The sequence below is a fragment of the Brassica napus genome, chromosome C3 (genome assembly GCF_020379485.1).
Source record: "Brassica napus cultivar Da-Ae chromosome C3, Da-Ae, whole genome shotgun sequence".
Lineage (NCBI taxonomy): Eukaryota > Viridiplantae > Streptophyta > Magnoliopsida > Brassicales > Brassicaceae > Brassica > Brassica napus.
The window spans coordinates 39,232,508-39,300,677 of NC_063446.1; the positions used below are offsets into that span (position 1 = coordinate 39,232,508).

At 34.1% G+C, this 68,170-nt stretch overlaps 7 protein-coding genes across 8 annotated transcripts; 6 read left to right on the forward strand and 1 right to left on the reverse strand.

Annotated features, from left to right (window-relative positions):
• The first annotated feature begins 1,322 nt into the window (after positions 1-1,322).
• On the forward strand, positions 1,323-6,464 carry LOC125583560. Its single transcript, XM_048750667.1, has 3 exons — positions 1,323-1,544; positions 1,645-2,220; positions 2,336-6,464. Exon 3 carries the CDS (start codon positions 4,279-4,281, stop codon positions 5,182-5,184), a length of 906 nt encoding a protein of 301 aa, XP_048606624.1. The 5' UTR covers positions 1,323-1,544; positions 1,645-2,220; positions 2,336-4,278; the 3' UTR covers positions 5,185-6,464.
• Positions 6,465-14,050: 7,586 nt separating this feature from the next.
• LOC106377237 (probable inactive ATP-dependent zinc metalloprotease FTSHI 4, chloroplastic) lies at positions 14,051-18,149 on the forward strand. The gene is made up of 16 exons (XM_013817437.3): positions 14,051-14,424; positions 14,547-14,802; positions 14,875-15,250; positions 15,341-15,599; positions 15,686-15,817; positions 15,904-15,978; positions 16,058-16,183; positions 16,266-16,375; positions 16,456-16,534; positions 16,599-16,736; positions 16,818-16,929; positions 17,016-17,179; positions 17,261-17,366; positions 17,443-17,519; positions 17,609-17,752; positions 17,839-18,149. Exons 1-16 carry the CDS (start codon positions 14,161-14,163, stop codon positions 17,980-17,982), a joined length of 2,562 nt encoding a protein of 853 aa, XP_013672891.1. The 5' UTR covers positions 14,051-14,160; the 3' UTR covers positions 17,983-18,149.
• Positions 18,150-24,895: 6,746 nt separating this feature from the next.
• LOC106377238 (beta-D-xylosidase 4) lies at positions 24,896-28,203 on the forward strand. The gene is made up of 5 exons (XM_013817438.3): positions 24,896-25,502; positions 25,674-25,961; positions 26,265-26,434; positions 26,521-27,377; positions 27,499-28,203. Exons 1-5 carry the CDS (start codon positions 25,035-25,037, stop codon positions 28,089-28,091), a joined length of 2,376 nt encoding a protein of 791 aa, XP_013672892.1. The 5' UTR covers positions 24,896-25,034; the 3' UTR covers positions 28,092-28,203.
• Positions 28,204-37,603: 9,400 nt separating this feature from the next.
• LOC106377240 (magnesium transporter MRS2-2) lies at positions 37,604-39,984 on the forward strand. The gene is made up of 11 exons (XM_013817439.3): positions 37,604-38,005; positions 38,081-38,110; positions 38,284-38,437; positions 38,530-38,651; positions 38,731-38,805; positions 38,878-39,096; positions 39,175-39,219; positions 39,303-39,347; positions 39,430-39,459; positions 39,538-39,657; positions 39,738-39,984. Exons 1-11 carry the CDS (start codon positions 37,754-37,756, stop codon positions 39,822-39,824), a joined length of 1,179 nt encoding a protein of 392 aa, XP_013672893.1. The 5' UTR covers positions 37,604-37,753; the 3' UTR covers positions 39,825-39,984.
• A 2,809-nt stretch (positions 39,985-42,793) lies between these two features.
• On the forward strand, positions 42,794-45,722 carry LOC106377241 (filaggrin-2). Its single transcript, XM_022699765.2, has one exon. The coding sequence runs from the start codon at positions 43,693-43,695 to the stop codon at positions 45,505-45,507; it is 1,815 nt and encodes a 604-aa protein (XP_022555486.1). The 5' UTR covers positions 42,794-43,692; the 3' UTR covers positions 45,508-45,722.
• Positions 45,723-52,651: 6,929 nt separating this feature from the next.
• On the forward strand, positions 52,652-56,190 carry LOC106374029. 2 transcript variants are annotated; one of them, XM_022698230.2, is made up of 6 exons: positions 52,652-52,918; positions 53,492-53,543; positions 53,629-54,080; positions 54,357-54,443; positions 54,517-54,648; positions 54,733-56,190. In XM_022698230.2, exons 3-6 carry the CDS (start codon positions 53,673-53,675, stop codon positions 55,426-55,428), a joined length of 1,323 nt encoding a protein of 440 aa, XP_022553951.1. In that variant the 5' UTR covers positions 52,652-52,918; positions 53,492-53,543; positions 53,629-53,672; the 3' UTR covers positions 55,429-56,190. The 2 variants fall into 2 exon arrangements, with proteins under 2 accessions (XP_022553951.1, XP_022553952.1); XM_022698231.2 differs by having other exon boundaries at positions 52,652-53,543.
• A 1,432-nt stretch (positions 56,191-57,622) lies between these two features.
• Positions 57,623-59,582, reverse strand: LOC106377242 (NAC domain-containing protein 104). The gene is made up of 3 exons (XM_013817442.3): positions 59,116-59,582; positions 58,083-58,363; positions 57,623-57,995 (listed from the first exon to the last, which is right to left on the reverse strand). The coding sequence occupies exons 1-3, from the start codon at positions 59,261-59,263 to the stop codon at positions 57,858-57,860; spliced, it is 567 nt and encodes a 188-aa protein (XP_013672896.1). The 5' UTR covers positions 59,264-59,582; the 3' UTR covers positions 57,623-57,857.
• Between the last annotated feature and the right edge of the window lie 8,588 nt (positions 59,583-68,170).

Below are 68,170 nucleotides of genomic sequence, written 5' to 3' on the forward strand. Positions count from 1 at the left end.
CTATCCCGAATGAACCATACGTAGTAAACCCTGGTTCTATATCAAAAACACAACCACCACCAACAAAATCTGAATTTTTCACCCAAGCATCCACTTGGCATCTTGGAAATTGTGAATTATTCTCATCGTCACTGTGTTCCTGTATGGTAGCTTCTTGGGGTTGGGTATGTTCTGAGATGTGTTGAGCAACCCTCCATTCTTCTTCTTCCTGAGTTGCGTGTTGAACGGTCTCCGGGGGTAGAATAACTTTGCCATTAAAAACTTTCTCGTTTCTAGCTTTCCAAATGAACCACAAAGTCCATGGGAATCGCTTCATTTTATTCTCTGGCGCTCCTCTTTTCTTTGCTCGGAGGAGGAGATAGTCGAAGTTCTCGTATAGAGATTCACTCGGGAAAACACCCGGAGACGTCCGATAGACCCCAGGTCTGTAAGGCTGGCGGGCATAAGAAAAGGAGATGGTTGACGGTTTCATCTCGTTCTCCACATCTGGGGCATGTGCGATCTATCCCGCAATGTCTATCCGCAAGCCGACTACAGGTGGCAATGCATTAGGAGACTGCTTGCCAGAGAAAGAGCTTGATCTTCCGTGTCGTTTTCAACGTCCATATCAACATTTTTAACGGGTTAACGCTCGGCTCCGATACAAGATTGTCTTCTCGTTTCTCCTCGTTTAACTGGGATGCTAACTTATAACCGGACTTGATTGTATAGAGCCCTGATTTCGTATAAATCCAACAATAGCCATCTTCTTTATCATTATGACTAGGTCTTATGCTCCGTATTAACGGGATATCTTCTGGATCAAACAGTGAATGTAGCTCATCAGTTTTCCAATGTTTAGTATTCTGGTCTATAAGCTGATTAACAAAAAGATTTTGGTCCCGATGTATACCAACATCATTGGGTGCTCGTGCCTGTACGGTTGTTATATATTGCTCTGATTTTGTGACTAAAGTATTGACATATATATATATAGGTTGCCAGATGAATAGATCTATTCTTTTATTTTTTTTTGTCAAGAAATACTTTATAGAACTTAAACGGGCCCGGGCCCAAAGGTTAGCCCAAAAAAGGGTTCATTACAGGAAATTGAAGACGAGGAGTAAGTTTGGCCAGAGCGTCTGCTTCACGATTCTCAGATGGTGGGATGAAAACAAAAGAACAGAGATGAGAGATGATTGATGTCAGCCACAACACCGATGATCTCTTTAGTCATAGCTCTGTTGGTAATGGCTCGGATGAGCATTTGGGAATGGGAGCAAACCCTAAGATGTGAAATCTTAAGCGATGCTGCCATGTGAAGACTGGACCGGACTGCCAAGGCTTCTGCCATAAGGGGGGATCCGATGAATCTTATGAAGAGGGAGCCTTGCCAGACCTGCTGTATTTAAATCTGCGTCCCAGGAAGCATCTGTGTTACAGTATATAGATTCCGTGCTTCTCTTCGTTGGGATCAAAGTCGATTTACGAGTGGCTTGGACGGCAAATACCTTTCCTCGGGGGAGATTCCTTCCTCGAGGTCCATATCACCCAAAGGATCCAAGGTACTGAGATCCCTGTTGGAGGGAGGCAGATGGTTCTTTTAAATGCTATAACTCCTTGTTCAAAACTCTGAAAACCAGCTGTGTGAACTGGTGATTGCAGGGGAATGAGCTTCCAAACTTTGATTGCAAAGGAGCAGGTGAAGAAGAGGTGTAGTGCAGTTTCCTGCACTTTGCTTCTATTGTCTCCTGTGGGAAGAGCATCACTGAGAATGGACCAGAGGAACACTTGCATCTTTGGGGACGACTTGATAGACCATACGTCCTTCCACCAACTTATTTCAACTTATCTGGGTGAGAGATAGCTGAGGCCGAGTGATAACCTAATCTAGTGGTGTAAATACCAGATTGTAAAGGTTGCCAGATATAAACATCTTCCATTCCAGTTTCACTCGGCTGGAGTTGTTGTATCTGGTGTGCGAGATCAGGTCTATCCTTTTCTTATTCCACTGGAGATCAGAAACTCGTAGGTCGCTAGCATCTTCTGTGATTGGGCCATATGGTATGGTTTGATGTTGCTTGATAGAGATATCCAGGAGTCCTTCCAGACTCTTGTACTTTGTCCATTTATATTGCTAATCTATGTTTCCATATAACATGACACAAATAAAGATGCAGATTTCAAGCTCAACTGGAAGCGAGTAGCTATCACAAGCATGTTTGGACTTTGGTTTTGTTGGTAATGTTGGCCACTTCTGGTTTCTTTCCTGCTTCTTTCATAATTAGTTAGCTATAAATGCTCATGTTTGCATCTCAGCTAATCCAGCAAAACTGTTATACTTGCGGTATCGCAGGTACGGAGGCCTTGATAAATTTATAAAACTGAAGCTTCGATATGTTCCAAAGTCAACACGTTTTGTGGCACAGTGGCAGCCAAAGTGGCAATTGATGGTCTTATCTTTGGCCCCATAGATCTACTTATATTCTTCACATAATGGGACAAGCTACGGGCAAGAACACATCTCAAGTTAAAGAAGGACTCAAGAGAGATTTTCTACCAGCTATAGCTCTTGAAGGCGGAGCATGGCCGCTTCTGCAGATCGCAAACTTCTGATACGTTCCCGTTCAATACCAGCTACTTTACGTCAACATCTTTTGCCTGATATATTGTTTTAGGAGATGTTGAAGACCGAAAGAGAAGTAAGGTTTGTTAGCTGAAGAGGTATGTTTCCATGTACCATCTGAAGCTACTGCATACAACACTGATGCAAATGTCTCAACCCTCCAAATAACTCATTCTGCCAACGGAAACTGATCCTGTCCCTCCTATAAGCTCACCAGCAGATAATTCCACATCTATTAGCGCTTCTCCATCTGATATAGTATGTGTTCCGGAAACTACACAATTTAACACGGATTCTGGTTTCATTGGGAACATCACTACATCAACTTCTGTTTCACCTACTTCTTCTGCTCCTTTAGTCTTCGCTGCTGCAGGTACACTATCACTGTCTACCCCTGTGGTGGATTTGAAATGTAAATCCAGTGTACATGGCCTCCGAGATAGTTGCTTACAGTTAAGTGATGCAAAAGGATCAAACAGATTCGCTAATCTAGCCATGTTAGAAGAAGATATACAGCTGGATGTTGTGACCTCCCCCTCTCAGTCTATGTCCCCATCAGTCGAAACCAACGCTCAATTTTTTTATAACTCTTCCCTGCCTTCAACGCCATCTTCATTTTCAGAACTTTTTGTGGACGATGTTGTGGCTACAAGCTCCGATAGTTTTGTTATGGCGCAAAGATCTCGTGGAGATCGTAGTAAATATGAAATAATCTTTTTTTTTTCTTAAATTCCATCCCTTTAGATGGTATTTTGTTCTATTGGATCTGAAGGGTGAATGATAGTTTTTAGAGACCCTAGTTTTTAATAATCCAAAATAACTTTTGATGAATCTCATTGATGAAATCCATATTTTCCGATAAGAGGTGATTTAATAGGGTTTTTATAAATGATACATCCAATAAGGTAGGATTTGTAAATTTTTTTATAATTACCTAATCCAATAAGGGAGAATTTGGCAAAAACTTAAAATTTTACGAAATCCCTAATCCAATTATATTTTTGATTTTTGTTTGCTTTCTACGATTCTCAAGATTGTAGTATCATTGCTATATCTTATCAAGTTGTTAATCGGTATAAATGATTCACAAGTTTACGAATTTCTATCACAAGTTCACATCCCAAGATCATTATCATATGTGACTTTTTAAAATATATTATGGAAAGTTTTGGTAATTTCATCTGCCTTTTTTATTCAATCATCAGGAATGAGAATACACTATGGTAATTTGATTCACTAAAAGAAAATTCTTAAAGCACAGAAAAATTAATTACTTACTGAAAATAATTTGGGTTTCTCTAGAATCTCTTGTAGTAGGTAACCTTTGGTTCAAGAATTTAGAGGTTTTCCTCTAATGCTAATATAGGCTCAAAGTTTCGTATATGGTTTGATCCTTTGCGTTGTAAGTAATACATTTTGGTAAAGATTCTACCTTTTTTGGGAACGGATATTACCTTAAATTTTAAACCATAAAAGAGGGTAAGTGGCAAAGTGAAAGAATCAAGAGAAGAATATGGGGAAACAAACATATAAGCATACAAGAATACACTTTGCTTGAGATGTTTAAAACGTGCAATGGCTGCAATACTTGACGAGATGTATCTATGTAATTAAAGGGAAATTACAAAAATAAAAATAAAAATATCCTATCGTAGAACGCTTATATATAACTCATGTGTGTAGTCACGAATAAAAACTTAAACTCTAAATATAGTATAGCCATGGAACATCCTCCACCTTCTCCACTCATTTGCCCTATCATACGACTTCAATACAGTTCTTTCTTTACAGATAAAAGAGTTAATGGAAGGTATTTTTGCATGATTGACCATTCTTATTCCTTGAACGACGTCTCTTCACATGATGACCACCGCCTTGACCCCTGCCATGTCCACCGCCTTGACCCCTTATATTGGTGCAACAACAAAAAATCAAGAGATGAGCCTTCTTGGTGTGGTGTGGTGTTTGTGAATGTAAGGAATCCAGTACAACCTATTACCTTTGCATTAACTGCAACGTATCCTACCACAAAGAGTGCATCGAGTCTTCGCCCTCTAATCAAATCTCCCCATCACCCTAAACACAGTCTCCAACTTATCATGCCTAGTGAGCCAACTATGTCCCCTAGAAAGATTGATTTGATATGTGATGTTTGTGGGTTAGTTGATAGCAAAACTCTCATCTACGTTTGCCTGGAATGTGGTTTTGTTGTCCACACAAAATGTATCTACTTACCGTTTGTCATAAAAATATCCAGTCATGACCACCATCTCTCTTTTATGTATTCTCCTTCTATAATATTGTCTTGTGGAGTTCGTCATCAAAAGGTTGACGAAAATTATAGAAAATATTATTGCACGAAAGATTGCACTTACATAGTGCATTCCAACTGTGCAACTTGGAAAGATGTGTGGGATGGAAAAGAGCTCAAGCAAGAACCAGAAGAAGAATATGAAAATTTAAATTCTTTTGAAGTGATAGGTGATGGAATTATACAACATTTACGCTATTCACATTGCATGAGGTTTGAAAAGAATACCAGCAATATATTAATGTATGATGAAAAAGACAAATTTTAGGCATGTGTACTTCCTGTTTATGATGGCGAGATTTACAAATGTATAGAGTCCACGTGTGATTTTGTACTCCATGAAGCATGTGCAAATCTTCCTCGGACAAAACATCATATGGCACATCCCTATCCGTTTATTCTACAAGTGAGTGACACTGAAGTTTTCTCTTGCGGATATTGTAATCGTTTTTCGTGTGGTTTCAGATATGTGTGTTCCGAAGGGGGTGAGTCTATAAATTTAGACGTGCGATGTGCTGCAATATCTGAGCCATTCGACCATCAACTTCACCCACATCCTTTGTTCCTAAGCAATGAACTTGGAATATATAGACCATGTTCAATGTGCGAGAAAAGCAGTTTTCGAACTTTGATCAACTGTATCGAATGTGACTTCTCATTGTGCTTCTATTGTGCTACACTCCCATATAAAGTGAGATATGAGCATGATGAACATTTGCTTATCTTTTCTTATGAAGAGAATGCAAGTCTCAATTGTTGTGAGGTTTGTGAGGAAACTTTAGATTCATACAAATGGTTTATACATGTAAAGAATGTGGAGTCGCATTCCATATAAAATGTTTGTAAGAACCTTATTTTACTACAATAGGGACAACTGATATTTGTAAAAATAGTAAGAACATTAATTAAAAATATAATAACGAAACAAACGAATAAAGAAAAACTTGCAAAGTCGAGATGATTAATCTCTTATCTTAAATCTTTAAACGCCCCGTAGTGTGACGGTTTGTTGGTTTAACACCCCAAACCAAAGCTGAAAGGAGGAGTCCAAAGTTGAGTATCTTTTTCACTCGATTTCCTCAGATTCTGTAGCTCAAGAGTTCATCTTTATAAATTGTCATGATCCAGAACCAAATCAAAGCCACTTCATTTCTTCATTTTAAATCCAGAACCCAATAAAGTTAGAATCATTACCTTCCTTGGATCCTGATGTTGTTGATGTTGGGTTTGTATGTTTCTGGAGCTGAAGATGGTAAAAGCAAATATGAAGATCAAGTAGATAGATATAGCTTTCATGGAGACGAATCTAGCTGAAGAAGAAGAAGAGCGTGATGAGCTTCTTCTGTGTTTCACCATTTCCTCGAGGGGGACAAAGAAGCAATCAAAATCTACAACGCTCTCTTTCCTCATACGAACATTAAGCTTCTTGAGCAGTCTAAACCGGTTCGGTGTCTGTAATTACCCGAAAATTTGAATTTAGCGTCCGGTTATGCTTGGTTAGTACTACCAGTACATTGTTTCTTTAACAACGGTGCTATTTCTTAGAACTGTAAAACACATCGTTTCGAGCCACCGGTTTGCTGTACCGGTCAAGATTGAAACTAAAAAAATGTTTTAACAACTCTTCAAATAGGTTGTATAACTTTAAACTTTAGAAATATCTTTTAAATGCTTTCAAATTCCATTTGATGGATTTTATTGATGAAATACTCAATTTCCAATAAACTAGAATTTTATTTAAAAAGTTACTAACAATTAATCCAATAAGCTTAGATTTCAATTACCAAATCCAATAAAAGATAATTGAAAAAAAATCCTCTCAAATCCCTAATCCAATAAACCCCCATTTAGTTTTTGGCTAACAACTTAAAATAATGTATAATGTCTTAAAAAGAACTCTAAAAATTCAAATTCATAGCACAAAGTTATAAGAACTTATAAAATATAAAATTTTGACTGTAATTTATCGAAGACATTAAAGTGACATACGGCTAAAAAATATTAAGTATAAAACAAGAGAAATAGAAAAGATGCACAGTCTGATTTAGACAACAAATGAGTCACAAGAAATTATCAACTAGGAGTAGATAGAATGATATTTCAAACTAATTAGTTGTTCCAAAAAGAAAGATTAAGCATATTAAAGCAATTTCAGTTTATGAGTTTGATATTTTTAGTGTGTGTTATGTTTTTATATATTACTAGGGCAGGGATATATTTTATTTGTAATTTAGGTTATTATTTTTTGTACAAATTTTTGGTTTGTGTTTTTGGTTTTTTGCAAGAGATGTGTATGATAATGATTTTTTTCTTTTAAAAAGTTTTAGGTGAGCAGAGATTATATGTGATAAAATATATTTTGCTTGTCTCGCTAGTTGGAGTGATCAGGATCCTTTATAGTTTCTTAAGATTTGGACCCTTGTCTCCATAGTTGGAGTAATCAGCTTATGATGTTGGTTAATCTGATTTTGGTAAAGTGCATACATGTGTAGGATCATCCTTGTTGGGGTTTTATGCTCGTTATGGTTGAATAATCATCTAGCATTTTATCGAATTAGTGGCGTGTGTCAACTATAATCTCGAAAGTTATTTGAATGAGTTTATTTTTTTATGGTAAATATCCACATGTTTATTTTGTATTTATCTTTATTTCTTTTCCTGATACAGGTACGACCAATGACTTGATTTTTTTATGGTAAGTATTTATGATTTGCAGTATTCAAAATTTGAAATTTATTAATGGCTAAGACAATATCATGGAAACGAATAGAATGAAAGGTGCAAATACCAGAGGTGAGATCGTGGGTGGGTTATGTAGCTTGGAGAAGTAGAGAGACCTAGGGTAAATTGAGGAGGAGAGTTGGGCCAGATGCACGATAGATTCCTACTTCAGGCTAATTTTTTGTTCTCCTCTTCAAGCACTTCACAACACTCGTGGTGAAACTCATGCTGGGTTTATATTGTAACATGCCACAGGAAAAATTGGATCTTTGTATAGAAGAAGTAAATAACACAGACTTCTCAAGTCTGATAGTTAGCCATGTACATGATTTTTATCCTTTTTGGTCTGACAAATCTCATGCTAGCTCTGCATCAGACTTGTGTTTCCTCATCATCCCTTTCCTCTCTTCTTCTTATCTTAGTTGTTGTTCCATCTGATCAAACAGAGATGCCATGTATTATCAAACATGAAAAGAAATGGCAATTCTTATTTTAGATCATATGAATGAATTATCAGTAGACTTGATGAGCATTGTCTACAGTACTTGAAAGCTGAGAAAAAATATGAAAAAATAGTCAACCCCTTTATACAAAAGCATCGAATCATTTTTCAATCTTTTTACTCTCTCTGAATCTCCAACAATAATTAGAATACTATTACAAATTTCAACACCTGAAATTACTTCAAATCAAATGTTCAAAAAAATGTATCTGGGACATGTAGCCACGAGATAGATAGATACAGTATAAGTAGAATAAGCACACAGTTGTTTTTACTAAAGCAAGACGGGAAAAAAACAGAAGGCTTCGAGAGACAGATGATACCTTTCAACCTCTTCCTTTGGCATATCAGTAATAAGCAGTCCATCATCACCATGACGCAGATGAAATAATATTCCAAAAAATATGTAAAAGACCAAGTAATATAAAACAAATATTGTAAGAAGCTTTAAACCAAAAAAAAAAATTGTAAGAAGCAGAGTAACACAACCTTGGAAGATTTGAAGTTGGCATGATGGATTTCATCAGAAGAGGAACGACCAAGAGCAACCTACATCACTTTGTTCTGGCCAAGGAAGAAACAGAACCAATAAGAACCAAAATACAAATCAAAGACTGAATGTGACATATATTAAACTCAATTACATTCAAGCATTAATACCCATCAATTCATAATCACAGAAAAAAAAAAGAAATTGACCTTTCATTGTGTCTAAACTATTGTCTGAACTCCTTAATTTGATATTTCTCATGTTTTCAATAGAACTATATTTCACGACAGTCTCTCTGAAACCCTACCATTGACGGCGTCTACAAAAGAACACAAAGCTCGTATAATCGCCTGAAACACGTGTAAAGAAGAAAACCTCATCAACAAAAAGTATTGAAACTATCTCGCAAAGAGTGAAATAAATGTTTGGATTGAAAAAGCTGGAAATTTTGAGATCATGTGCAGGATTATGTTTTACAACTACAATGATCATGACTCACGAGTTTAAGGAATGGACAACATTAGCGTCTAGGCGGAGCATGTACTCCTCACCACGTTTCTTGCTTCCCAAAACCTGACCCGCACCGATACCATTGAAGAACAACATACATCCTTCAAATCAGAATAGATGAGGTAGCCATTATACCCGGAAAAAGAATTCTTTTTTGATATTAGGAATTGGGAGGATGAAGCCTTACCTTTATATAGGTGGAGAATCACCGCATGGAAGAAGGATAAGATTCATTGAATGATAGATCCTGGCTGTAGTGGGTCAGAAATGGTTAATGACGTTGAATCAATGCAACTTGTAACGGTTCGGTGGTGAAGAATCGATACCCAAACGACACGATCAGACATCGACGCATAGATTACTCACGAAGTCTCCTCTAACACGACCTCTCAGTACCTCCATTGTTAGAACCGTAATCAGATTTATGAGGAGTCAATGAACCCTAAACTCTGGAAGAAGGCGACGTCTAAAACTGGCCACACTTTTGTTTCTTTCTAAGCCCATAACACATTAAACAAATCCCGCACATAATATAATCCGTATAAGTCTAGCAGATAACCAAGAGATCCAATATACCTGACTTAATGAAACAATCCGTTTATAAGAGGATGGGACACGTGTTGAACTTATAAGAACCAACTTTCCGAATCTTAGGTGGCATCATATATGATAGAAGCAAACACTACTTTATATAATTAAATTAGGATATGAAGTCTAATATCCATGTCTACCACTAGTTATATAAATATAAAATAAAGAAAAGTGGTCTAGTAGAGGCTTGAGCCCTTTTTTAAAATCACATTTTGATTTGACTTTCCAAGATCATTTTATAAGAGTTATTCTTGGGTTCACCCCCTAGAGTGAATCTAAAGGTTCACCAGCCAATATGATTTCATTATTTCAAATTCGATATTTTTTAAAAAAAGAAACAAAATATTATCAATTTATATTATGTTTTTAAAATAAAAAAGTAAAAAAAAAAAAATAGCAGTTACAGAAAAAAGAATTAAAAAAATCTTTTTAACGTCGTCAGCAAAACACTAAACCCTAAATCATAAACCCTAAACCCTTGGGTAAACCTAAATCCTTGGGTAAACTCTAAACCCTTGGGTAAACCCTAAACCCTTGGATAAATCCTAAACTCTAAATAGAAACACTAAACCCTAAAACTCTAAATCCTAAATCCTAAACCCTAAACCCTTGAGTGTTTTAGTGTTTAGTGATTTTGATTTAGAATTTAAGATTTATCCTAGAGTTTAAAATTTATCCTAGAGTTTAGGGTTTACCCAAGGGTTTAGGGTTTAGGATTTAGGGTTTAGGGATTAGGATTTAGAGTTTAATGTTTTGCTGACGACGTTAAAAATATTTTTTTTTGTAATTACTACTATTTTTTATTTATTTCTTTTTACCTTTTAATTTAAAAAAGATAATATAATTTGACAATATTTTGTTTCCTTTTTTAAAATATATCAAATATTAAATAACACAATGCTATTGGTTGGTGAACCTAGAGGGTGAACCCAAGAATAAGTCATTTTATAATATGTTTGATTTGTAGATTTTGGAAATTTTTTACAAAATTGTATAAATATATTTACCTAAGAAAGAAACATATGTAATGTTGAAGAATTTGTGATAAAATAGTAGTACACAAATGAAACTAATACTACAAGCATAGTTAAAAAAAAAACTTAATAACCAAAAATACTATAATTTGCAATTTGTCACTGGTTTGTGTAAGTTTAGTGCAGCTTGGTTGCAAAGTTGCTAAGTTCATATGCCATGTTGATGAGTCGAACAACAATGGACTTTATTAAACTCATATATACTAAATCAATGTCAATTTTTTTTTTAAATAAGCCACTTGATCCATTGTCACTTCATTAAAATTCAGATCTTTCGACGAAACAAAAACATGAAATGCTCTTCATCAAATATATCTGAGAAAGCAGTGAAGCATACTGAAAATTAGCAATAAAACAAAAACTTAAAACAACTACTAAACTAAGAGCCAAAAAGTGTTTGATCTCGTTAGGTTGATAATAGTCTATGTTCTGTAATTGAATTTACTGTCTCTATTTGTATGTGCTCACTGTTTTATTTTGTGTGGTGGATTTTTAGAAATTGCTCATTTAATTGATGTTATTTCATTATGTTACGAACGTAGGTGAAGACTATTATTTCTCTCTTGTGTTTTTATGTCTGATTTCGGTGATTCGTTAGGTTGAACGTTCTTTGTTATCATATCTTGTCTGGAGAAACTGATGTTTTGAAGTAAATTAGACGTGAGTGGATGTTTTGAAGTAAACTGATGTTCTTATGTTTGATCTCGGTGGTTCATTAGGTTGAACAGTTCTACTTTTTCTGTCTGTGTTATTGTTTTATGACTAACTTGATTTGTATTTTGTCTTGCAGATACATTTACTGTTCAGGAAATGGTGAGGAACATGGTATGAGATATGCTTGAAGTCATATCCCCTACCATTGGAGAAGGTTGGAGACAAATGCCCTTCCAGTATGACTACTTCTGTATCATCCATAAAGACAGGAAGTGTGTCTTGATCCATAGTGGGTGGCTTGGGAGAGAGGCATATGCTATTTGTCAGTCTTTTCAGGAGCAGAGAAACGCATGGGATCCTTCTAATGATCGGCAGCCACCATCTTGGTCAGGAGATTTCTTGCCTCTGTGACGGTGATGATGTGGACGGTAGATGCGAGATATGAAACTGTTAGAAATGTAAGGAGAAAAAGCTCTGAATTAGTGTAAGTGGCCATTGCTTTTTTTTTTCTAAAAATAAGCGATGATAAATTGATAATTTGTGATTCGGCCAGATTATATAGTGTAAATGTAATGAGGGAGATGAGAGGTTTTCGTTTGTTTAACTTTCGTCAATTACCTATAAGTTATTAACAATTATGCAATAAATTAATGATTTAGATAGTTTTGTATATTAAAAAGGATCAAGTGTACCTTGTTGGATTAGAGGTTTTATAAGATTGGATAGATTTTGGAAAAAGATGCACAATCTGATCTAGACAACAAGTGAGTTACAAGAAATTATCAACTATGACTAGTTAGAATGATATTTCAAACCAAGTAGTGGTTTAAAAAAAATAAGCATTTTTTGAGCAATTTCAATTTATGAGTTTGATATTTTCGTGTGTGTTATGTTTTTATGTATTATTATTGGGATATGAAGTATAATATCCACTTCTAATGTACAATTGTGATTTACCAATTATGACTATCAAAGTAATAAATAAAAAAATTATAATTTTTTTGATACATTTGTATGGGTGATCGGAATGTACAATTATGATTTACCAATTATGACTATATTTGGGAACTGCTTGAATCTCGGACGGAGGTTATCACGAGCAGATTCCTCATGCATGGTGAGGGTCTTTGTATTATTTTTTCTCTTCTTTTATTGCTTTATGTATAATTTGATTTGTATATGTCTTTGCAGATACTTTGGTGCACCCATTGGTGGTAGGATATATGGTTGAAGTCATATATCCTACCATTCCGAATGGTTGGAGAGAACTCCCAATAGGGTTTGGGAACATACGTGTGATCCAGAGCCTGAGTAAGAGTAGGTGTGTCTTGGTCCACAGCGGGTGGATCAAGAAAGAGTCGCATACTCTGTTTCAGTCTTCCCAGGATAACAGGACGTCTTGGGATCCTGAACCTGAAGGTGGCGTCTTCCAAGTGGAGAAGGAATATGGTGTGGGAACAAGTCTCTTGAGGCGCTCCGGTAACCAGGAGCTGATCCTCCAGCATGTGTCTTCCGGCAGTATGATGTTATTCTCCAAAGTGGATCTTGAAAATCCCTACAATCTGCGCACCGAAGGGTTTACCATAGTCCCATGAAAGGACAAGTCACTTCTCACAACCATCTTGGTCTCTCATCTTCCCTCACTGGATCCTGACCGCTGCTTCAAATTTCATTTGATAGATCTTATTGATGAAATCTCCAATTTCTAATAAGATGTAATTTTATAGAACTTTTACAAATAATTAATTCAGTAAGCTGAGATTTACTCTAATGTTTGATGTTCTTGCTGAAGGTTTCGGCTTCAAGTCTCAACATCTAACTACTGGGATTTCACTGTTGTTTAGAAATCATATTAGCTAAGCTTTATTCATCTCTTTAAGGAATGTCCAAACCTTTTTGTTTGTGGCTGTCTTTTTTTATCTTTTGGGGTTTCCACAGTATTAAGAAAGTTGTTACGGAAATGAGAAATACTTCCTCCGTCTTTCAATCTACAAGGGTCGTATGTATACATACAGTTCATACGGTTTAGTAAAAGGAAGCTAAACCGATGACTAATCAATGAATAAGCAAAAGGAAACTTAAGCAAAGTGTAATCTAATTTAACAGGGTACTCTAATACACAGACCCTTGCTTTGATTAGATATCTTAGATACACAGGTTTTGATCTTTCAAAGCTAATTGTATCTCTTGTATCATTATTTTGGTAATGAAATTCACATACTTATAAAAAAAAAAAAAAAAAAACATGTACAACGGTTTCTTTACTCCGAACATCAAGCTTCTTGCTCGGTTAAAACCGGTTCGGTATCTCTATTACCGGAAATTCGAATTTAATAGCGTCTGGTTATGCTTGGTTACTACCGGTATATTGTTTTTTATCGGTGCTATTTCTTTTTTTTTTGAACATCTATCGGTTTCTTAGAACTGTAAAACGCATCGTTTCGAGCCGCCGGTTCGGTTTCAAATTGAATGTATTTCCAGAATAGTGTACCAGTTATGATAGTACCGGAGAATCTCATTAAAACGCACCGGTTGGTTATCAAATTACCGTATTGTCAGAAATTTGGTTGTGTACCGGTGATAATCGTACCGGTAATCTCTTAAAACGCAGCGGTTCGATCTTCTCTTCCAATCTTCGCGAAGAACCCAACCCAGCTTCGAAATTCACCTCTAGAATCTTTTTTTTATTGCTATCATCTTCAAAGCTCGGAGCTTCTTCTTTCCTCCTCTGATGATTGAACAATGGCGTTCTATCTATCGAGTTCGTTAACGCCAACCCACTTCTCGAAGCCCTTAAACCCTTCTAAGACCCTCCTCCTCCCCATTCAATCTCCGAGCTCTCTGTCTAGCTTCCTCCGCCGGAGAAAACCAACTGAAGCTAAGCTAACTCCCAAATTCAATCTCTTTTCTTCACGAAGAAATGGGTTGATTACTTGCTGTAAACCATCGAGCTTTGAGTCTACTGAGTCACAGGAAGAAGATGCTGAGTCGAATCGTCTCTTTGAGGTTTATCTCTCTCTCTTTGAGTTAAAGTTTAGATTTTTATTTTCTCGAATTGAGTTTTGAAGAGCAATTAGGAACTTGAATCGTTAAGAGGGAACTTTGATTTCGTGTTTTGGATTTGGCAGAGATTAAGGGAAGCTGAGAGAGAACGAATCAGCAACAAGGAAGAGCTAGAGAGAAAGGCTAATTTACAATTAGAAAGGCAGCTTGTCATGGCTTCGGATTGGAGTAGGACATTGTTAACGATGCGTGGGAAGTTAAAGGGAACAGAATGGGATCCTGAGACCTCTCACCGGATCAACTTCAGCGACTTCATGAAGCTCTTAGATTCCAACAGTGTTCAGTACATGGAGTATTCAAATTACGGACAGGCAATATCAGGTTTCAAAGTTCACTGAGTATTGTCCACATTTCCTTAAAATCTTTTACTTATTGTTGATGTTGTTGTTGCAGTGATATTGCCTTATTATAAAGATGGGAAGCCTCTAGGAGAAGAGGAAGACTCCAAAAAGGAGATAATCTTCCGCCGTCACATTGTGGATCGAATGCCAATTGATGGTTGGAATGATGTTTGGACCAAGCTGCATCAGCAAATAGTTAATGTAGAGGTTTTCAATGTAGATGTGGTTCCAGCTGAAGTCTACACTACGGTTGCCACTTTTGTGGTTTGGTCTATGAGACTTGCTCTGTTTGTTTCGCTTTACGTTTGGATCGACAGTATAACGAGGCCAATCTATGCCAAGTTGATCCCTTGTGATCTCGGAACCCCTACCAAGAAGATTAGAACACCCCTCAAGCGCCAAGCTCTTGGATCCCTAGGCAAGAGTCGGTATGTCACATTAGATTTTGACTTAAATGACACAAAACATATCCTTGTCTAATATTATAATTGTTTTTTTTTCCTCTCTCTCTCCCTCAGGGCAAAGTTTATATCAGCAGAGGAGAGAACTGGTGTAACGTTTGATGATTTTGCTGGTCAGGAGTATATAAAGAGGGAGTTACAAGAGATTGTGAGGATTCTAAAGAATGACGAGGAGTTTCAGAACAAAGGCATTTATTGTCCAAAAGGTGTTCTTCTTCATGGACCTCCCGGGACAGGGAAAACTCTGTTGGCTAAAGCTATTGCTGGGGAAGCTGGTTTACCTTTCTTTGCGGCAAATGGAACCGACTTTGTTGAAGTAAAGGATTTTGATTGTGCTAACGACATAAAACAATATTTGAAATATCTCAGGTTTTTAAAGGAGTTTTCTGGTTTTCTTGTCAGATGTTTGTAGGAGTGGCTGCATCTCGTGTAAAAGATCTTTTTGGTAGCTCTAGATCCTTTGCACCATCTATAATCTTTATTGATGAGATTGATGCAATTGGGAGTAAGCGAGGTGGACCAGATATTGGCGGGGTAAGAGTTCTCCTCTTTGCTCCGGAAGTTAAATATTAGTTTTAAGAGAATAAACTTTTTTTTTAAACGTTTTCCTAATGGAACAGGGAGGAGCAGAGAGAGAACAAGGTTTGCTTCAGATATTAACTGAGATGGATGGATTTAAAGTTTCTACATCACAAGTAATGTTTTCTGTTTGCTATTCAAGTTTCTTTTTCAGCAAAACATTTTCTAGCTATTAATCATATAGACTTTTTGCAGGTATTAGTCATAGGTGCAACAAATAGATTAGATATTCTTGATCCTGCTCTCTTGAGAAAAGGGCGTTTCGACAAAATCATAAGAGTTGGTTTACCTTCAAAAGACGGTAGATTGGCTATATTAAAGGTACTTGATTTTTACTTTCTTGAATCAAAAGAGTTTTGGTTTGGCTTTGTGCTTCAGCTAAAGGTTCTGTTTGTATGAAAAGGTTCATGCTAGAAATAAATTCTTCCGATCCGAAGATGAGAAGGAGTTGCTACTGCAAGAAGTAGCTGAGAACACAGAAGATTTTACTGGAGCTGAACTGCAAAACGTTTTGTAATAAATAAAACCTTCAGCTTCAACTACGTGTTTGAAAAATCGAAAACACTGATGGTTGTTTGGTTGGTTGTTGACAGAAATGAAGCTGGAATCTTGACTGCAAGAAAAGACTTAGACTACATTGGAAGAGAAGAGCTCCTAGAGGCGCTTAAGAGGGTAAACCACTGCTTAGCTTCCAGTTTATTCTGTTTTAGCAAAGTCTGATTACACCTCATTGCAGCAAAAAGGAACATTTGAGACGGGACAAGAAGACAGCACGGAAGTTCCAGAAGAGTTGAAGTTGAGATTGGCATACAGAGAAGCGTCTGTTGCTGTTCTTGCTTGTTATCTTCCAGATCAGTACCGTCCAATCAGTGAGGTAAATTGAAATTCTTCATGTGCTCCATTGGATTATAACATGATTTTAAGACCAAATTGTACCATGTGCTTCTCTCTGCAGACTGACATAAACTCGATCAGAAGCCAACCAAACATGCGTTACACAGAAACTTCAGGGAGAGTGTTCGCGAGAAAGTCAGATTATGTGAACTCAATAATCCGTGCATGTGCTCGTAAGTTACAAAGCCAGAAAAGCCTGTTATAGATGTGATCAGAAACATCTCTGTTGCTTGACTTGATTCCTTTGAATTGTTTATAGCCAGAGTAGTTGAAGAAGAGATGTTTGGAATAGAAAACTTGTCTTGGATCTCTGCTAAGTCTACTTTGGAAGCATCACAGCGAGCGGAGTTTCTGATTCTTCAGACGGGAATGACTGCTTTTGGAAAAGCTTATTACCGAAACCAAAGAGACCTTGTTCCAAATGTAAGTTTTTCTATTTTCCATTTACTCTCCTTGCTTCTTTTTGTTTGTTAAGAGCTCTTGTGATTCTCCTACTGCGTGTAGCTTATTCCTAAACTTGAAGCATTACGCGATGAATATATGCGGTTTGCTGTTGAGAAATGCTCATCAATCTTACAAGAATATCAATCAGCTCTTGAAGAAATCACAGGTTTAGTTTAGAATATCAAGTCCTCTCTGTTTCATCATACACTCAACAGTCTTAAAGAGTGTGATGCTATTTTCAGATGTGCTGCTTGAGAATGGAGAAATCAAAGCCGATGAAATTTGGAACATTTACAACACAGCTCCAAGGATTCCTCAAGTTAGTTATCTCTCTCCAACTCTCTATCTTCTCTGTGTGTTTATTGGTTGTTTCAGTTTTCCAAGTCTCTTTCTGATTAATGAAAACAGAAACCTGTGAGACCTGTGGATGAATATGGAGCTTTGGTCTATGCGGGAAGATGGGGAATTCACGGTGTATCCCTTCCAGGGAGAGTAACATTCTCTCCAGGAAACGTTGGTTTTGCAACATTTGGTGCTCCTCGTCCCATGGAGGTACATATCAACACATAGATCAAAAATAACATTAGCAACTACTATTTTCTTTCCCTTTATATATATCCTCTTTTTGTTTTATGCAGACGCAAATCATCAGTGATGACACATGGAAACTAGTAGATGATATTTGGGATAAAAAGGTTAAAGAGATCAAAACAGAAGCTGTCATTCAAGTTGAAGAAGAAAAGAAGAAACCTCAGATCTTGATGGCAACCCATTTCTTTTAAATAATAAAAATCATTTGGTGGTTTTTTCTTTATCTTATTATGTATTCTACAAGAGAATAAGATTTCTTTTAAAAAGATGTTAGTAAAGACCACAACATAACATGTTGTATCTTTCTAGACTATTAGATGTGATCAGTTTTTATTTTAAAAAAACTTAAATTCTTTAATTTTTTTACTAGTTTTGTATTCATTTAATTGATGCAATCTTGCGTGGCTGTAGGGCATGGATAAAATGAAAAGGTCGATGCAATCTTATGCCACTTTGAAAAAATATCAAGTTGCTTTTATTCTTTCTTTTCAAATATACTTTCGATTTGTTTTCATGGCCAAGATGGATTTCATTATCTATATTAAAGATCATGGAGATGTTGAAAGACATTGTCAATTTGAACACCTAACCAATGGCGACAATAAAGTCGCAAGTCGATATCAAAACATCATAATCTTCTTCGTTAGTAAGTAGTTACATGTAAACATATAAATGGTAGAGATATAGTTTTGTTACTTGATTGAAGTTGGGTCCACAAATGAACAAGTTGCTTAGATTTCAAGTTATCCATTATGAAAGGTATAACTCACTCATAAAATTAAATAAAAATAAAAAATAATATATGTAATATGTTCACCATTTTCAAACTTTACTTTTGCATATCATATATAATTTGGTATGAAAGGAGTCCTTTTTAATTTTGAATATATTGATTTTGAATTTACAGTATGTAATAAAACGAAAAATGTAAGATAAGGTTTTAGAAGGCATTTTTTGCAATTGATATCTACCAAGTAGTTCATCCTATTAGGTATTCAAAATTCAACAGAATTCTAACTAATTTTAACATCTAATTCAGGCCTCATTTTGAGAAATAGTCATCAATGTCAAGGTATAGTTAGTGATTTCATCATCTAACTAACTAATGCTCAGTGTATTTTCAACCCGACATATTTTGAGAAATAGTTATCAATGTCAAGAAAAAATATGTAAATATAAATTTGAAAAAAACATATGGCAAAAAAAACCTGGAGCAAATTTTATACATGTAGACTGAGCAACTACCGACTGAAGAACATGATCATCTAGTGACACCACTACTAGTGTTATTGAAGTTGTTAGTAGTTGGTACTTAGTATCATTCATTATATAATTATGGCTATAATTGTTATTATCATCATTGCATTATTTGAAATATAAATTGATTGAGTGGTTATGATTGTTTTCTATTCGTGGCAGTTTTGTATGTATGTATCTTTTATATACTAAAGTACAAGTAACTTGCTTACTAAAATAATGACACATGGCTATTGTTTTACAAAAAAAAAAGAATTAGAAAAAAGCTAAAAAACCATCACGTAATTTTCAAAATTTGCAACTTCAAATATAACTAAACTCCTATAAAAACTCGAGAAAATAGAGTATTCGGTTTCTCGATCAAACGCCACAATTGCTTACCAAGCATCGCCGTATTAAAATCAGTGAGATCCTTAAAACCAAGGCCACCATTATCTTTAGGAACACATAATTTATCCCATGATTTCCAATGCATACCTTTCGTGCCTCCACCTGGGCTCCACCAGAACTGAGCTACGGCATTTGTGAGCTTCTTCACAGTGGCCTTTGGTAATCTATATACAGACATCACTCGAGTTTTTAAAGGACGGTACTATAGGAATGCTTCACCCCTGGAACCGATCCGCTCGTACTCCCCGTCATATGGCTGGAGGAGTATTACTTCTGCTAGATCTCTGGTTTGTAAAGGACTAATTAAACGGGTGGGGACAGGGTCATCTATATCTGTATGGAATGACCCCTGGCTCCCATTCACTCGCCCGAGACCAGCAAATAAAAACCCTAATCACTGTTACCCGGATCTCACCGTGGATTCCTTAATACATTCGGCATCTCGTACATGGAATTTACAGGCTATAAGCACTTTGGTTTCCCCGGAGGATATTAAGATCATTACAAGTATACCCTTGAGTACAAATCAGATGGATGATAGGCTTGGATGGCATTTTACTAACAATGGAAAATATACGGTCCAATCTGGGTATCAAGTGGAAAGAGTCTATCCAGATAAGGAAAAACCACCAGATTTTTATGGACCCACAGTTGATGTTCTTAAAGCCTATTGCTGGAAATTGAAGTGTCCTCCGAAGATAAGGCATTTCTTATGGCAACTACTTTCAGGATGTATAGCGGTTATGAAGAACTTAAACGCAAGAGGAATACATGGAGATATATTTTGCTCACGTTGTGGTGATCAGGAGGAATCGATAAACCATGTGTTTTTTGATTGTCCTCCAGCACGACAGGTGTGGGCCTTATCTAAGATACCCTCGAATCCGAATAATTTCCCTCTATATTCTTTCTTTGCGAATATGGATCATCTTTTCTGGAGAGTTAATCCAAAGATGGATGACCATCAGTTTGCATGGATCTTATGGTATATTTGGAAAAGTCGGAATAAGAAGGTGTTTAGTAATATTGATGTTGATCCGAGAGATACACTTAACCTGGCTGTACTGGAATCAAAACTTTGGGCTGAGGCTCAGGTTTTAAGGAATCAGAGAGTGACACCAGTTACACAGAATAGTTCCATCCAAACGAATACAGGACGATGGTGTTTTATAGATGGTTCTTGGAAAGATAAGGATGTGTTCTCAGGGCAAGGATGGTTTAGTACTTTACCAGGCTTTGATGGTTTGTTAGGGGCACGAAATGTTTGTGCATGTCTATCACCTCTTCACTCGGAGGTGGAGGCATTGATTTGGGCAATGGAATGCATGAGAAATTTAAGACAATTTCAGGTTACGTTTGCAACAGATTGTTCTCAGTTGGTGAAGATGGTTTCGGAACCTGAGGAATGGCCTGCATTTGGAGCCTATTTAGAAGACATCAAGCTTTTGAGAAGAAGCAAGCTTTTGAGAAGAAGCTTCCACAACTCAGACATCGTTCATGTACCAAAGACGGCGAACCAAAAGGCGGACAGCTTAGCACGTAGTGCCCGGCATCAACCGTCTTTCGTCGTACACATGGATGCAGAGTTTCCAAGTTGGTTCACAGAGTCAATATGAGTCTGTGCATTGTTTGCTGTTAAAAAAAAAAAAAAAAAAAAAAAAAAAAAACTAAACTCCTATATTTTCTCAAAGGATCTCATCCCACGTTCAAAATTAGTTTTCACCACTTCAAACAATTTTTTTCCTACATAACTTTTGATCTAGGAATCTGTTTCACGTCATATATAACTTCTCAAATCATGATATGACTTCAACCTGTTTCATCTTCTACTATATAATTTTCAATAACTGTTTTTTTTATCTCTTCTTCTCCATCGTTTCATATTCAATTTTCCCAGCTTTTCAGTATATAAACAAAAATCAGTACAAGTCTGTGACTACTCTATTCATATTCTTTTTCTATTCTGGTTCAAATTAATATCATTTGATTCGTTTAACATGATTCTGATAGAAGATGTAACTTGAGTATTCTGTTTTTTCAGAGCTTAATTCTTCAAAAAGGACAGGGAAACCAGAGCAATGTTTACAAACGAGATAAAAATATGTACATTCTCTCTATATAAAGAATTGGCTATTTAAAATTAGTTTTTATGGCTTATCTTTAGAAAGGTATATTCTTCAATCAAAAAGTTCTAAATAGAAAAGGAGTGAATACGTGATTAGTGGACCATTAACACAAGTATTATGCAAAATATGAAGAGCCAATAAAAACAAAAAGAAAAAGATAAAAAGATGTGCCTACAAGGGAGTGAATTCTTCTAACACAACACTAGACTAGAGAATCCACATCATTTTACTGGATCAGATTATAACAACAGTATATCAGGAAGGAAATTTTTTTGAGGATCTCATCAGTTACCTCATTGGATCTTCGACCAATATTATTGTATATATTAGAGTTTCATAAGATATGCATATTAATTTTTGTGCCCGTAAGTAGTACGGGACAGAACACTAGTATAATCATAAAACTAAAACAATATTAGCTTTACATATTGTCAACTATGTAAGAAAATCCATTCTACTCAAGAGAATTATCGGAATGCTAAGTTATGTTATAGACTTATAGCCATAGATGATACAGGAAAATTACAAACCCATATAGTCTCCTCTACGATCTAATTTCGTACATATGTTACGATTAATGATAGTATTACATGTTTTTGAAAGTCTATCCATTAATCAAGTTAATGTTATCCAATTATGATTATGAACAAGTTTCAGTACTGCGATATTTGTTTTCTTTTTAACAATTAGGAATATTTGTTGGTTTCTGAAATGTGACCAATTACAATAATTCATCGTAGTTCTGTCTTCATCGATCATTGCCGATCACCTGCTCTAACTAAATAATAAGTAATGTCTAAAACGCTGCATGCCGTGTACAACAACATAATCTACCTTACGTATATTATTCAATGAGTTAGGTCAAAAAGTTTTATGTAACTGATAGTGAAAGATCATGTTGAAGACATTATATCCAATCGTTTCTTTATGAAGAATACAAATACAAAACGAAAGTAATGTCTGACAAGTTATGATTCTAGTGGTTAAGGTATATATGGAGAAATCATAAAGAAGTAGTGTCATGCAAAACCGAGAGACAATGGTAAAATGATAAATATATTGACTGCTACGAGTATATGTGGGAAAAGTAAATCAGTATGTGAGAAAAGTAAATCAGTATATGTATTGTGGTAAATAAAGAAGTACACTCGCGTGTTATAACTATCATAGTTGTGAAATAAGAATGTGCATTTCAGAAACATTATATGGAAAAAAAAAATCAGAAACTTATGGATTATGTGATGGAGACATTGTCGTAACGTAGTCGAGACGTAAATAACCTAATTTGATTTATTTTCCCACAATTTGCTTACACGTAAGCTAAGTTCAAAAAAAAAAAAAAAAAAAAATTGCTTACACGTAGTCATGCAACTTTAATTTGTTTTTGATTCAGCCAATCTTCTAATTATTATAAATATATATGTCCCCAAATGCCAAAAACCTATCTATCAATTATTAAATAAACTGATCTTGCTTTTGATATGTGATTGAATTCCTTAATCAGATCAGACTTTATTGTAGCAAATTAGCAAGTAATGTTAAAGTAGTAATGATATCAGTAAGTATTGTATGCTGCTTACTTACTTTATTAACATAAAGTTTCATCTAAAATGAGAAGCATGAACCAATAATTTAGCGATTAATAGCAATCTGATGGAAAAAGAGGTCTTCGGTGTTGTCTCCGACATCAAGAGTCTCTCAGATTTGTTCAACTCTATCTCCTTTTCTTTTTTCTCTCAATCGAAAAACGTTGAAGCCGATCGTTTGGCAAAGTCGGTATTTTCTTGCTCCTAGTATGAATGAATTATGTTGATAAAAAAAAACAATAATTTAGCTTCAGGTACTTATTAGCAATCATTATTTGTGAATTTAATTCATTTAGCAAATAGAATGCGGGCACTTTTCTTACTTGTGAGTGAAGCATGTGTCCTATGTAAAGTTAACACGTTAATCTAATGAGTTATTCTTCGTCTTTACGTTCTATTTCAGTATAGTAATCACTTGTATGTCTTCTATAACGAAATTGCAATGCAACAACACAAAATTTATAGCTTACAATTTATTTAGTTTGAATCAGTTCTCTGACCAATGGGTTTGAAGATATATATAACAACCCATTATTATTATCTTTTTCTCAATCAATCAATATAACTATATATATACATGAACACGATTTCTTTTTCTATTTTTCATTTTGGGTGATATATGGTCCAGACACATGCACTGGATGTTGGTGTAGAACCCGATATATGGCTTAGTTTATGTATATATTTTTATAAAAGTATTACATATATTTTAAAAACTTTTCCTTGATATAAATATATATATTTATATATCCATTCTTGTTGGAAACTATAACGAAAATACTCTCAAACCAAAAATCAAACTAATCTCTAGAGTTTACAGTCTATCTAAATATGAATATTGCTGATGGCACAAAGCAAAACGCGTTTAATGAAACTCGGTCTATATCAGATATCCAATTGATGATATCATCACTCATCCATAAAACTCAAATATAATATACTTGATGTTAAATGTAAATACATGTTCTTTCTGAGTACACAATGTCTGTCACACAAATAAAAACGACTGTAAACCATAAAGATTCACGGACTGGAAATAAAGAAGGCAAGCAACTTGCACTTTGAAGCTCGACAAAATTTACCATTTGATTTGATAATACCACACCGTCACGGGTCACTACCAAACACCCTCGCTTATTGGGATCTATATGATTCTTTTATTGTTTTTCCTTTTCTCGTTTAAAAAAAAAAAATCCCACCGAAAATACCATTAGTTAAGTTTTTATAAAGAAAAGAATCTGCTTACTTGAATTTTTTATCATCTACGTAGTTGATTAATGGTAGATGTTTGAGCATTTCAATCTAATTTTTCTAAATGTGTGCGCACAATTTCCTATTGAAGAGTCAGACCTGACTATCAGTATAACTTAAGTATTGTCACAAAATCATATTTGAGCTAGAGAAGTAATACAAAGTACTTGGAAATAAATATGTATTAATATAAACCAGCCAGCCAAGCCAATTCACGGGTTTAAACAAATTTATACGTTGAGACAAAAGAGGAAAAAATACAACCTTGTACGTTGAATATTATATGTGCTTATGTCTGTATAAAGCTAAAGGTTAAAAGTATAAACCCACTCGTATGCTAGATTCGTTATTTTGAAAAAAACTATATTAAGTAAAAAGATGAATGAACAGAGGTATACATCGTAACACTTATCCAGTATCAAACATTATAGACCGTTTTACCAAAAAAAAACATTATAGACCGTATGGTCCGTATCATTATTTCTCCCTACCGTATCATGTTTTTCTGAGTCTTAATTATATAATAGAAAAATATGAATAATACAATCCTATATTATTTATAAAAACCACCAATTCTTCAGTGAGCGGTACTAGCTTGCTAGTATATAAATAGTATCACTAAACCAATCAAAAATGATATCCCAGGAATCAAAACTCTTAAACACAATGGGCTCTTCTTCTCCACTAACAAGGAGAAACAGAGCACCCTCCTCTGTATTCTCTCTGTTTCTTTTCTTCCTCTGTTTACTAGATTCATCAAACGCTCAGTCCACGCCAGTTTTCGCCTGCGACGTCGCCGGAAACCCATCTCTCGCCGCTTATGGGTTCTGCAACACCGCTATAAAGATCGAATACCGAGTCGCTGATCTGGTCGCGAGGCTCACGTTGCAAGAAAAGATCGGGGTTTTAACGAGTAAACTTCACGGCGTGACACGGCTTGGGATTCCGACGTATGAATGGTGGTCCGAAGCACTTCACGGCGTTTCTTATGTCGGACCCGGCACGCATTTCTCCGGCCAAGTTCCCGGCGCTACGAGTTTTCCTCAGGTTATACTCACCGCTGCTTCTTTCAACGTATCTCTGTTTCAAGCCATTGGCAAGGTATCCCTATTATCTTTTTTATTTTATTTTTATTGTTTTTATTTCCCTTTTTGGATAATGTAAATATCTAAGTTATTAATGCAACTAGGCCCTCTCGTTCTTCTCTTTCTTTTAATACAAGTTAACACGTTCGTTAAACCGTATTATAATCTTTATTACTCGTTTGTTAAGGTTGTCTCGACGGAAGCGAGGGCAATGTACAACGTTGGATTAGCCGGGCTAACGTACTGGTCACCGAATGTTAATATATTCCGAGATCCGAGATGGGGAAGAGGACAAGAGACTCCTGGAGAAGATCCATTGCTTTCTAGCAAGTATGCTACAGGATACGTTAAGGGTCTTCAAGAAACTGACAGCAGCGATGCTAACCGCCTCAAAGTAGCCGCATGCTGCAAACACTACACCGCTTACGACGTTGATAACTGGAAAGGCGTAGAACGTTACAGTTTTAACGCCGTGGTAAAAACTCAAAACCGTTATCTGATGACAAAAAATATATATATTTCATTTTCAGTGTTTTGTACTAAATGGTTGGTCACATATAGTGTGTTTGTCCAATGGTACTAAATCCGGTTTTGTGTTCATTTTAGCTCAGATTTGTTTGTTGTGACCGGTTAGGTACTAGATTTTGGGTCAGTTTGTTTAGTTCAGATTCTGTTTTATTAAAATGCCAAGCCATGGGTTTAATATTGGTTGGACCAAAGACATTTTTAGTGGTTGTACTAACCTTTTGTGTGTGTGTTTGTTTGTTTGTTGGAATAGGTGAATCAACAGGATCTGGATGATACATATCAACCACCGTTCAAGAGTTGCGTAGTTGATGGGAATGTGGCGAGTGTTATGTGTTCTTACAATAAAGTTAACGGTAAACCGACATGTGCTGATCCAGATCTCCTCTCTGGTGTTATCCGTGGTGAATGGAAGTTAAACGGGTAATAATCAGTGGATTTATAACCTTTTTTCATGTCAAAATTGAAAATGTGATGCGTTCTGATTTTGAGTTTTTCTTTTAAAATAGGTACATTGTTTCGGACTGTGACTCGGTAGATGTGTTGTATAAGAACCAGCACTATACCAAAACTCCAGAAGAAGCTGCAGCTATATCTATCAATGCAGGTTTGGACTTGAACTGTGGTTACTTCTTGGGTGACCATACAGAGGCAGCGGTTAAAGCCGGTTTGGTAAACGAAGCAGCTATCGACAAAGCGATCTCGAACAACTTCTTGACCCTTATGCGATTAGGATTCTTCGACGGAGATCCAAAGAAACAGATCTACGGAGGGTTAGGTCCTAAAGACGTTTGCACGCCCGCGAACCAAGAGCTAGCCGCAGAAGCAGCAAGACAAGGCATTGTACTACTGAAAAACACTGGTTCCTTACCGCTTTCTCCTAAAGCGATCAAAACGCTAGCCGTGATTGGACCAAACGCGAACGTCACGAAAACAATGATCGGAAACTACGAAGGCACGCCGTGTAAGTACACAACACCGCTTCAGGGCTTAGCCGGGACGGTATCGACAACGTATCTACCAGGCTGCTCTAATGTAGCATGCGCGGTGGCGGATGTAGCTGGGGCCACGAAGCTAGCAGCTTCTGCTGACGCGACGGTGCTTGTGATAGGTGCAGACCAGTCTATCGAGGCAGAGAGCCGCGACAGAGTCGATCTGAATCTTCCCGGACAACAGCAAGATCTCGTGACACAAGTGGCTAAGGCAGCGAAAGGACCGGTCTTTCTCGTTATCATGTCTGGTGGAGGTTTCGACATTACGTTCGCTAAGAACGACGCGAAGATCGCCGGGATCTTGTGGGTTGGTTATCCCGGAGAAGCTGGTGGTATCGCCATCGCTGACGTCATCTTCGGCCGTTATAATCCAAGTAAGAAAGCTCTGTTTTAAACTTAAACCAGTGATAACCGGTCAATTAAATTTTAAAACCAGAGATAACCGGTGAATTAAATTTTAAAACCAGAGATAACCGGTTAATTATGTTTTAATAGGTGGAAGATTGCCGATGACGTGGTATCCACAATCCTACGTGGAGAAAGTTCCGATGACGAATATGAACATGAGACCCGATAATTCAAACGGGTATCCGGGTCGGACTTACCGGTTCTACACCGGAGAGACGGTATACGCCTTCGGCGATGGACTCAGCTACACCAAGTTCAGTCACAGTTTAGTCAAAGCTCCACGGCTAGTTTCTCTCAGTCTTGAAGAGAATCACGTTTGCCGATCATCCGAATGTCAATCGCTGAAGGCGATCGGACCGCATTGTGATAACGTTGTCTCCGGTACGGGAAGAACGGCGTTTGAGGTTCAAATTAAGGTACAGAACGGTGGAGATAGAGAAGGTATTCACACGGTGTTTTTATTCACGACGCCGCCAGCGGTTCACGGATCGCCGAGGAAGCATCTTTTAGGATTTGAGAAGATTCGTTTGGGGAAGATGGAAGAAGCGGTGGTTAAGTTTAAGGTTGATGTCTGTAAAGATTTAAGCGTTGTTGATGAAGTTGGGAAGAGGAAGATTGGTTTGGGTCAGCATCTTCTTCATGTGGGCGACGTGAAACATTCTTTGAGTATTAGAATCTGAGTCCAAAACGATTCTAATTTTTTTTTAAAGGAAAAATGTAAACTTATAAATATGCTTATTGAATATTGGTAAGCATATTAGAAAGGAAAACGAATAAAAAGGTAATTGTGAATCTCTTATTTTCAATTATTTAATAAAAGTAATCGAAAATATTTTCTTCGTAGAGCAATAACTAATTTTGACTTTGAAATATATTGGTTCTTTTTTAACAATTTGAAATTATTAATTAGATTGTAAACAAAAAGAAATACAAATAATAAAATAACAACATAATGTAAATTGGTGACATCAATTATCCGTTGAGAAACAAAATTATAGTTCAAATCAAATATGCCATCCAATATATATATATATATATATTGAACAACTGCCATCCAATATATAAAACCATTGAAGTGCCAATACACACATACCCCAAGAGTATGACAATATGAGAATATGTCACGCCAAAGATAAGCTGTGGAAATATGCAAAATTTTCAGGCCAAGAGATAAGCTATGAGAATAGTTCATAACACATTGATTTATTATCAAAATATCCAATTTCATCATATAATAACTCACATAATTTAAACTTATCAATAAAATAAATTAAATTATTTCAATTTAGTCATTACAATATATATATATTGCTGATGGTGTTACAAAAATATATATATATATATATATATTGCTGATAAATTTTAATTTTATTTAGGGATTTTTTTCTTACTTTTTTCATACCTCTAAGCTATATTCCTATTTTTTTTACTTAGTGTTAACTATGAGTATGATTAGTTTTAGGCTTACTATTAACTATGAATAGAAATTATAGGTTTTCTTTCTTTTAACTCCTATAAGCTATATTTTCTATTCTTTTCGTTATTATCGACTATGACTTGGACTATTCTTTCGTATTCACTTAGTAGTCAACTTTTTTTTTTTCTTAACATTACTTATTTTAGACATTCGAAATTTTCTATATAATACCTCAACTACTACTCAACAAAACACACTAAACGAAAATCTTATAAACAATAACTTTCTCTACAAATCAAGAAATTGGAGTTGTGTTAGGGTAAGTCAATTGTATAATGTTTTGTATTAATGTACCTATTACCTTTTGTAGCTAGATTAATAGTAAAAAAATGTTTATGTACTATAAATTCAGTTGTTAATATTTATTTATAATATTAGAATTAAATAAATTTAACCATTTATGATGTATTGTCTTATAGGTATAACATATCAAGGACAATCATCAAATGCTAAAGAGCTATTTATTTAGTGAATAAATATTTTATATGTTTATATAGTTTAATTTGCTAATTAATTTTCGATTTTATTATTAAGGGGGAGATACAATGGAAGAATAGTATGATTCATATTTTTTTGAAGTTATGAAAATAAGATGGAACAAATTAACTGGTGTACTGATATTTTTATAAAAGTGTAAAACGAGAATTATAAATGGATTTCGTTTCAGCCACATAAATTATTCAAATGGATGACGAATGGTGGAATAATCATATTCAGATAATTTTACCATTATTTCAACAAGTTTTTAGTTAATAAAATATGATAAAGTAATACCTTATTACTATCTATTTCAAAAATATATGATGCTTCGAACACAAGCTCTCATAGAATTGAAAGATTGGATCCAATTTTTGGAGGCAAACACATATCAACTAAAGATTGATACTACCCAGGTTCCGGAGTGGATCAGAATACAGATTCAAAGACTGTTATTGAGAATGAAAACAATGTTGTGAATTTAGAAGATGATTCCGATGTGCCATCATGAAACCAAAATGAAACATTGTCTTCCTACAATCAGAGTTACAAACGGGTGTACATAAACACTTTGAAGACTTCATCTTCAGCACCTAAAAGAGGAACGACAAACGCTTCATATGATTCATGACAAATGAAGCCTACATGAAACAAACCAAAATTTGTGAACGAAGCTAAGATAACAAGCTGTAACGTGCAATTGACTCATTACTAACATTCCCTGATCTTTAGTATGACTCTATTTTTTATATTAGGAAGCAGTGACTGTGCTTCAAAGTAATGAGACACATGCATGTACCTACCTTAGACTATCCGATGACGATGTTAGAATTAAATATTTTGAGAGGATGACAAAAATCAACCAAAGAACGGAATAAAATGATTATACTTAAATAATTTTCTTTTGTTTTAATTTAGTTATTGTTTAGTGTTGAATATTCACTATAGTTTTCTTTGTGTTATTTATTTAGTAAAATAATATATTTTTTCTTTTAGTGATTTTGTTTTGTTTTTTTTAGAAAGAAACAGTTTACAAAATGTTTGAAGGTGATGAAGCAGAAGATGGAAGCGTTAACTTTGTCGGAGATATGTACATGAGCTAATTCATGGTCACAGAGAAAAATACTATAACATAATTATGATGTATCCACGAGTATAAATTTAATTATGTGAAAAGCTTAGGAGGATTATCAGTTGAAGGAGACTGATAAATTAAGCATCCATGATAGTGTTGCAATCTTCCTCAACATATGTTCTCAAAATGCAATTCAGAAATATGTTAGAAAAATATTTGATCATTCACATGAAATAATAAGCAGATAATTCCATGAAGTCTTGAGTGCTCTTGAAAAATGGCAGTGCATTTGCTTATACATGGTATACACGAGCACACACAAACTTATCCAAGGTTACAATTGAAACAAACTATTGGCTTTATTTTAAAAGATTTATTGGTGCAATTGATGGAACACATGTTCATGTCACTATTGCTAGAAGAGATTCATAAAGGTATTGGAATAGGAAAATTGACACGAATATGAATATTTTAGCTATATGCAATGTGCACATGTTGTTTACATATGAATATCGAAGATCAAAGTATTTGATTTTATTGGTCCTTACTTAGGTACGTAAACGCATCAACTCAAAAGTTTCTTCTTGCTATTAGTTTATTAATTAAGTAGTTGATTCTTGATCATGAATTGTCAGATAACTCATTATTCAGAAGAAGAAAAAATTTATATTTTCTTTTATATCTACATGTCCGTACTATCCCTTATTTTCAGTAAAAAAAAGGATCATAACCACTATTGGTATTCTGATATCAACTCATGATACAAAAGTTCTAACACTGGAAATGAAAGAGCCTTATCGTTTCCGATTGCACCTTTTGGGGGACTCTGGTTATCCTCTTCGACCTGGATTTCTAACTCCATATCGAAGGGGAAGATATCACCCTAACCAATGTGATGGAGCAAGTCTACCAAGTAGTTATAAAGAAATGTTTAACAAATGACATTCTTTGCTATGATATGTTATTGAACTAACTTTTGGTGTGTAGAATGGAAAATGGGGTGGATGGTTTAAGAGAGAAGCCAAAAAACAACATAGATGTTCAAAGAAGAGTTATTGCAACAACACACTACATAATTTTATTAAATTATCAAATTTAGGAGATGTTGATTTTGATTCTAGCCATCCAGTTAGTAATGTACCAACTGAAAACTCTGATTCAGATGAAGAAGAACGCAATAACATTCCTATGCAATATGGAAGGAATCCGTGATGAAATTTGAGCATCGATATGGAATTCACGATAACTTTATATTGTGTTTGTTGTTTTCAATTTAGAAAAAATTTAAAACATGTTTATGTGTTTTTGGTGATATTATTTTGTGTTTCCATTTTTCTATAATAATATATTTTTATCTTATGTTATTATTTAAAAACAAAAACAAAAACCAAAAATTACAATCTAAAATTACCATTCAAATTTTTCAAAAAAAAACTAAAATCTACAGCAAAATAAAAAAAAAGAAAGATTAAAAGCCATAAACTAAAATTTTAAAACTATGTAAACAATCATGACCTTAATAGTGTTTGAAATATAATTGTTATTTTAAGGAAATATATATTTTTAAATAATTTAGACAATTCTTAATTTTTGTTGTTAGTCCGTGATATTTATCTTTTCATATCACATCCCCTATATATTAATCATGGAGCATTACAACGTGTTTTCGTAGCCACGTGGCATCACGAGAATGATTCTTAGAATTGTTAGAAAAATAAGTTGGTCCATATAAACATATACTATGCTTTTTATTATACTAACTATCAAATTAATTAATAGTATACAAAAGAATATTTTTTTCTTTCTTGAAATAAAAGCTACTGAATTACCTAATATGGTTAACATATATATGACAATTAATGATTATGAATAATATATATTTGATAAAAAAATTTATAACCTCTCTCTCTTTTGTTTAATTTTATACTATTAAAAGAAATTAAACAAACACATTAAGCATATAATAAAAACAATTAGATTTTTTCTTATATGTTATATCTTGAATTTTTAAAAACGACTATAAATTATTAAAAATGGTAAAAGTCCCACATTAAAAAAATTGTGATCAATGGTTTAACTTTTTTTTTTGTTTAACCAAGATACAAATGATCATATATCATAGGGGTGGGCGTTCGGATACACGTTTAGGTCTGTATCGAATATTTCAGTAGAATGGTATAGAACCCGTTCGGGTATTTCTACACTTCGAGTCGGGTTCGGATATTTTATGTTCGGGTTCGGATATTTTGGGTCGGGTTCAGATATTTAAATTTTGAAGAAAAAATAAATAAATTGTTCATTGTTTAAATTTTTGTATTTAAAAATATTTTAACTTAACTGTTTTTTTTAATTTTTAAAAGATTAAACTATTAATATGTTTGGAGATAAAACTTTAAAAATAGAAAGACACTAATTTAGTTGTTGTTTTGAAATTTTAGATGCAACTTTTGTTAATGCAAGAAACAAGAACTTGATATGTATTTTAAGTGAGTAGCAAATGATTTTGTCCATAATTATATTTATATTATCTAATTTTGAGCAATAAGAATCATTAATATAAATATTTCAAATAAAATGAGAGAAATAATCTGGAAATATAGAGTTAAATATACTTATGTTTGGTTACCTTCGGATATCCGTTCGGGTTTGGATTCAGATATTACCCGAACTGGTAAAATAAGTAATTTGTTTTGTTGTTTTGATTAAATGATTTTTAGACCGAGCTGGTGAATATATACTAGACAAACATTTATACTTCAAGTTTGCACTTATATTCTATAATAGCTTGATATATTAGATTTGAACACTAACCTGTTAATATAGTTTCCCGGTGATTTTTTTTCAAAATTTTGATTCTTAGATATGTATATGGAATGAAACTAATTTGTACAGGTATCCATTTTTTTAATTGACACTTATGTAATTCACTGAATTCATAAAAGAAGTTAAAAAAAAAAACTTAACTCATATCAATGAAACAAACACGAGAACGAAAGCACAATTCTATAGATGTAGAAAATGAAATCACTTATGGAGAGTCAATAGTAAATAAATCGAGAGCAGAAAACCTAATCTTCTTTCGTCATTATACAATCGATGTTGCCTATTTGGTTTTGGTGATTTGTGTCAGCCGCAAAACTTAATTTCCTTTTGTGCATATGAAGTCTTAAAAATTATTAAAATGAAATGTATTACGTTAACTTTTCAACAACGATGATATATTTAAGAGACTAATATTTGTATTCGTCATTTTATAATCGATAAAGATTATAGTGTTGCAAAATGTTAAAATCATTTCATAAACAAACATTATTATAAGACTCACCCCGCGCATGCTCGCGGGTTATCATCTAGTATATACTAATCATGGAGCATTACAACATGTTTCGTAGCCACGTGTCATCACGAGGATGATTCTTAGAATCGTTAGAAAAATAAGTTGGTCCATATAAATATATATTATATTTTTTACTAAACTAACTATCAAATTGATTGGTAGTGTACAAAAGAATATTCTTTCTTTCCTTAAATAAAAGCTACAGAATTACCTAATATGATTAACATATATATGACAATTAATGATTATGAATAATATATATTTGATAACGATTTTGTATCATCTCTCTTTTTTGTTTAATATTATATTATTAAAAAAATTAAAAATCACATTAAGCATATAATAAAAAAAAATTAGATTTTTTCTTATAAGTTATATTTTAAATTTTTTAAAACGGCTATAAATTACTAAAAATGATAAAATTCCCACATTGAAAATTTTGTGATCAGTGGTTTAACTTTTTTTGTTCAAGTAAGATGCAAATGATCATAAATCGTATGAATATGAAGTCTCATTAATAGATATTCACATTATGCATATATATTAATATTATTTAAAATAAATTAGTTACTATATAAAAATATAAAAATATGTTAATTTCAAAATTTGCGTCAAAATTTTTATTGAGATCTTAATATTTTAATTTTAAAATGTGTATTGAAAAACCTCACATTAAAAGTTTTGCGATTAACAATTTAAATTTTTGTTGCATCAAATATACAAATGTTAATAAAACCATATGAGTAGAAAATGTCAATAATAATTATTTATATTAAAATATACTAGATACATCTGTCAATATCACTAAAGCTTAATTATATATCATATAAAGTAAGTAAAATGATTGTTTTGATTTATTTACTAAAACCGTTATTGTAAATTAACAAAATGTATTGGTTTTGATTTATGTGGTTACCCTAATGTACAAATTATTTTTTAGATAGCTGGTTACTAATATGCTATTTGATCCAGACAATCCGAGAAATACACTTTTTCAAATCGAAGTGATTTTTAATAATGGAAGCACTATATATTTTATTTCATTCAGATTAAATAATTTAGTCATGATTTTTATTCCTAAAAAGCTTTTAATGAAATATCATGAAATATCATGAAAAGATTTCAAAGCTTTTAATGAAATATCATGAAAAGATTTCAAAGCTTTTAATGAAATATCATGAAAAGATTTCAATCACCTCCTTTTGAGTTTGTTCGAAGAATGAGAGATTTGATCATTCGTCTTATATTTGTTTCTCTGTAATACCCTATCTAGCTATTATAATTGTAAGAATGAGAGATTTGAACTATTTATTATAAGTTTTCTGGTTTATCATTTGATAAATCAAACAGTTATTATTTTATACATAGTTTACATATACTAGAATGATTAAATATTATATATATTTTTATCAGTATACTCTTAAGTAACTAAACTTCAAAAGTGTAGGTCAATAAAATAAGTAATTTGTTTTGTTGTTCTAGAATTAGATATTTTTAGACCAAACTGGTGAATATATAATAGACATCCATTTATATTTCGAGTCTGCACTTATATTCTATAACAACTTGAAACTAGGTATTTTTCCCACGCATGCGGACATAAAAGTGTTATAATTAATTGTTCATACATGCATTACTAATTAAAAGACTACTATGTGATTTTCTCATGATCATGCATGAGAATAAAAGTTTTTAAAATAAATAAATTATAGTATTAAAAAATATTTGGTTTTGTATGTTTAGGTTTTAAGTAATTTTGTAATTTTTTTGTATGATAAAAATTGAATTAAGTATCTTTATGTTCTCGTCTTAATCAGATATGTGATTTGAAATATAATGTTTTGTATTAATTTAACTATTTGTTACGGTATGTTGATTTGCATCTATTATTTTAAATTGATGATGATTTTTTTGTTTTAGTCAGGTTAAAATTGGTTTATTAGTAGGTAGTTCAGTTTATTCTATTATATTTGTAAAGATATTTTATAAAATTTTGTATAGTTTGATATATGTTGTTTTGAAAATTTAAAAACAATAAATATTAAATCAGATATGCATTAATAAACATAATTTGTAATATTTTGAAAATTATTAAATATATATATATATATATATATTTATTTATTTATATATAATATATAATTCATAATAATTGTTTGATTTAATTGTTCATATTTTGATTGGTTTCGCTATTTATATTTTGGTATTGGGTTATATCATAATTTTTTTTATAATTAGACTAAAATAAGAATAATATTATTAATCATACTTTGTTTAGTTTTTCCTTCGGTTGATAAATATATATATATATATATATATATAGATATATGTATGTATGATTTTATATATGTATTTCAATAAAATATATGTATATATTTTATAAATTTATATAAATTTATAGATATTTATTTTTTGTTTATGATTTTTGGACAAATAAAAAGAAAAATAATTTTCTTTTATATATATTCTATCTTTTTACATTTTGTATATATTTAACTGTATTTTTATGTGCTATTGTAAAAAGAAAATTTAAGCTAAAAATTTAGTTAGTGCAAAAATGAAAATTTAGTTAAATTTTTTTTTAAAATTTTATTAAGAAAAAAAGGAAAAAAATAATAATTGCTATTAACCGAAATTATATATAATATTTTAGTTGTTATTATAGGTTTTAAATGTAAAATTTTGATATATTTGTATATGAAAGTTATTATTTTTATCTTCTATTCCTTTTTATTTATGTAAAATAAATTCGTTTTTACTAAATTACATACTTTAAATATAAAAAAATTGATATATATGTATATTTAATTAAGATATTGTCTTTTCTATTAAATTCCTTTTTATTTTGTATAAATTTAAATTCATTTTTATTAAATTAAAAAAAACTAGATGTTTATATGAAAGATATTGCTTTTTCAGAATAAGGTGATTTGGAAACAAATATTAACAAAGAAAAAGTTAAATAAAAATGTTAATAATGTCATTATAATAATTAAATTAATTCATTAAAGTTATCATTTTGATATTAGATTTGAACACTAATATTACAGAGATATTAGATTTGAACACTAACCTGTGAATAGAGTTTACCGGTGATTTTCTTCAAAATTTTGAATATTAGACATGTATTTAGAGTGGAACTATTTTTTACAAATGTCTATTTTTTAAATTTTAAATTGAAACTTACGTAATTCACTGAATTTATAGAATAAGTTAAAAAAAAAAAAAACTAAACTCATATCAATGAAACATAAACAAAAACAAAAACACAATTTTATAAAGGTAGAAAATGAAATCACTTATGGAAAGTCAATAGTAAACAAATCGAGAGCAGAAAACCTAATCATCTTTTGTCATTTTACAATCGATATTGTCTATCTGGTTTTGGTGATTTGTGTCAGCCGCAAAACTTAATTTCTTTTTTCCGATATGAAGTCTTAAAAAAATAATTAAAATAAGATGTAATATGTTAACTGTTCAACAACGATGGTACACTTAAGAGATCAATATTTGTATTCGTCATTTTACGATCGATAAAGATGATAGTGTTGCAAAATGTTAAAACCATGAACAAATATTATTATAAAAATTCACTCCTTCGGGTTATCATGTAATTATCTTTTTACACGATGGTGTTATCTTAGCCCAAAAGATCCGGATATTAGGTTTAGAACTTTAGATACTGCTAAATCACCGGAGCTGCATAGACCAACCGAAAATCATGAACATCATTACCGGTTTATTCGGTTATCTCCGGTTAGATTTGAAAATACATTTAACCTCTGTAACAGAACAGAGTTCACGTTTCCTTTTTTGTCTGAAACTGTTAAAAACTCACCGGCCAAAACTAAACTAAAAAAGATCGGTAAGGAAAAGATTTGCGAATATCTTCTTTAATGAAAAAGGAAGAGCAGAGAGGACGGTTCTTCGCTTCTCCGAATCTTCAGACGGCGACGGCGAGGGATTGTTTTCAGACATGGCGTATAATAATAACGGAAACGCGGTTGCGGCGGCGGATCCTTTGCCGGGGAAGAAGACGAAGCTTCAGTCGTCTCGGAGTTGGGTCAGCATAGTCGCGACGGGGGAGAGTGAGACGCTAGATGTCGATAAGTATGCTATCATGCACCGTGTTCAGATCCACGCTCGCGATCTCAGGATCCTCGACCCGAATCTGTCGTACCCGTCTACTATTCTTGGCCGAGAGAGAGCCGTTGTGTTGAATTTGGAGGTGAGGATTTGTTCAGTTTCATCTAATTTGGGTTTTGTTTTGTCTCAGAGTTTGATTTGTGTGTGTTTGTTGCAGCATATCAAGGCGATTATCACTGCCGATGAGGTTAGTTTTGATTTGTCTGGGCCTTGATAGAGTCTGAATAGGTTACTAGTGTTTTAAAGATTCACACTTTCATCTATGTTGATTTTGCTAATAGAATTAGGGTTTAGCTTAGCATTCCCTAAATTAGGTTTTCTTATCTCTCATCTTGTGTTAATAAATTGATTTTATTACAGGTTTTGCTTAGGGATCCATCGGATGAGAATGTTATTCCCGTTCTGAAGGAGCTAGAAAGACGCTTACCTGTTGGAAACGAAGCACAGCATGGTCAAGGAGATGGGAAAGAGAGCTCAGCTGCACAGAATGACGCTGATGCTGGTGAAGAAGATGGTACTTATCTCCACAAACTCTTTAGCTTTTTTTTCAAAGCACTTGTAATCTTTATTTTTTAATTGGTTTATTGAAATGTCATTGCAACATAGATTCCCCGTTTGAGTTCCGGGCGCTGGAGGTTTTCTTGGAAGCAATATGTAGCTTCTTGGCTGCAAGGACAACAGAGTTAGAAACAGCTGCTTATCCTGCTTTGGATGAGCTTACCTCGAAGGTAGGTACACTCACCGTTTAGTTATCACCACCAGTGATGATCCAATTTTGAACGGTGTTTTGTTACATTGATCTTGTAGATTAGCAGCCGTAACTTGGATAGAGTTCGGAAGTTGAAGAGTGCCATGACTCGGTTGACAGCTCGAGTTCAAAAGGTGAGCTATTTTGCATAGAAAGGCTGTTTGTAATAGAAGGAGATGATGAAGAAGCTTCATTGCCTTTTGTAGGTAAGAGATGAGCTCGAACAGTTGCTGGATGATGACGATGACATGGCGGATCTTTACCTCTCAAGGAAACTCTCTAGTGCTTCCTCCGCGTCAAGTAGTCCAAACTGCTATCTTACTTCCCCAACAATAGGTTCCAAGATTTCAAGAGCTAGCAGAGCGAGTTTAGCCACAGCTCGTGGCGATGAAAATGATGTTGAAGAACTTGAAATGTTGCTCGAGGTTTGTTCTTACTCCACAAAGGTTTTTTTTTATCTTATATTCACATGTGACGTCTAATGCTTCGATATCTTTTTACAGGCATACTTCATGCAAATCGACAGCACTCTGAATAGATTAACAACAGTTATGTTCTTGCTTCTTCTTTGTTTTTAGTTCTTGAAAACTGCTCTTCTCACTCTCCTGTTTTTTTTTTTTTTTTGATGCAGCTACGTGAGTACATCGATGACACAGAGGACTACATTAACATCCAAGTAACCAAAAACGAATCCTCTAATCCGAATTTTCGTAACATCTTAATCTAAAACTTGTAATCATTGATTCTTGTTTTTGCAGCTAGACAATCATCGTAATCAGCTGATTCAGGTACGTGAATCTTGAAAACCAAAGCGTTTCTTTGTTTTATCATCTTCTTGATTATCTCCAAAAAAAAAAAACCTGCAGTTGGAGCTTGTGTTAAGTTCTGGAACCGTTTGCTCAGCATTTTACTCTCTTGTTGCTGGAATCTTCGGGATGAACATTCCATACACATGGAACGATAACCATGGATACATGTTCAAATATGTATGCAAACAAGATCTCAATCTGCTTGTTAAAGAAGTAATATCAGGGTTAACCTATATCGGATGTTGTTGTCGTTGCAGGTCGTGATCCTGACGGGAGCAATTTGTGTAATCTTGTTCACGTTCATAATGTCACACGCTCGGTACAAAGGGCTTGTTGGATCTTGATGTGTGAATTTGGGGCAGAGAGAGTGGCCTTATGGTTAGAGATAGTTTAAAGAGGCTTATAATTGTAACGATGTGCTTTATTACTCTACTACACATCGATTCCGTACAATTGAAGCATATCAAACACTATTTTTTTATATAAGCCAACAAGTCTTTGCCCCATGTTAGCCTTACCAAAGTACATACAACTCTTGAGAATCTTGAAGTTAGAGAAACTAAAAATATACATCTAATTTTCAAAAATTACCAGTTTAAGGTTATGTTGTTTCTATATTGGTCTCTATATGGTTTAGGTTTCTGTTTTCAATGAAACATAACACTCCGCTTTCACACAAATTGTGTGTCTGAGTTGAGTTAAGATCTCTTCTCTTGGAGTTAGTGTGTGTGAACAAATCCAAAGCTTTTATGTATTGGATTATAGATTCCTATACTGAGCTTTTACTTACAGAGAAGCAAGTAAGCGGGTTTGGGCTGAACCTGGGCTATAATTGGGCCTTTATTTCGTATTAAAATCAAATTATGTACAGTCCATCTAGGATCTTAGTGTTTTCTTTTAACATCAGTTAGTAAACTTTCTGAAATAAAAAATGTATATGACATGCGAACCAACTCCCTAAACTCTACATGTAGTCAGAACCTAAACCTTGTCTAAAAATAATGCAACAATGCTTTCGTGTTTCCACACACACATTTTCGCCAAGATATTATAATTATAAAGTAAAAGAAGGTATAAAATATTGTGGACGTCAGCAAGTTCGCGTGGAGAGATGAGGACAAGGATGACGGAATCGTCGACTTAATAATATAATAGTAAGATTCCCTTTTATTTTATTTCATTTTTGTACTTTTTCCTCTAATATTTAATTCAGTATAACTAAAATAAATGATAGATTCTTCCACTCTGCAAGGAACCCATTGGCTGACGTAATAGGAATTGCCTCTTGGAGCAACATAAAAATCAAACTTCATTTTCATTTTTAAATAGTCTTCTTCAATATGGTGTGGTCCGTTGCTGCAATTCTCTCATCACACCATGAATTTTTTTTTTTTAAATGTACCGTAAAATATATAATACTTTGTCCATATTTTTCCTCACAGCGCACATCTAAGACCATCTCCAACTCACCCTTATTTCTATCTCTATATTTTCCTCTAAAATAGAGAAACTCTATTATAGATGTGAAAATACTCTAATGTATGTCTCTATAATAGAGTTCTTCTATTTATAGGAGAAAATATAGAGATATGATATTTATACCTCTAAATATAGAGGCAAAAAGTAATTTTCCTCTATATTTTCCTCTAAAATAGAGAAACTCTATTATAGAAGCATACATTGGAGCATTTTCAGCTCTATAATAGAGATCTCTATTTTAGAGGAAAATATAAAAGTGTACATTGGAGATGCTCTAACATTTCCCTCCCACTAATCATCTACATGTTCCTTTACGTTTGTATTTGTGCTTGTTTTCTAATATGTATGCACACAAATTACCATCAATGTTTTGATTAAAACATGTCTTCTGCTTGAGTAGAGACCTGACCATTTAAACATATAGATCTAGATGTAAGTACAAGTATAGATTCGTAAATATTTTTTTGGAAGCTTTATGCCATAAGTGCTCATGGCCGGCTTAGATAGGGGGCGAGCGGTGTGACCGTCCCGGACCCAATCCGTTGTCCATCTATTTCTTAATATATAAGAGTCTGATTTTTTAAAAAAATACATGTATTTTTATATTAAAAATAAGAAAAGGAGTCCACATTTTTTTATATGAAAGTATTTTTTTTATTTTCATAGATTTATTTTAAAAAATACTTCTGGTATTTTGAAAAAAAAAACATATGTCTATCAAATTTTTTAAATAATAATAATAGTTTGGAAATTAATTTTTTTTGTTTTTGCTCCAGGACCCATGACACCATTGAGCCGGTCCTGCAGGTGCTTAGCATTTGGATAGTGGGATCTAATTCAATAATACTAGGTTACATGATGCCATCTAATTCTATATTTTACTCCATATTTCTGGCATGATTACAATAATATTTTTGTTCTTTCTCATTTATTAAAATAACAAGAAATGATAAAAACATCATCAAGTTTGTAGAACTCGATCAGCTGATATATATCACTACACAATCCACATAAAAAGAAAATAGGAAAAATGAGGTGCCTTAATTTCAGTCGCCCCCAAACACTAAGATCGAGGCGCCGCATCTTCATTCTCCTTTCGGCGCCGGTGGAGCCCCTGCTCGCCGGCGTCGCCTTCTTTCTCTCTCGTGTTCAGCTATGTCCCGTCTACCTCATTCTGTTATGCTTTTCGCTTTTGTTTTGTTGTTGCTCGAGCTGCAGTTGGAGCCATGGAAGCGGCCTCCGGCGAGTGGTGACACGGCTTCTGGTCGCGTTGTATCCACCTCTGACTTCGGCCTCTCTCCCGCAGACCCGGATCTGCTAATTGAGACTCGTTCTGGTGCTCGGCCACTGCATAGTTCGAAGAGTTTGCGTCTCCGTTGCTCTCCTACAAGACCTTCCTTCCGGCACCGTCGAGCTGCCTTATCTTGTCCTCCTGTCGCCTCCGCTAGCCTCAGATCTATCTACTGTTCCGATTATCACAGAGAGCTCAGGCCTCTTGCATCTGTTGGCTACTGTTTCCCTCCCACGTCACAAGCTACCTCCATCTTCCCCATTACAGTCGTGAAGTACTTCACTCTTCGGTCCGAGGTGTTTTCCACTATCTCCGGTGATTCTTTTGCGTCCAGTCCGTGAATGTTCGCTAATCCCGTCCAATCACTTGTTCCCCTCCAACCCCACTGTCGTTGCATCTCCTTCAACGCTACTGCCATCGTCACTTCTCGTTTCTATGGAGCTAAGCTATATCATTTAAATCTCCTCCTCTTAGTGACCGCCGGATCTATTGTGCAAGAGTGTGGTTTCGCCAGATTTGCTCGTTACATTCTCAAAAAAAAAAGTCCTGAGACATTGTTGTTATCGCTTATCAAAAAAAAAAGGTTTGACTTTGGAGGTTATCAAAGTCTAAATGATCTCTCAAACAATACATAATTTTTCTTTCTAGTTGTTTGTGTGACAATAATTGAAGAATTAGTTAGCAAAAAGAAAATTGAATTTTTTTACATTGTACTACTATTCTCTAAACCAATCTTATCTTATCCTCTCCTCCTTCGTTTATGCTTATAAGAGCATCTCCAATTTACACTTCTATATTTTCTTCTAAAATAAAAATCTCTATTATAGAGGTGAAAATGCTCCGATGCATGGCTCTATAACAGAGTTCTTCTATTTTAAAGAAAAATATAGAAAAAATTTACTTTTAGAAATATCATATCTCTATATTTTCCCCTATAAATAGAGGAATTCTATTATAAAAGCATACATTGGAGCATTTTCAATTCTATAACAGAGCTTCTCTATTTTAGGGGAAAATATAGAGATAGAAATAGGGGTGGGTTGGAGATGGTCTAAGGTATATATATATGTACCATCAAGTTTCACTTTTTACCCAAGGCCACCATAAGTCACCTTGGTTGGTGCTTAGTCCTTTTCAAGCACAGTTAATATCCAATTATTGGTCTGTACTTTGTAACTCCGTTAACTGCAATTTGTATTTCACTGTAGTAGTTTTTACTGTTCTTCTTTATTTGCTTTGTACTGACAGAGATTCTTTTGTAACTACTGCAGGAAGGTTCTTGCTCATACTTGAATATGGACAGGGCAGACACATGGGGGTTTGTCAGTGGTGGGAGATGTTTATATCTCAAATTGCTTTTATGATTGATTGTAGCTTACAAGGTCTTCTTAAGTATTATTCTTCTAGGCATATTCCTGTTTGTTTCCTTCCGTCTTCTTCATATGGATTTGAACGAGAGTGGCCTTCACTTTTCTCGTACCAACGGTATTACAAAGCTTGATCACAATTACGGTGACACTGCTCTCAGCTTGAAATGCCTTGGAAGCACTCACTACAACCACAAGCTTTGCTCTGATGTTTCTAACTGTCCTGATGGTGGTTGCGGCTTGGTTCTCGGTTTAGGTCCAACACCGCCCTCTTACTATTACAATGTCAACAAAGTCTCAGCTTCTTCTGGGACTTTTCAAGAACTCTCATCAGGAGGCAACTCAATTCTGCAACTCGGTCCTCCCGCTGTCACCACCATGGATGCTTTCAGCAGCCTTGATTGCTCGTTGCTGACATATACAGAGACTAATGTGTCCCAAGCTGATGAGGGTTCCACCTCTGCAAAGCGATCTGGTGGCTATATGTCATCGCTTTTCTTCGCTGCAAGGACCGAAACCGTTAGAAAACCTTCAAGAATGCAAGAGTGGAGTAATAATTCACAGCTGAGCCATCATGAGTCAGAGTTCTCTGAAAGAACGGTATCCGCCACATCTTCTCAGCACAGGACGACCAACCCCAAAAAGTGCAAGTTCATGGGATGCACCAAAGGAGCCAGAGGAGCATCAGGGCTCTGCATTGGCCACGGAGGTGGTCAGAGATGTCAAAAACCAGGCTGCAACAAAGGCGCCGAGAGCAAAACCACTTTCTGCAAAGCCCACGGTGGAGGAAAGAGATGCCAGCACTTGGGATGTACCAAAAGCGCTGAAGGAAAAACTGATTATTGTATATCTCATGGAGGTGGAAGACGCTGTGGGTTCCCTGAGGGATGCGGTAAAGCTGCGCGCGGCAAATCAGGGCTATGCATCAAACACGGCGGTGGCAAGAGGTGTAGGATCGAAGGATGCACAAGAAGCGCTGAGGGTCAAGCCGGGCTTTGTATCTCGCACGGTGGTGGGAGGCGTTGTCAGTCTCCAGGGTGTACAAAAGGTGCTCAAGGGAGTACAAACTACTGCAAAGCTCACGGTGGTGGGAAACGCTGCATATTCGCTGGATGTACTAAAGGAGCAGAAGGTAGTACTCCGCTCTGTAAAGCTCACGGTGGAGGGAAGCGTTGTATGTTTGATGGAGGTGGGATTTGTCCTAAGAGTGTCCACGGTGGGACGAGCTTCTGTGTAGCGCATGGTGGTGGGAAGAGATGTGTGGTTGCAGGGTGTACTAAGAGCGCTCGTGGGAGGACTGATTGTTGTGTGAAGCATGGTGGTGGGAAACGGTGTAAGTCTATTGGGTGTGAGAAGAGTGCGCAAGGGAGTACTGACTTCTGCAAGGCGCATGGTGGAGGTAAACGGTGCTCTTGGGGAGGAGATTGGAAGTGCGAGAAGTTTGCTAGAGGGAAGAGCGGTTTATGCGCTGCGCATAACAGTATAGCTCAGGAGAAAGGTGGAAGCAAGATTGGTTTGATTGGGCCTGGACTTTTCCGTGGACTTGTCTCTACCTCTTCTCAAACTACTGCTACTACTACTACTACTACAACTGATCATTCTCAGTCTGGAGTCAGTGCTGTTTCTGATTGCACAGACTCCATTGATGGCTCGCTACATCATCAGCCTGAGAAGAGGCAGAAGGTGATGATACCAATGCAGGTGCTTGTGCCTCCTTCGATGAAATCTTTAAGCTTTACGGACGCTGAGAGACCAGAAACGGAAACAAACAACAACAGTGGGAGCAGCAATGGGAGGAACGTCTTTGACTTTATGATTCCGGAGGAGAGAGTTCATGGCGGTGGGCTAATGTCTCTGCTTAATGGCAGCATGAACAAGACACTCCATTGATGGAACCTGAAAGCTTTCTCTGGCTCATCTGCAAAAAAGCTTAAGAATCTGTGTAAAGCTTATGTAATATGTATAGTTTACCTTTGTCTCTTTGAACCTTTGTATATTCATGGGTCTGTGTTTTTGTATGGTCTTGACTCTACCATCTAGTCGATGGCTCGAACCCGAGTCTTATGTTTATTTGATTATTAATTTGGAATGTTTGCAATGTAGTATAATCAGCGTTCAGAAAATCGTTAGACCTGTTAGTAGTTTTGTAGAAAACTAGCAGCTTGTAGTATTATTTGGGTTTAGATATTAAGCATTAATGAATCATTGATTTTTGGGAGAATTTTACTTCTACACTTTCTTTGGTACCACATTTTAAGTATACCACTAGTATGAAGACATTATCATAAATACACTTTTCATTAATGACCAAAAGACCATACTAGCCCTAACTTTATCTCTCTCTCACGATCCTCTTTTCTTCCTCTCTCTCTCTCTCGCGATCTTTTTTCTTCCTCTCTGCCTCCGATTCACCGGAGATCCACCATCTCTCTCTCGCGATATTTTTTCTTCCTCTCTGCCTCCGATTCACCGGAAATCCACCATCTCTCTCTCATTCCACCGGTTCTCTGCGGTTCACACTGTCGACTCCTACTTCTGTACAAGATCCCAACTGGTATGCATCTAATTTCTCCTTTTTTGTTTGTGTCGATTAATTTTGCGAAATTTCAATTTTGTGGTTACTCTAGTCGAAAAATCAAACAAGGTTGCTTTAGACTTCTAATCCGTACAGGTCGATCTAAGATAAACAGTTTTGATTGTGAAAACATTGAGTTTTTGACAACTTAAGACCCTTTATAACCCTTTGTAAATCTAAGTTATTTTGTAATGTAATTGATATGTTCAGTTCCCGAGAAGTTGTGTTCAAGCTTATATGAGAGCCACAACCCTGCCAGCACAGATTTGCTTTGATGTACAATGGTAATCACCATTTTCATCATTGACTCTTGTTTTTCTCTTAAATCTTATTGAACAATCATTGAGATTTTTTTTTTGTTTCTTCTTGTGCCTTAAATTGCAGAATCTGTTCCCTTTAGCGAACTAATCTCCTCTGATTCCTTGATTGCGAAACCTCTGTTTCTCAGTTGTTGATTTTGTTCCATTTACTTTTTTACTTGCTCTCTCTCACATACAAAGACCATAGCTTTTCCACAAGTTTTGTGGCACAAAATTTTCAGGCTTTCTATATCAGATTTTGAGTGTTTGGTTACTTTAACAGCCTGCTTCTGCTGATGGATCTGGAAACTGAAAATCAAATAGCTTCGGTTCTGTTGAGAAAAGCAGCAGAGTTGAGGAGACAAGCTGAAAAAGATGGTGTTCGAGCTTATCTTGAGAAGCCTAATGTAAGGCATCGACCTAACTCGAGGTTTCTCACAGCAACTGTCCTTGGTGTTCAACAATGTAATGCTTTTCTTTCCACCCTTTACTTATTTTCGTTTTACAAAAGTTAAGATTAAAAAGGATAAGCCTTTGCATTGCTATAGTGTGTGATATTCTTTTGTTCGTTGAAGCAATAGCTGTATGTTTTTGGAAGAGGATTATTTTAATTGTTGGTGAATGGTCGATTCACAATAAGAAAGTTGGCAGAATCTGAAAGTTTTGTTTTGGGTTCTGCATTTCTTAACAGTTCAATATTGTGACTTACGTTTCTGTCTAGTACTCAATGTAGCTCAATATGTTAATTATTTACTCTAATCTCTTGCATGTTTCTTAACCATAATACAACAAACAGAGCGGTAGAAACCAATGAGATGTGGAAGGCTCAGGAGCAAGAAAACGAAAGGCTCAAAAGAAAATCAAGAGAGGAAAGCAGCAGCAGCAGTAGCCAAATGAAGCGGAGTAGTAGTTTCTCGAAAAGGAGTTTGGATAAGAAATGTAGCTCCATTAATGAGGAGAGAAAGATCACTCATCAATCACCATTGGACAAAAGACTGTACTTGGATGATGATGATGAATGTTTAGGAGATGATGAGAATTGAGTCTTTTCTCCAATTACGGTATATATGTCTATTTGCTATAGCTTCTGTTACCTTTAGCTTTCTTCATCTTCTGAGTCTCTTTGTAAATGACAGGAACAAACGTGGGAGAGGCTCTGTTGGTCCTAGGATGGATGAAACTGTCCCTTATCTTCCCACCGAGAAGGTTGATCAATTGCAAAGTTCTGATACAAGGGAAAGGAAGGTAGTCTTGCTGCAGCTTGGGCTCTAGCTAATCTATATTATCTTGCATGTTAGAAACCTCTTATAAGGGTTTATAAAACTATTTATAAGAACTTATAAATCATTTTTAAGGTTTTAAAAATATATTTATAAAAGTTTATGAATCTGTATATAAGGGTTTGTAAAAATATTATAAGAGTTTAATAATCTTCATAGCACAATTTATAAGAGTTCATAAATTTTTTTCAAGAGTTTATAAATCTTTACAAACATTTAGAAGTAAAATATTCATAAAGCTATTATAAGTGTCTATAATTCTAATATAAATGTTTGTAAATTATTGTTAATAAATAAAAGATTATTTATAATGGTTTATAAAACAATTAATAAGACTTTATAAAATCAGTCTATAAGGTTTTTTAAATATATTATTAAAATATAATTCATTTATAAGAGTTTATAAAAAATCAGTTTATAAGGATTATAAATAAGTAATAAATGTTTATGAATGATTTATGAAGATTTAGAAATCATTTATAAACCTTTATCAATAGTTTATATATATTCCTCATGTGGTGGAAAACAGCGAGATGAGGCAGCAGAGGTTCGTGGGGATATTGAGTTTGCTGTATAGTTCTTAGCTAAGAATAAGAGCGAGTGTCTCCAAGAAGAATGGGGAGTGTTGGAGAAGTCTCTAGAGGCGGCTTTAGATGTGGATCAGACGATCTTCGTGGTTGTGGCGGAAGACGTGGAGAGGAGCAAAACGACGGTGTTATGGGCGGCAAGAAACTTCTCCGGCAAGAAGATTTGCTCGCTTTACGTCCATCGTCCTGCTCGGCCTGCCTCCTGCAGTGAGAATCTTCTGCTTCTCTTTCTCTCTGACTTAACTGTTTTGTGGTGAATTATAGAATATTTATGGATGTTGAATTGTTCTTGAGTGTAGATTTGCTCATGAATCATGATTGAATCTTACCGAGTCTATATATGTATCCTTTAGTTGATTGTGGATGATGTTAATGATGTACCTCTGTTTGCTAAGAAAATCTGAGAAATGATATAATTGTTTTATAAAGAAGAGGCAGAGAAACCATATCAAATTATATCATCTTAATAAAATTCGTATAAGGCTTTATAAAGATAATAAATAATTTATAAATGTCTATAAATCATTTATGAAAATTAAGAAATCATTTATAAACTTTTATCAATAGTTTATATATATTCCTATAAATGATTTATAAACCTTTATAAAATCACTTATAAGAATATACCAAATATTTATAAGGTTTTATAAAATCATTTATAAATATTTAGAAAGGTAATTTCATTTATAAAGTCTTAAAAATCATTTATATGAATATATAGAAACTTTTTATAGGGGTCTATAAATCATTTATAAGAATTTTTAGAATATCAAAAGGTAATTATTTTATGAAGTCTTATAACATTTTATAGAGGCTTATAAATCTGTATATAAGGGTTTATAAAAATATTATAAGAGTTTAATAATCTTCATCGCATAATTTGTAAGAGAAAATAAATCTTTTACAAGAGTTTATAAATCTTTTATAAGATTTTATAAATCTTTACATTTAGAAGTAAAATATTCATAAAGCTATTATAAGTTTAAAAAGTTTAAAAAGTAAAATCGGTGATATAAATACATGAAGATGCTCGTTACTAATTTTCTTAAAAAAGAAACTAGAGTAAATGTAAAGTACAAATAATTTACAGCTTACAATCACTTATAAGAATACGTGTTACACATATAGATTACAGAAAGACATGTGTCTTGTTTCTCTTATATGTGTCAAGAACATATATATTACATATAAAAACACGTGTCTTCTCTCTCTTTCTGCAATTCCAATCTTCTTGAAAATTGTGTTTCCTTCTGAAAACATAAAAACATAAGGCTATATATATATATATTATTTTACGGTTTCTTTTATAAGGCCTTATAAATATAAAAATTATAATAAATACCTCAAGCGGGTTACCTTTATAAAAACACTTATAAATTATATAAGAGCTTATAAAACCTGTATCAACCATCTATAAAGTTTTTAAAACATATATAAATATTTATAAAACTATTTAAAATGGTTTATAAAACTATTTAAAATGGTTTATAAAACTATTTACAAGAACTTATAAGCTATTTATAAGAGTTTTTACATTTATTTATAAGTGTTCATAAATTAATTTACAAGGTTTATAAATCTATTTATAAGAGTTTATGAATCACTAAATTAACCAACTTTTCACCATTTCCTTGCTTATTAAAGAACATCATTCTTTTACAGTTTCTTTTATAAGGCCTTATAAAAAGGTATAATTGAGCATTGAGATGATTGAGCATTGAGAGATACTTGGGATTTCTGAATTTATAATGGTTTATAAAATTTTATAAAGGGTTTACAAAACCACAATGTTAGATGAACGCCTCAGTTCTGCAGATGCACCTAATGTATCCAGACCATATATAGAGCCTTCTAGGACCTTTCTCATAGCAATAGCAAAAGCTTGATTGACAAGAGTATAGTGGCTCTTGTTATTGGCTTTTTCATTTTCACCTACTTTACAGCTCCCCCTTCTCCCTCAACTTCCAACTTGAAGTTCATGAAATGGGTCTACGAAGTTATGGAGAAGAAAGACCAAAGAACCAAAACAGCCTATGTTTCAAAGAATTTGTTCCAAGGCGTCAGTGCTTGATAACCGATGCCACAAGCTCAGACTTTGGTGGGTTGTCCTATCAGCTGGCTCAGAGAATAATCCATAAGAGAGCTTCTGTATGCTAATAAGAGAAGAACACCTTGCAGGGCATTAAATGCCAACCTAACCAAGCTTAATTCCTATTAAAAAGCAACAAAATTGTCAGAGAATGTGGCCAAAAGTAGAAGTAGTCTCAATATACCTCTTTCATTTCATCTAAGCACTAAAGATATTCCATTGTTCTGTAATTAATTACTAAGAATAGAAATCTGAAAATATCACATCGTAATCTTCCCTAAGATAATGATTTCGTCGTAACTCAATACAGTACATCGAGTACTAAACTCAAATCAATAAAATTGATACTTCTTTTTCCCCAAATCATTTCCTATTAGGTTTCCGATCCTAGCCACTCAAGCAAAATGCAAAGCTCATGTTTCCACGCATACAAACATGAAAAGCGTAAATGGTGAACTTACAGAGACAAAGGAAGAAGACGGAGGAGAAGCACGAGTTGGAGGAGGAAATTGGCAGCTATGAGAATGTAAGGACTCTCAATTACTTGGTGGAAGGTAAAGCTCCTCCTGTTTGAGCTTCTCCAGAAGCGAATCAACGCTCGTCGCCACTGTCATGATTTCTCAATGGAGGAGAAAGTGAGAGATCGTCTTGTTCGCCTGAGCTTGTAGAGTTTTTCAGCTTCTTCGGAGAATTCGTCAGCGCCGTCAAATCCACCAAAGAACTCGCCAGTGCCGTCCGGAGAACTCGTCAGGATCGTCGGATTTGATCACCGTCGAATTCAAAATCAATCTGGGAACTCTCAGATTTGGAATTGAGGGAGAAAGAGAGTAATTTAGATTTAATTATTCAGGGGTATAATGGTACTTTGTTTATTAAAATTTTAATGGTAAACTTGAAAAGTGTAAAGTTGAAAAGTGGTATTAGGAAAGTGGTATTAGTGGCAATTCCCCTTGATTTTTTTTATATTTCACATTTATATTTTGGATAGGACTTAAGCATTAATGAATCGTTTTCCTGCACCATGTTCAGTAACGAATTTTTTAAATCTAACTTATATTTAAAAATAAATTTTATTAAATATTATAGATTTTACTATTTTATTACTAATATTTAATATAGATTTGATATATATTAAATCAATTTGTATAAAACTAATAAAAATGATATAAATTGTATAATTATCAAAAATTTAGCCTAAACAATATTTATAAAATTTGTAGATATATAAGAAACTAATGATCTTACGATTAGATATTTAAATTTTTTAAAAATTGTAGAAATTTTTGAAAACTTTAGTAATACAAATTATATAATTATACAAAATAATAATATTTCAAAATTTGAAATGTTATATATGAATATATTTATTTTATAGATGATGTATGAGCTATTACTATATTTAAAAAAAAATTTACCAAAAAGAGATATCAATATTAAATGTAATATATGAATTATTACCATATTCTAATAAGTTTGCCAAAAATATAAATTAACATTAAATAAAATTATCCATGTCATATTTTTTGGAAGCCTTGTCATCAATTTCAGTAGTCATGTCATATTTGTTTTGTGAAATTGATTGTACAGAGAACATGTGGCAAAATCACTACGCAAATATAGTCTAAGGGATTGATTTTTTTTTTATATTTCACATTTATAATAAATATTTAATTTTTGGGTTTAATTATAAAATAATATTTTGATAAATTACAAAATTACATATACAAAAAAGAATTAAACTTTTTGGATTTACACTTATATTATTGGTAGATAAAACATACGGAAATTCTCTCGGATAACTTTTTTAAAGTTTTTGTCACAAAATAGCTCTCAATAAAGAAAATGACTAAAATAGCTTTTTTATTTTTAAATTTTAATTTTTTTTTTTAAATTTGAAATCCTATCTCCAAAACTCCACCCCTTAATTCTAAACTCTAAATCTAGATTAGTTAACCATATTTTTACCCATTAATAAAACTTATTTTGGTTATTTTCTTCATTGAAAACTATTTTGTGACAAAAACTAAAAAAAAACTATCCGAAATAATTTCTCTAAAACATATTTAGATCAATTTTAATCGATTTATAACAGTTGAAACCGATTTAAATCACATAAAGAAAATCATTTCGGTTATTACCGGGTTTATACATCGAGTAAAAGTGTTCTTACTGTTTTCTTGGTACTTAAACCGGAGCTTCTTGGATTGAATAACCGGAGCTTCTTGGATTGAATGTAAAATCATTTTCGGTTTATTTCAATTTGACCGGTTTACTGGAAAGGTTTAGAAACTCTCCGTCAAATGGACCACGACCGCCGTTATCTTGTCCGTTAGGTGTAGTATATATACACAGACGTTAACCACAATCGTTCGTCCTTTCGAATCTGAAACTTTCCCTCTTCCCTGGAGCGAGAGAGCTTCGCTCTGCTATAGAAACAGAGGAGCACGACTTAGCTACTTGTTTTCTCTAAGGTATGCAAGCGATTCTCGATTCCCGTTCTAGTTACGAGCTTTAGATTTTTCTCATTCTGTGATTCAATCGATTGTTTTTTTCTCCGTTGCCGATTCTTCTTCTTCTACCTTGATTTTGATTCTACGATCCGATGGTTGTTATTCTTCTTCCTCTTATCGTTCTCGCGTTCAATTTCTTCAAGCTGTGATGAATCTCGGTAATACTTTCCCGGAAAGTTTGCGTAATCTCGTGAATCCTCATCGCCAAATTTGGCGGGAAAATGTTGTTTCTTAATTGAATCGATGCTTCATTCACAGAAAGTTTTGATCTTGTAGTTTCGATTCTCTTCACCTGTTTCCTGAGTTGAATGGATTGCGTTTTACATTCTTCAGATTGTTAATTTTTTCTCGGAAAGGTTTAGCGGCAGGGGAGAAACATCGAACAAGCAAGGATTTTTTTTTTTTTTTCTGGTGATTTGTTGTTAAATTGAAAACCTTCAGGTGATCTTAACTGAGTCGAATCTTATTCACATGGCTTTTTGATCCCATGCTTTTGATTCTCGAGTTGAATGGATTGAGTTTTACATTCTTCAGATTGTTGAACTTTCTCGGAAAGCTTTAGCAACAGGGGAGAAACAGAGAACAAGTAAGGATTTTTTCCCTGGTGATTTTGTTGTTAAATTGCAAATCTTCTGGTGATTTTTTTGATGGAAAGAATCTCATTTTTGTAGTCTCTTGTGCTCCAAGCAATCTTGCTTTCTCCAAAACTAGAGACATGATGGAGAAAGACGAGTCATTTGTGTACAACGAGGTGGAGGAAGAGCAGAGTCCCCAAAGCAACCAGACGTGGCCGATGGATATGATCAGGCAGAGACGTTTTCAACACAAAATGTCATCTCTTTTGAGTCCCGTGACTCCTAAGAGGAACCATAGCCTTGGCAACGCCAAGTCTCTCCTCAAGAAGTACTCAAAGTCTGATCCAATCCCTCGTAAGCAGCGCTTTCCTGTTTCATGCTCGGATGAGGGAGTCTTGATGGATGGTGTTCTGGTCACATCAGCCTCCGAAAAGAAAGTTTCGGATTCGCCTTCTAGATTGAGCTCCCTTGGACGATCTCCACGTTCTTCACTCGTCCGGAGTCAACAGAAGAATAGCAGCCCTAGGAGCCTATCAGGAGGAAACAAGGTACATCCTTTGTTCTTTACTGTCTCCATTACTTTGTCTCTGATACTAGAGTTGCTAGACGTTAGTGATTTGATGTCTTTTGAGGAGTGTTAGAAACTTCAAGAAAGCTAAAGCTAAAGCTGCATCAAGTTGGAAATGTCTTTTGTTGTTGAACATTGGTACAGAAGTCCAGTGTCTTACTTGCTCCAGAGAAGTAACGTTTATGTATCATACCAAATTAGGTTCATGTTCACGCGTTGTAGTGTTTGCCTCACGAGTTTTGTGGTTATTTTGCAGGAGGATACCACTCGGTCTCAGACTTCTTCAGGTGGGAAAGTGAAGATCTTGGCAAATAGTCCTTGTACTAAACTTGAGACACCAAAGGTATGGCTTCATTACACAGGTCTCTCAAGAATCTTAAAACGGTCTTCATTTGGTTTAATTTTTGTTCTCACAGGCTACTAGTTCTTCAAATCTGAATGCCACTGCCGAACCATTCACCTTCTCACCGAGACCTTTACAAGGACTAGCTTCTCCCTTCCCAGTCCGGCAACTTCCATTTGACCATGGTCCACTCATTCAATGGGTTGTAAGTTACTCTCAACCCAATTTTCTGTTTCAGAAACGTAAACTGAGACAACAATTTGACGCTTTACGTGATATCACTATGCAGAATCCGCCTCCGCACCAGCAGCTGCGTCCGAGCAATAGTCATTTATACCAGCCTCCGAGCTACGCTTATCCGAGATCACTACAAGTTCATGACCTCTATCCCACACATCACCCATTCAGGTCTCCTAGACCCATTGGCTACCAAATGGGTTATGACCCCAGAATCATCTCACTACTTCCCACAACACCTCTCGCTACAAACACCAGCAAGCCACCTGTTCATACTCCCATATCTACTACCTCTTCAGCCAATCTCAGCACCGGTAATACCACCCATGACTCAAGACTAGACTCTTCACTTTCTGTTGATGGAGGACTCGAAACAGTGACACAAAAACAAGACTTGTCGTCACCTTCTGGTGAGCTTGAAACAGTGACACAGAAACAAGGCTTGTTGTCACCTTCGGATGAGCTTGTCACGATGGCTGCTGCTGAGCTCAAAACATCAACGCACAAACCAGACTATTCACCTTCTGCTGGACTTGGACTTGAAACTGTGACGACAGATAAAGACTGGTCACCTTCTGATGATGGACTCCCAAGATTCACACAAGCTCACACTGATTTTATGAAATCACAGGACAGCAGAGTTCTCCCGGATGACGCTTTCCAGCATTACATATATAGAAAGAGACTGCCAATATTCACTCAGCTTTGCTCGGATGACGCAGAAGGGTGTGATGACACCACCCATTAGGTCCATACTGAACTCGACCACTTCTTTGCCTGTGAACATGGTTTTCACTTCCTCAACCTAAACCGCATGCAGGTAACATTCTGTTCATATGAACTCTTTTCCCATCCATTAAACTTTTTCAAAATTTCATCAAAGAAGTAAAGATCATTTTGATACAAATTCAAAGAAAGATAGAGAAAACAAGTCCATGGAATAAAATACAGATATATATATATATACACTCTGTTTCTAATCAAATGCCATCTTCTACTGTTTTATCCCATAGATGAATTCAAAGCAGAACTAATTAAACCCTGGTTTTTGATTTTGGTTCTAGGTGACTCGAGCACAACTATTTATGTAGAACCAAACTCATAAGTTGATATATTAGATTCTCTGTAAGTAGTTGTGCTCGAGTCACATAGAACCACCATCATTTGTTCATTCATTTATTGGTTAGAAGTTAGAACTTAGAAACCCATATGTTGATATATTACATTAACATTTTTTTCACTGAAGTTATTCAGTTTTATAGTTATGAAATTGTTATTCCAGAAACAACAAAACCATGAACCTCACCACAGCCAAACTATACAATGATTCAAATCCCATCACCCTCTTTCAACGTAAAATCTTTCCTTTTCTAGTTTTTATTGCATTTTATCATTTATTTTAGGGCAAATCTCCAAAATAGCAACTTTCTAAGTTTATATCACAAAAATAGCACTCAAAAACTAAAATGACCAAAATAGCACCTTTCTAAGTTTATCTTTTGAAAATTTTAATTTTTTTATTTTTTCAAATTCGAAATCTTATCCCCAAAACCTCATTTCTCAACTCTAAACTCTAAACCCTAAACTCTAAACCATAAACCCTAAACCCTAAACTCTAAACCCTAAACTCTAAACCCTAAACCCTAAACCTTAAACCCTAAAATCTAAACCCTAAACCCTAAACTCTAAACCCTAAATCCTAAATCCTAAACCCCACCCTTTAACTCTAAACCCTAAGTTTATGACTTTTGATAAAACATTAAGTGCTATTTTTGTGACTTTTGACTTTGAGTGCTAGTTTAGGAACATAAACTTGATTTAGTGCTATTTTTGTCTTTTTCTTTTATTTTATGTGCGCAAGGTGCTTGCATCATGCATGAGTCAGTGCTTGTTAAGCAAGCACCCATTAAAATAAAATAGGAAAATATATAAATAGACGTAGAAAGGCAACGTTGCTTGGCTCGGAACACAAAGCAACTACTAAACTCCATCAAAGATCTATAGAGAGAGAGGCTATAACTTGCAGAAAAAGGCTCTCGATTGCCAAACTCTTATAAATAATCAACAAAACACCAATCCTACTACCCGACCGGATCAGGTTTAGGCCACACGTACATAAAATGTAGATGTCACACTTGAGAAATTATGTACTTCAACAGAATTTGCTTTTAATATATATAAATTTTCTATGTTTTAAATTGTAAGCCTTTTTGTTGTCTTTAAAAACTTAGCGCTGACTCTTCAGAAAAAGTATTTTAATACTATGTGCTCAAAAGAAAAGTCAGTTTGGTCTCTATAACTTTTAAAACACACTATTACCTTTCCCCATGATTATTCGCCAACATGAGGGTCTTATTTTTGTAAGCCTAATTTGCATGCATCCAGTGGTAACATAATCATTACATTTCCTATACAAAAACGTTAGTGTTTTGGATCTTGTTAGTCAAAACTCTAATCCGTTTCTACCAAGAAAAATATATTTAAGTTAATACTATTGTTCAACGGATGCTAAGTAGGCTGCAAATTCATCCCAGGCTGGTATATGTGATTTTCCTCCTAACCTTAGGTATATTTAGGCAAAAAGACGAGGTATATATATTTTATATATATATATACATTTAGTTTTATTGGAAAACCTACACTAATCAATAATTTTATGGTTATGATTGAATTGAGAATAAATCTATTATTTACCATATTTTTTCGTTGGTTTATGATCTTGATAGGAAAAAAATCATGAATTACTTTTGTTGTTTTGGTATGGAGAATTATCAATTCAATTCAGTGCATATATACACATATTTTTAGGTTTGAAATTGTATAGCTTTAAAACTGACTGATGAAGGTAATTTAACATATATTACAAATTATTTTCTTTGCAATATATATTTTGCACAGATACTATTTGCTCATTTCTCCCACATATAAGACAGCATAGCCAATTTAGTATTAAAAAGATATATTGAATTAGAAAAATGAAATAAAATACAACAAGACTATAACTTCTTCCTTTGTTTTTTGCTTCTTGCTTGCAAATTGGGGATTGCTAATCTTACAACATATAACTTGTAAGAATGATGTCATTCTCATCCTCCTTTTCCATTTTCTTCTTGGTACAGAAATGTTTTATAAATAATGACCCACTAAACCTTTTCTTTTTGGGTGCTTTTGTCTTTATCACGGTAAGCTTACTTCGTCAAGATCATCTAAAGACAAAAACACTTCATCCAAACATGAGAGTTCTGGCCCATCATCATCCTCTTCCTCACTGCAATTTTGTTCATACACTCTGCATATCACCCACTTGCTATAATCCTGCACACAAAGATCCATGCCACGCTGGAGGTCAATTATTAATTTAGGTTTGATAACTTTAGGCTTATGAAACAAAAGGGCACTTACGGTTTTGTGACTAGAACTAGTAGAGCCACGGCCTGATCTCTTAGAAGATCTCTTAGAGGAAGAAGAAGAATCTGGGAGGGAATATTCTTGCATGATCCAGTTAGTTTTAGAATTTCCAAGATAGAAAGTAAAATACTTTTTGATGCCAACTTTCTTGTGTGTGGAGCTTGTGAAGATTGGCTCGTCTATTTCCATTGATCCCCAATACCCATTGCTTGTCACTCTTTGTTGCGTCTTTCTACTATAGAAGTACCATTGCCTCCCTTCTCCCAAAGCTTTACCTATAATTATACGTGAACAAATTAGCGTTGATGGCTTCAACACCATATAATCTTGAACTCAGAAAAACTTTAGACCAAATATCTGAATCTTTTTGTACTATCCAAAGTCTTAATTATATTGTGGTATGGTGAGAAACTATGCATGGTTATCTATTCTACCGTATATCTGCGTAAATAACTATTATGGTTCGTTACGATTTTAGCACTAACTCAGATTAGTCTGAATTTTTGATCCACAAGTTTTGTTGGATATATAATAGTATAATTTAGTGTAAGATAAAATGTCATGGGTATTTGTTTTTATATATATCTACGTACATGACTTGGTGTGTGTGTACTATTTGTAAATGATGTGTATTATGAGATCGAATGATTGATATCGGCGCACATGTATGTGACTATGAAGAAAGCAATATCAATGATGGCTCACCAGATAATAGATTCCTTCCAAGAGAATAAAAAGGAAATTTATTAGGTAGAAATTGGTACTATTAGTATTTGTGTGTATGGTAAGATTTGGTAACAACAACAATCCTCAAAAAGAGCAACCCAACAAAAGTATACTGCTAAAAAAAAGACAGATTGGTTACTTAAGTTGGTGACAACAATCAACCTATGTCCTGTAATTGGATCACCACTCTTATTTATGTCAAACTATACGTATACTTACATGCATGTATACATAGAGTCAATTATGAACGTCTGCATGATACATATATGATATATGGAGAGAGATGTGTGAGTGTATATACCGGGAAGGTCCCAAGGATCGTAAGGGTAAAGATCGAGGTCGGGGATGACGTCAGGATGACAAGGCAAGAGTGAGGCTTTGCGCTGAAGAAAGTGGACGACGAGTTCTTCGTCCGTTGGGAAAAACCTGAATCCCGGTGGTAAATTCATTGATAACGATGTTGATCTCAGTACTACTTCACATGTACATAAACATATATGTGGTTGCGTGTGTGTGTGTAGAAGAAGAAGATTAAATATGAAGAGAATAGGTATGTAGAGAAGATGATGTGGAACCAGAGGAAGTGTGTGAAAGAAATTGAGGTATATATAGGAGATACAAAAAGGTGGAATTAGGAAGGCGTATTTTTTTTATATATATGTCGTCTTTAATTCACTTGCACACACAACACCTTCAGTTTTTTTCTTAAAGATACGTAATAAAAAAAGAAATGATAAAAGAACAACAAAGAAAATGATGGTACGTGGTAAAGATGGAAGCAAGTGCAGTGGAACTAAATAAGAGAGGAGAAATCGATGTAAAAGGGGCATTTGAAAGCTTTATTTTCCGAGAAATCGTCGCCTTAAGTGGATCTTCAAGCATGATTATTGGAGGATTCTTAAAGTGGGGTTTTTATCTGAATATAAGAATACGTCTTTTAACTTTTAACTAAAAAAACTAAGAACCGGCTCTTAAATAAGAGTTTTAAAAAACGGTTCTTAGTTTTTTTAGTTAAAAGTTAAGAGACGGGTTCTTATATTCCGTTAAGAACTCCACCCTAAAAACTTTCCAATAATCATGCTCTTACAATGTTGGCTGCTGTTTTTTTCTTGTTAAAAGTTTTTTTTTTCTGCTTTTGATTTTTTTTAAAAAAAATGTTATTCCTAAAACAAAACTTCGTGTTTCCATAGTTAATAAGAGTATTATAGATGAGTAGGCTGAGGAATTATTGAATTAATTCAAATGTTCTTATTAGTATTATGCTATAAGTTACTAGAGCATTTACAACAACACTCTATTTTCACTTTAAAATAGAATTTGGAGTAAAAATATTTCAGTTTTACTTTATTTTTTACTTAGTAATAGAGTAAAAATGAATTTACTTCGTTAATAGTGTAATTTATTTATTTTTTTGTTTAACGTCCTTATATAATTGATTTATTTTGAAAATAAAAAAGAATGATTCACTAGAAATTGTCTTGCAACAATATAACTCTGTCTTTGTTGATATGCAAGTATGCAACCAAGTAACAACACATAGATACTGGATACATAAGTTAGAAACAGAAAATAACAATTCCATAACGCAGCAGAGCCTTGTAAGGTGTAACGGGTTTAGATATCTGAATATTTTCAATATGGAAAATGCGATTGAACAAAAGATTTACACTTGTGAAATTCATTCATTAATTAACATTTCAATGAATAAAAAAAGAAAAGAAAGAGGCGGGCGGAAACGAGAGGTGTGCAGGATAAGACGAAGATTCTTCCAAGCAAAAGAGTTATCCGCTTTCTTCTTCTCCGCCACTAATACGAAGATTCTTATCCACTTCTCATTTCTTTCTCTATATTCTTATCTAAGGGTTTTATGTTGAATTACATTTCTTTTTTGAGAAAAAAAAACTGTACAATCAAATTAAATTAAGTAAAACAAAAATTACACTGTGTATACTTCCCCTCCAACTTTTGGTTGAGTATATCGTTTTCGTGTTTTACTTTGGCATGTAACACATAACTATACAAATAACAAAGTCGACGTCATTGAAAACAGTATACTAACGATTGCGCTAACACTTGTGTGCATAATTTGATGTCACAGTTCATCTAATATGCTAAGTCCATACTAAATAACAAATAATGCACTTAAACACCAACCAACAAAAATGAATCATACTGTTCACAGTTTATGGACTTATCTCTATGTTTCAAGTTTTGACGGTCAGTTTTCTAATTTATTAATGTAGCTCACAGTTTACGCCAAATAGAAAGTTAGCTACAAACCAAAACAGTTGCTAATATTTCACTAATGTCTTTGTAATAGTACTGACACTACAAGAAAACATCGTAATTCCGACGGACATTCTGACGGAAAATGAGATCCTCGGAATATTCCGACGAATTTCCGAGGAAATTCTGAGAAAATCCAAAATTTGGGTTTCCTCGGAATTTCCTCGGAATATACCGATGAAATACCGAGGAAGGCATATTCCTCGGAAAACACCGACGAATATCCGAGGATATATTATAGCCGTTGGAGAGCCGTTGCGGATTTTAAAAATTCCGAGGAAATTCCGAGGAAAGAGCCGTTGCCGTCGGTATTCCGTCGGAATTTCCTTGGTATTGTCGGCAGCATTTTATCTATAAATACCCGCACCCCCAACCTCTTCATGCACTCCATTTCTTCATCCTCTCACATACTATATTTACACACGAATTTGATTGAAAAAAGCATGTCTTCTTCAAATTATTATCGTTCTTGGATCGATCGACCTCATTTGGATCCGAACACGAGATTGCTTACGGAAGAATACCAACGAGGTATAACCGAATTCATGGGGTTAGTTCAACGACAACTGGAAACAGAAACGGGTATGTTAAGATGTTCTTGCTCTAATTGTAAAAATAGAAAGATTATTAAAGAGTGGGATGTTTGGACTCATCTATATTTGAATGGGTTTACACGAAGTTACAAAATTTGGTATCATCATGGAGAAACTGATTATGAATATGGTAGTACTAGCGAACCTCAGCCTGTGGTTAGGTTAGAAGAACCAATTAGAATGGATGTAGATTATGGTGTAGGTACTGAGCAGATGGTAAATGATCATTTTAGAGGGGAAGATTTACCCAATGCAGAAGCTATGAGATTTTATGATATGTTGGATGCTAGAAAGCAACCCTTGTACGAAGGTTGCAGAGATGGTCATTCAGCTTTATCATTTGCAACAAGACTGATGGACATTAAAACATATTATAATTTGGCTGAAGACTGTGTGGATGCGATTGCTGATTTTGTAAAAGGTATTTTACCTGAGGATAATATAGCCCCTGGTTCATACTACGAGGTTCAGAAACTGGTAGCTGGTCTTGGTTTATCGTATCAGGTAATAGATGTATGCATCGATAACTGCATGGTTTATTGGAGGGCGGATGAAGAGCGGGTTACATGCAAATTTTATGGAAAGGCTTGTTATAAAGATACGAGTGGAAGAGTTCCAATGCCATTTAAAAGGATGTGGTATTTGCCTTTGAAGGAAAGGTTGCAGAGGTTGTATCAGTCTGAACGCACAGCGCAACCAATGAGATGGCATGCGGAGCATTCAACAAATGGTGAGATTAGACATCCTTCAGATGCAAAAGCGTGGAAGCATTTCTAATCAAAATATCCCGACTTTGCGTATGAGAGAAGAAATGTCTACCTTGGATTATGTACTGATGGTTTCAGCCCGTTTGGCAAGAGTGGAAGACAGTATTCTCTATGGCCAGTCATTCTTACACCATACAACTTACCGCCAAATTTGTGCTTACGACGAGAGTTTTTGTTTCTCTCCATTCTCGTTCCCGGACCAGAGCATCCTAAGAGATCACTTGATGTGTTTCTTCAGCCACTAATATATGAGTTGCAACAACTATGGGCTCAAGGTGCTGAAACATACGATGTTTTATGTAAAGAAAACTTTCAAATGCGGGCAGTACTTATGTGGACAATAAGTGATTTTCCAGCATATGGTATGTTATCTGGATGGACAACGCATGGAAGGCTATCATGTCCATATTGTCAAGATGACACATATGCTTTCCAACTAAAAAACGGAAGGAAAACATGTTGGTTTGACTGTCACAGACGATTTCTACCACCTGATCATCTAACTAAAGATGACACATATGTTTATTTTCTATTTCAGTCGGTTCCAAAGAAGAAGGGACGTTTGGTCGGTTTGGGTCGTCGAGCCCGGTCAGTTCCTCCTTCTGAGCCCTATGTTGATCCAGAAGTGCTTATGGACCAGTTGAAGGACAAAGATGACCGCATAGCTGCGTCGGAGCAAAAGATGGCGGATCAAGAGGCGGGATGGGAGGCAACGATGAAGCAGAACGAGCAAATGATGGAGATGATGAAGAGGATGTACCCGAACGAGCAGTTCCCGTAGTTTCTTTCTTTTTTTTTCAAAAACTCTGAATGTTTTATTTTGGTATGTACAACTTTGAATATTATCTAATATGTTTTCTATTTCAATTTTAATTTTATATTTTCGAATTTCAATTAAAAAAAAAAATTAATTTTTAAAAAAAATTATTTTTGGGAATATTCCGAGGAAGTGTATCCCTCGGGATATTCCGACGGATACACTTCCTCGGAATATTCTGACGGCAAAGGTTTCTCGGAATATTCCGACGGCCGTATTTCCTCGGAATATTCCGAGGTTATATCTCCTCGGAATATCCCGACGGATACACTTCCTCGGAATATTCCGACGGCAAAAGTTTCGCGGAATATTCTGACGGCCAAAGTTCGTCGGAATATTCCGATACCTCTTTTCTCTCGGAATGTTTCAGAGGACCGTTCCATCGGAAATATCCGAGGAGATACCGACGAACAGTCTTAGGGAATGTTTCTTTGGAATGTCCTCAGAATCTTTAATTCTCGGTATTCCCTCGGAATTTTCCGAGAAAATTTCGAGGAAATTTTATTTTCCGACGAGAAATTTTCGACGACCATTCTCGTCGGTATGTCCTTGGAATACCGTTATTCCGAGGACGTACCGACGATATTTGTCGTCGGAATAGCGGTGTTTTCTTGTAGTGTGAAAAGATAAACATTGGGAGGATTTTTCGAGGTCGAGGAGTGATCATGACACTTCATGCTGAGATCATGCATTCGCAATCATCCACGTGGCGGAGATGTAAATGGGTTTGGTCGTCAACCATAGGATATGGGACCCACGTTTCTCTCTTCCTTTGCCTTCATTTTGAGTTTCTTGTACCTTTGTATGTACCCAATTCCCTCGCATTATTACCCTCTCTACTAGTATTTCTTTTTTTATTTTGTATTTATGAATTTTAATAAATTCTCCGTTATTATATAATAGAAGTATTTAATTTCGATACAAAAATAATCTGTTGACAAACAACCTTTTTGCAAACTTACATTTCTATTAACTTTGGATATTAATAGCTCTGAAATCATGATTTTAATTTAAATGTAAGATAAGGGATTTAAGCATGTATGAAGAAAACTTTAACATTGATCAATCTTTCTCATACAGCCCCCCTCAAGTAGCAGTCAGTGGCTTTCCTTTTAAAATTGAGATCCACACAAACTCAAAGACTGCCCAAAAGATTGAGAATTCAATTTATTTCTTGGCTTTGGACCCACTCTTCTCTCTTAAAATAATCGATACTCCGCTCTTGTTTGCTTTAAAATTTGAGTTATTATAGTTATTATTGTTTTAACTGTTATTAATTTAAAAGCTTACTAAGAAATTCATCAGATGAGTTAAAAAAAGAGAGAGCATAGCAGTAGGCATGCAGCCCCCAATGAATAAGAAGAGTGTGTGGGTGCTCTCTCCTCAACTTTGCTTCAGATTTCTCCAAGGTTTTAAAAATCAAATAATTGTTTCTATATTAATAAAAATATAGACTGAATATTATTATTTGAAGGGTAGAATAGTCACTGAGGAGTTTGGACTTTGGAATGATCTATTGCTCACTTTGAACTTTGGAATGATCTATTGCTTACGCTTACGCACGCACATGCCCACGCCACACGCGTGATCAAGAGATCTTTGTTCTTTCTTAGTTTTTCCAATTTCCTCATTAACAATCAATCAGTATATCTTTTCATAATTTCATTAAGGTTTAAGATATAATCATTTATGTTATAGTATCGAGTTACTGTTTGCATTTATTATATTAATGCATTATAACAAATCGAAATTTGGAAAGTTAAGGCGAGTGTTTACTGTTTAGCGATCCGAAAGTATATTAAACATACACTGAATTGAATTTAAATTCATTTAGATCATCGTGGACGGTTTGACTAATTTTATAAAGTAGTTTACTGTTGTATTGGCAAAAAAAACTTGATTTTACTTGATTGAGATATAAAACAATACAGTAATTATACAATTGGATTGCTTAAGAAAAAAAAAACAAAATTAAGAAAAGTGATCGTATCAATACAATACTAAAATACAAATATAAGCCATGGAAATTATGTCCACGTAGGATATAAAAATCAACCAATCAGAAAGTCCGAAGTTATCACGTCATCTCATTTATTTTTTCGTAAAAAATGAAAAAACAATGCGAAGGAAATGATCGAACTTGGGTTAGTATGACATAAATATAGGACAGTTACCACTAAGCCATTGAAACTTTCTTGGACACATATACAAGAATCACTAGGTATGTAATCAGAAACTCTTACCTACAGTTACAATAATATGAATTCAACTTTCAAGACTCCGATACTTTATTTTGCAAAAAAAAAGAAGTAATTGACTAAGCTAATATATTTTTTGAAAGTGTGAGAACATTGACAAATATGAAAAAGCATAGATTTTTGTTTTCGTGACAAAGGTAAGAATTTTTTAAAAGTAAGTTTAATATATAAATTTTCGTGACAAATATGAAAAAACATAGATTTTTGTATAATTTTGACAAAACAACTCAAAACATAGTTCTCTAATGTCTTAATAAAATATTATTTAAGGGTGCAATAATTAAATATATCAATTCAATAAATTTTGTAATTTATAGACAAAACAATTACACAACAAATTTTGAAACATTTGTTTAACCTATCGATTTCATTTCATGAGAATCCAACTAAACAAGATAAAAAAACAATTAGATTTACAAATATTTAATTACCATTTTATTCAATTTTGATTAATTTCAAATTGTAATAATGTATCTTTTTGAAGTTACAAAAAAATAATGTTCTTTCTTTATTACACTAGCATTATATATATATATATTCTATATACACAAATAAATATAATATAACAACATAAACTTGTTTTCCCCGATTCATATGAAAACTTTTTAAGTTATCCACCAAAGCAAATTAATTAAATCAGTCAAATTGTTAGAATACAACAAATTAATATATAATTTTATTTTAAATTAAATTATTTAAAAAGTGTATTTTCATTAAAAACAAAATAATAAATAAGTAAAACTGATTTGACGGTAATTTTTATGACATATATATATATATATCAATTCTGTGAAGGAAATAGAAGCTTAATATGAAAAAAAAAATCTTAAAGACAAAAAACTCTAAAAATTAACAAAAACAAAACTAATAAAAACTAAACTATGATATCACTTGAAAGCTTCTTAGACAATACTAATAAAATTTTTAAGCGATAATTAGACAAATTTGATTTTGTTTGTCTGCCAAAAGTTTATTATTAATTAGCATCAGTTATTTCAAGATGTTTAAGAAAAGATGGACAAAAGAATAGGATGGACATAAATGATATACGAACTATGAATAGTACTTTGTAAAGCTGACTTAGATAACACATCTGCACATCAATTTCTAGTCCTTTTTGATGCCTAATCAATTTCTTCAGAGCAGTTATTCCACAAAGAGATCGTATGAGATATTGTTTTGATATTCAGATTTGTTTCTTGACTGTTAAGAAGATGGATAACTGTAAAAATGTTTTCTTCGAATATGATATGTTTATAACCGAGTCCCCAACATGAGACAAGTTTGTCTAAAAAGTAAATAATTTCATTTTTCTTATATTATATAATAAATATATATTATTTACTGATAATAAAAATATAGTTATTCATCTATCACAAATATCTATGCAAATATGTGAATCAAGTACAATAAACAAACAACATAATGATTTCCACAAAGAAAATTTTAAAAATATATTTATGTTATGTAGTCTTATTTTATATTCTTTAAAGGGCAAATCTCCAAAATAGCACATTTCTAAGTTTATGTCACAAAAATAGCCCTCAAAAACTAAAATGACCAAAATAGCATTTTATCTTTTGAAAAATTTAATTTTTTTTTATTTTTTAAAATTTGAAATCTTATCCCAAAACCCCACTCCCCAACTCTAAACCCTAAAACCTAAACTCTAAACCGTAAACCCTAAACTCTTAACCCTAAACCCTAAATCCTAAACCCTAAACCCTAAATCCTAAACCCTAAACCCCACCCCTTAACTCTAAACCCTAAACCCTAAACCTCACTCCCCAACTATAAACCCTAAACCCCACTCCCCAACTCTAAACCCTAAACCCTAAACTCTAAACCGTAAACCGTAAACCGTAAACCCTAAACTCTAAATCCTAAACCCCACCCCTTAACTCTAAACCCTAATGTCTAAATTAATTTACCTTTGGAGTATAAGTGTATATTTATCTCTTTTGATAAAACATTAAGTGCTATTTTGGTCATTTTTATTCTTAAATGCTATATTTGTGACAAAAACTTTTTAGTGCTATTCTAGTCATTTTCTCTTCTTTAAATAATGTAATACAATATTATACATTATTTTTTTAGAATTGAGAAATACATATATCAGTTAGACAAATTAAGCGATAATTAGACAAATTTGATTTTTTTTGCCAGCCAAAAGTTTATTATTAATTAGCATCAATTATTTCAAGATGTTTAAGAAAGGATGGACAAAAAAATAGGATTGACATAAATGATATATGAACTATGAATAGTATTTTGTAAAGCTGACTTAGATAACACATCTGCACATCCATTTCCAGTCCTTTTTGATGCATAAATTCAATTTCTTCAGAGCAGTTATTCCACAAAGAGATCGTATGAGATATTGTTTTGATATTCAGATTTGTTTCTTGATTGTTAAGAAAATTGATAACTGTAAAAATGTCTCCTTCGAATATGATATTTCTATAACCGAATCCCCAACATGAGACAAGTTTGTTTAAAAAGTAAATAATTTTATTTTTCTTATATTATACAATAAATATATATTATTTACTAATAATAAAAATATAGTTATTCATCTATCAAAAATATTAATTTTATTTTTCTTATATTATATAATAAATATATATTATTTACT

Bases quoted from the DNA above. Each gene is read 5' to 3' on its own strand.
- LOC106377241 (XM_022699765.2), top strand. From the start codon at position 43,693: ATGGATTTGAACGAGAGTGGCCTTCACTTTTCTCGTACCAACGGTATT.
- LOC106377242 (XM_013817442.3), bottom strand. From the start codon at position 59,263: ATGAATTTACCACCGGGATTCAGGTTTTTCCCAACGGACGAAGAACTC. The intron at 58,364-59,115 runs GTATATACACTC...GTATAATTATAG, and splicing joins CGATCCTTGGGACCTTCCCG to GTAAAGCTTTGGGAGAAGGG. The intron at 57,996-58,082 runs GTAAGTGCCCTT...CTTTGTGTGCAG, and splicing joins CTAGTTCTAGTCACAAAACC to GATTATAGCAAGTGGGTGAT.
- LOC125583560 (XM_048750667.1), top strand. From the start codon at position 4,279: ATGTGTGTAGTCACGAATAAAAACTTAAACTCTAAATATAGTATAGCC.
- LOC106374029 (XM_022698231.2), top strand. From the start codon at position 53,673: ATGATGGAGAAAGACGAGTCATTTGTGTACAACGAGGTGGAGGAAGAG. The intron at 54,081-54,356 runs GTACATCCTTTG...GTTATTTTGCAG, and splicing joins GCCTATCAGGAGGAAACAAG to GAGGATACCACTCGGTCTCA. The intron at 54,649-54,732 runs GTAAGTTACTCT...ATCACTATGCAG, and splicing joins GTCCACTCATTCAATGGGTT to AATCCGCCTCCGCACCAGCA.
- LOC106377238 (XM_013817438.3), top strand. From the start codon at position 25,035: ATGATATCCCAGGAATCAAAACTCTTAAACACAATGGGCTCTTCTTCT. The intron at 25,962-26,264 runs GTAAAAACTCAA...TTGTTGGAATAG, and splicing joins GTTACAGTTTTAACGCCGTG to GTGAATCAACAGGATCTGGA. The intron at 27,378-27,498 runs GTAAGAAAGCTC...ATGTTTTAATAG, and splicing joins CTTCGGCCGTTATAATCCAA to GTGGAAGATTGCCGATGACG.
- LOC106377237 (XM_013817437.3), top strand. From the start codon at position 14,161: ATGGCGTTCTATCTATCGAGTTCGTTAACGCCAACCCACTTCTCGAAG. The intron at 14,425-14,546 runs GTTTATCTCTCT...TGGATTTGGCAG, and splicing joins AGTCGAATCGTCTCTTTGAG to AGATTAAGGGAAGCTGAGAG. The intron at 15,979-16,057 runs GTAATGTTTTCT...GACTTTTTGCAG, and splicing joins TTAAAGTTTCTACATCACAA to GTATTAGTCATAGGTGCAAC.
- LOC106377240 (XM_013817439.3), top strand. From the start codon at position 37,754: ATGGCGTATAATAATAACGGAAACGCGGTTGCGGCGGCGGATCCTTTG. The intron at 38,652-38,730 runs GTAGGTACACTC...TTGATCTTGTAG, and splicing joins TGGATGAGCTTACCTCGAAG to ATTAGCAGCCGTAACTTGGA. The intron at 39,460-39,537 runs GTACGTGAATCT...AAAAACCTGCAG, and splicing joins ATCGTAATCAGCTGATTCAG to TTGGAGCTTGTGTTAAGTTC.